Consider the following 72,089-nt stretch of genomic DNA (forward strand, 5'->3'; position numbering starts at 1 on the left):
TACTATTGATTATGGATGGATTATTATGATCCATCAGACAGCTCAAAATAAAATCAGTTATGGTCCCGTGACCTTTTACCTCAAACAGCAAGTTTTACTAATCACAACTTAGGGAAAATTTTTTTTTTGCCAGGATTTACACCTCAAATTTAAGTTTGCCCTGGTGTAAAAGCCAATAATTAGAGATCATTTCTATATACTTGGAAATTCTCAGCAAGTCAAGTTCATTATTTAAGAACTCCATAACCCAAATAGGCTTTTGGGCAAGTTTACAAATAAAGGGGGATCAACAGGGACCCCAGAGAAGGGGTTTGTTGCTGTGGGCTGTGCCTTTTGACTAGCCCTGAGGACTGCTCTGAATGGGCAAAAGCAATCAGGATGAGGCTTTCACTTCATCCTTTCCTTTCAGCACACAATTACCAGTTTTAGGTTTCAGCATTAAAACAATAATCAACAATCTTGCAATTTTCATAAGTGATAGCCAAATTGTTTTAGCTGTAACACATATATAATAAACTTCAGATGACATCAATTGCATTTCCAGGTCATATAAAAATTATTGATAGAAGGATGACCTGGCTTACCAAGTGCAAATACTGACTGGCTTCTTTACCTTGACCCGTCCTCTTTCCCTCTCTCCCCACAGCTGCTGAGGGGTGAGGTGGGGGTTGGTGAGCAGGATGCACTGAACCTGGGTGATACTTCCAGGCTTTCTGGGCAGGCTACAGGGTGTTCTGGGGCCCAAGGCCATTACTAGTGGAGACCCCACTCTTGTTGCTGTTCCTCCCCCCTCCTTCCTTTTGCCAGGTAGGGGAGGGTGAATTAGAAGATGTGTGTGTAGGGAAGGGTAAAACTCTCTTTTCCTACTCTGATCTGGGATGAGAGGGGTTAACAGAAAAACCTGGGACTGTATGTAATCCCTGCACTGAGATACCCTCTTAAGTCAAGGGAAGGGAGTAGAGGAAGGGAGCGAGGGTTGTGAGGAGGTGTTTCAAAACTCCTTAATGGTCAATCACAAAGCCTCCAGAATCTGCTAAGATGTTTTTAGCTGTTAACTTTTCACTGTAGCCTTAGCCTGGTCAAAGCTGGGCCTACAGGAAGAAAAATCTTAAGAATTTTTTTCTTTGAACTTTTACAATTTTTCTTGGTCTTCTAGATTGTATTGAGGCCAGGCACAACAATTTTCTTGGTCCTCTAGATCATACTGAGGCCAGGCACAAAGCTTTCCTTTCAGGGTCTTGGAGACTGAGATTTTCCAGTTCTTTCCTAGGGGCAAATCTTAGAAAAGTCCTGCTGAGTTTGGTTTTGAAGATCGGGTAGCTGTGAGGCTGGGACAGAAGGGGGATCCTGCAGGCACAGATGTGGGGATGGGGAGTCCCTCAGTGAAGGAAGAACCTTGGGTTATAGAGGGAAGGGAGTAAATAAGCCTCAGGAAACCAAAAAGCACCTGCTGTTTTCCCAGTTCTTTAGTGTCTGAGAGAATTGGGCATATGCTTCCAGATAGGGCGTCCATCCTCAATGCTGCAGAAGGTGTGCCCAGGTCCATGACCTTGAACTGAACTGCTGGACCTGACAATCTCATAACTCTCTGAGCCTGAGAGCTTCAGGCCACAAAAGCTCTTTCAAGCCTTCCTAGGTGTTTGGAGAGCAACCCCAACTGCAGAATGAGAAAGAGATAGAGAAAGAGGGGAGGCTTACATACCTTCTGGTCTTGACTGGAGAAGAGCTTGAGGAAATTAGGCAGTTTCCCAGTCAGGAAACCCTATGTTGTGGTCTAGGAGTGTTGGGAACCCTGAAATTCAAGGGCAAAAGGGCTTGGGTCTGCCTCAAAAGAATTCCACCACTCAAGCCTTCTTTCAGTTAGAGACAAGGTTTATTGTGTTACCAATAGAAGAGGGTGGGATTTTAAGAATCTATGCTTTTGGTAGGGACAAGACTGAATTTTTTTTAATAGGGAAAAAGATTGTGGAAAGATTTGGATGGGATCAAAGAGTGGCAAGTAGCCTGGGGTGGACCAGTGGGCTAGGTGTAGACAATGAGGGCCACAATGAAAAAGCAATTAAAAGGATTATACTGAGAGAGGCCAGATGCTTGAGTCAAACTCCAGAGACTTGGTTCAGGGGCTTTGGGGTCCAGGTCCCAAAGACATGGTGTTTTCCTTTTAGGGGTCCAGCACAAATCCCATCCTCATCATTCACACAGATAGTAAATGACAGGGGCAATATTTGAAACTCGGTTTTCTTGACTTCAAATCCAACACACTTTTGACTGTGTTTTTGATAGAGAACATGACAGAATGCACATGATCTCCAAATTGCCACTGACATTGTGCCTGCAGGGTTCCACAATCCAAGATGCTCAGTTTAAATTGGAACAATGATCAGTCCTGACAGATAGGGCTGCCATGCCCTCACACAGAGCCCTATCATGGTGCTTGGCCAGAATTTTGTAATTGCCTGTCTCTCAACTTTTAGCCTAACCTTGAGTCAGACAATCATTTCCCAGAGAAGTATGGTAATTTCCGGGAAGAGAATTGAGAACAGTCTAGAAGACTGAAAGCTTGAAATAAGGAAGGAAGCAAGAGACTGAGAAAACAGAAATAAAAGAGATGAAGGAAGAGAGGGGTGGTGATTGCAGGAGGGAGGTATAATAGAAGGGACAAAGAGAACAGAAAGTTGGGGGAGTTTTTGTTTAAAGGAACACGGAGAGATATAGATTTTATTTAGCCAATAATCTAACGAGTGAGAGGGAACTAACTAGATAAGAAGGACCTATGGACAAAAGGAGGGATTGGGCCAGAGGTTGTGAATGACACACATGTGCTCTGGATTCATTACTAGGTTGGGCTCATACACCAGAGAATGGGATCATTATGGTCCTAAGCTTTGCATTGAAAGTGTAAGCTCCCCTCTTCCCTCCCTCCCCTTTTCTCATTCCATACTCATTATGACACTCCATCCTGCTTCTTCTCTCTCTTTTTTTCTCTCCTCCCTCTCTCCTCCCTCTCTTTACTTCATTCTTTCAGACACAGCCAAACTTGGAATGCTTCCTGGGGAGTGGCCCTGCTTGTCTTATTCCCCAGCCAAAGGGGGGACTGACTGAAAAAGGGTGAAGACATATTCAACTACTGCTAAAGGAGACGGTAGGAAAAGACAGATCACTGCATCTAGTGAGTTGTCCTGCTGCCTGGGGCCCTGAAAAGGGAGAGAGAATGGGGGGTGCTGGTGATCACTAAGTTTTAAGTGGTGGGGTGGCAAATTTTGTTCAAGGTTCAGGAGAAGAAAAGACACAAAAGGAAGCAGAGAAAGGGAGAAAGACATAAGAAATCAAGGAGAACTGGGTGTCAAGGAGTGGAAGAAACTGTGAAGGAAAAGTGGCTGTGGTGGGAGGGAGCAAGGATGCACTGATTGATGGGTGGACTGAAAGCTGTCTTACTTTATGGAAAAAGAAGAAAGATTGAAAAGAACAAAGAATAGGAAACAAAAGACAGACACAGGAGAAAGAAGAATAAAAAGTCAGAAGAGATGGATAAAAAATGGTGAGGATGAAAGAATAGGAGTTTAAGGACAAAGTGGAGAACGGTTTATGAGAAGAGACCAGCCAGTGAAAGAGACAGGGACGCTAGAATATCCTCTTCCAGAATCAGATGCTGCTATCTCCTTTACTTCTCTTCTCTTTGTTTTTCCTCCTCTCTTATTCTCTCTTACATCACCACTTTTTCCCCCCACAGACATGCTGCCTTTGGGACCCAAGCTTCTGCTGTGCCTCATTGCACTCTTCATCCCCTCTGGTAAGTCATCCCTCTTTTTTTTTTTTCATATTCTCTCTAAGGTGTCTACTTCCAAAGCAAGCTCCTGTGCCTGTGTGTGTGTGTGTGTGTGTGTGTGTGTGTGTGTGTGTGTGTGTGTGTGTCTGTAGGGGGTAGTATTATCGGGGCCTGGTACAAAAATCAGTACCTAGCCTAGCTACGGGAGCAATGAAAGGTTAAGTCTGGAAGGGAAAGTCAGGAATGTGAATGGACATGACCCTAGGCTGGCAAAAAGGTCCACTGAAGGCTGTATAGTATTATTAGGACAAATAAACATACATAAATGAAGGAAAAGCACCCACTCAGAGTTGTGTACACTGAATAAGGAGAGAAGACTGACAAAAACACATGCATACATAAGCACAAAGATACATATATGTAGACACACAAACATTTAAAAGCAAGGAGCACACACATGAAACATATGTACATATTACAAAACACAACTCTTCCTGAATGAAACATGCATCCGCATAAGCCCACAATACATATGTACATATCGTACACATGAATAAGTATGCATATTCTATATGCAGAAGGAAAAACTCTTCATAGGAGGTGAGTGCAGAGATTAACAACTGGGAGTGGACCTCAGACTTGTAAAACAAAGGTTAGTTTCCTTGCTTCTCTCCAGGTAAGGTTTACTAAGGAAGAATTTCTATGGCTGTAAAGTCTTCAGTACAGTAAGTTAGGAAACAATCTTGTCCCATCATCACCTGGTACATCACTAAGAGGGAAAGAACTTAATGTTGTTGGTGCAGTTATCCAAATCCTTTCTTTCTCTTGTAGATTGGATCCTACTAGGAGTTAATGGTCAGCGAGGAGGTAAGTGTCCTATCTTGTTCTGGATTCTATTTGGAAATGATGGAGCGGGTTGGTAAGAGTTCAACAGATTATACCCCTGGTGAGCAGATATATTGGTGAGTAGTGGGAGACAGCATCCTGTAGACACTGAAATGTCTCTTACCTCTTGTAATCTCATTCCTTCACCATGATATCTTTTGCTCTTTTACATATTCAAAGACCCTTCTCTCAGGAGCATCTCTTTGATTCTTTTCTTCTGCCTTTATCTATTTCTCTTACATTTCCTATGCAAGTAAACTCTTTGCAAGTAAGCATTATTTCATTCTTTGGTCTTATATCCCCAGTGCCTAGCACATTAAAAGTACTTAATAAAAACTTATTGATTGATTTTCCAAGGAAAACTGGCTGCCCAACTATTTCAGATAGAAACCATTTGATTATTGCATGAATTTGACAAATGGAGAAATTGAGCCACAGAGGGAGAGTAGAAATTTTTCTCAGAGGCATCTCTGTCTCTTTTTGAGGAAGTAGAGGATTTTAAGTGTGGAACACTGCAGAGAATGTCAACTTTTTCAATGTCTTGGTTAGTTTTGCTAAACTTTTTTTTAAAACTTTTTATTATAAGAGATAACTTTCTGAGAGGGAGAAATACACTGGGAATACTCTGGGATACATTGGAAAATATAGGTGACATTAAAATAAACTGAATCAATAGAATTTTATTTTTTTCAAAAAGAAAAGTTTTCTTGGATCTAACTATGAAGTAAGTGGTGGTACATCTGGAAATAGCACCAGGAGGTAAATTTCTCTTCTTTAGAGTTGGTAAATCAGACAGTATTCAACTCTTCCTCCTTTCTCTCTTCCTTTCCCTCCCCCTCTTAGGCCACTCAGTATAATTATGAAGTAAGATCATTGATATACTGCTGGGAGAACTTAGAAGTCATCTAGTCCAACAAGTGAGGAAACTGAGGAACAGAGAGGTCAGGTGACTTACCCAATGTCTCAAAGTACTTAGAGCATTCTACACTTTCTTAACCTTTCCTCATTTCTCTGAGATAGCAAGTAGACCATAGGTCCCGAGGAAAAAAAAATAAGAAAAGGATCCTTTTGTTACTGTTAATGAAGATATTTGACTCCTTGATACTGAGTACAAATCAATCAGTCACTAGCAAATCAGACCTCAGTAGAAAGAAAACAAAAAAAAAAGAAAATAAGAAGTTTCTATTTGTGCTACTTAAGGGTCAGTTCTTCACAGAAGCAGGAAGATGCATATTCCCAGTGTGATGGTCAGAATTAAAAAAATAAGAAAAAGTATCCCAAAGATTGGACACTAAAAATGGGTCTTTGGTATAGAAGATCTGAAAAACTTGGACATTGTATTTTTATGTAGTCATTTGTCTTTCCTGTCCTCTTTGAGAACTGATAAAAGAAGATAGGTTAATTCAAATCTTGAGAGATATGGAGATATGTCTGAAACCACATACTGCTTCTGTTGCTAAGTTTGAATGAGAACTTTCACAATTTCTCTGAGCTCCAACTGATCCATGCCTCTGTTTTTGTGAGTGAGCTGTGTTTTTGTGGAAAAAGTCTACATCTCAGTGGTCTATAACTTTGATTATATCCTAAACAGCCCTAAGATTCATTGGACCTTTAGCAATTCTCATAGAATGAATTTTAGTGTGGTTACTTTTGCCCTGTATTTGTGTCCCCAGTGCCTTGGCACTGTATATGTATATGTATGTGTGTATGTATGTGTGTGTGTGTATGTATATATGTTTGTATATGTATATATGTATGTGTGTGTGTGTGTGTGTGTGTGTGTGTGTGTGTGTGTGTATCTATATTTAATTTCATCAGTGTAGGGAAATTCTGGTGTAGAAACAGCCTCTGCTCAGTGCCGATAAACAACTTATCCATAAATTATAGTGTTAAAAAGCTGCCCTCTAGTTTTTGTCTGAGGCGAGATTTGAACCACTGACTTGTTGGCCAACCCTCTCTCTATGCCACTCTGCCTCTCATCTTGCACATAGTAAGGGTTTAATAAATAAATACTTGTTGGATTGGATTGAATTGGATTGGATTGGATCCCATTCTAAGTATATTTCCTTCTGAAGTATTAGCAGTAGTCAGAGAACAAGATATGGCTTCCCCTTCAGTATTTAATTTTTATTTCCCATATCTTTTCCCACAACTGTCCTATGTCCTGTCTGGCTATGATCCGTTGAGGCAGGAACAAACATAAGCAAAAGGCTTGCGGAAGACAGTTAAATGGTGTGAATTTGCTGACACCTAGTGGGCAACATTGGCTATGTTACGGACTCAAGTAAAATTAACTCTATCAATGTTAAACACTATGTTAGGTCCTGATGATACAAAGATGAAACATACCATAGTTCCTCACCGCAAAGTGCTTGTAGACACATGAGGAGGGTGAAATATGTATACAAATAACACTTAAAATTTGATGAAGTACTCAAATAGATCGGAATGGCCCAAGAGAGTTGAGGGTGAGTGGGAATAGATCACTTCTAAATAGAGGGATCAGAGTATTCCCATATTGATGGGAAAATGCACAGAATTTGATTTTAGCAAGTTTGACAGAATGCCAAAATTGCTTCAGGTTTTTTTTTAAGGCGATTAGGGTTAAGTGACTTGCTCAGGGTCACATAGCTATTAAGTGTCAAGTGTTTGGTGTGAGGCCAGATTTGACCTCAGGTCCTCCTGACTTCAGGGCCAGTGCTCTATGCACTGTGTCACCTAGCTGCCCCATGCTTCAGTTTTTAAGTAGGAGAAATTTGTAGCAGGAGATAATTGTTTACAATTTCAGACATTTTTTTTTTGGTTTGTTTACTCCTACTAACGGAAACCATCTTAAGGACCTGTCCCATTTTTACTCTATATTTCCTTTTGCAATTACAGCTCCATAGTCTGTGACAGGGAAGCACTTTTGAGCAATATCAGAGTTTCTCCTCTATCACCACTGCTAACACCCCAACAACAGTCACCAAGAAATAGTCAAAAGAACCTTTAGCAAACTGTATCAAACTTTAAATCTATGGGATGTAGAGTAGAAACTATATAGGTTTAGGTGATTATATAATTAAATTCCCTTAGTTTGAAAGTGAGTAAACTGAGTCTCGGATATCAGTTAAGTGACTTGCCCTGTGTTACACAGTAGTTATTAACAGACCCTACATTTGAACATATATCTTTATACAATATTCAATTCATATTCAATCCAGTGTTGGATATCAAAAGAATAAGGTTCTCATTAAGAGATTTTTCATTTAATAGAATCTGAAGTCAGATATGTAAAGCACTGTTACTATCAGCTATCTATTTTATGTATTCTATATATAGAATTCTAAAAATTGGAGAGGTATTAAAAGGTTGTGTAGTTTACTCTTTTGTCTTTGGGAATGGGTATATTTTATCCTTTGCAGACAAGTGGAATATTTTTTTAAAGACCTTTAGAGCAAATTACACAATCTTCTTAATCATTCAGCATCTACAAAGTCAAACCTTTTCTCCATCTATATTGCTGATCTCTAGCTTTCTCAAGGATTTTAGCAGTTCATAAGATCATAGAATTAGCTCTAGAAACTGAAGACATTCAGGGGCTATCTAGTCAAAACCCTTTATATTACAGATAAGGGAAATGAGGTCCGGTGAGGTTAAGTGATTTGCCCAAGGTTACACTGGTAGTAAAGTGTCAGAGGTAGGATCCAAGTTGGTCAGTACAAATCAAGTGTGCTTTCCACTTGCCATCATTCTTGGGGACTTCGATGTTCTTATTGACAACTCTTATGGTAACCTGACCACACAACTGGTCACCTCCGTTACAGTTGCCTATTAGGGAATCACACAACCATAATAGGCAAACCTTAGACACCATCATCCCTGACTGTAGACCACTTCCAAGAAAGGACTTTAAAATTCTGCTGTCTTACCATGTCACTTATCCTTCTACCTCTTCCATTTTCTAACCTGAATTAAACCTACTATTCATCTATCGCTTGACTTATCACTATTTTGTTATCCATCTCCCATGCCTTGTGTTAATTTGCCTAAATAGCTAATCTTGACTTCATAGTCAGCCACTTTAATGTTTTACTAGCTGCTATTTTAGAGCCCTTATCTCTTAGAATTCCTATCCTTAATTAACTCCCAACATCTTATATTTGTTCCTACTCTAGGGCTACTGAATGTCATTGAAGAAAGCTAAAACCTTGATGTGATTTCACTTTTTAACTACAAATTTATGGAATATAACTTTACTACAGACTTCACTACAGATCGACAATTCTACTATATATGTAGCATGTCCAAATTTTACCTCAACATATACAAAATGAAACTTTTCCCCTCAAACTCTCCTCTGTCATAACTGGAATGGACAAATAAATGAATGAGTGAAAAAGCACTTATTTAGTATGTTCTCTGTGCCAACCATTGTGCTAAGTGCTGGGGAAACAATACAAATATGAAACAGTTTCTATCTTCAGGGAGAATAGTGGTAGACAACATATGTTAAGGGAGTAGTGGCTGAGGAAGTGTATTTTCTTTTGGAAATTCAGGGATGGTGAGTGTTCATTGACATACCCTTTCCAGAAGCAAAGAGTAGTGTTGAGTTGACGAAAAAATTCTCTGAGGAAGGGGTGAAAAGTGGAAGGAGAGGTAAGTGTAATAGAAAAGCTAAAAATGATCATGGTGAAGGTAAGGACCCATGGTTCTAAGGAGTTCAGAATGGAATAGCTTCCCCTCCATCTACCCCCAGGGTGGTTCCTACTTCTGTCGAGGGTGCCACTATTCTTCCAGAAACCCAGAGTCATCCTTGACTCTTCATTCTCCCTAACCCCAACATAACCAATCATTTGCCAAGTTTTATTGATTCTACCTTCACAGCTCCTGTTGCATAAATTCCCTGCTCACCACTTACACAGCTAGTACTTTATTCAGGTTCTTATCACACTTTATCTGGACTATTGAAACAACCTCATAACTGGTCTCCCAGTCTCCAGAATCTCCCCTCTCCAATTCATCATCCACACAACTGCCAATCTGATATTCCTAAAGCCCAAGTCTGACTATGTCTTTTCCTGCTTGAGAGTCTCTAATGTCTGTCCATTCTTTAGGATTAAAAACAAATTCCTCTCTTTTACATTTAAAGCCCTTAGCCATCTGGCTGTGGCCTACTTTTTTTCAGATGTATTATAAAGTTATAACTCTCCTCCACATACCCTACATTCTAGACAAACTGATCTACTTTCTGTCCTATCTGTTTCCACTATTCCTTTTCATAGGTTGGCCCTTATGCCTGAAATGCACTCCCTCTTTATCTCTGCCTCTTGTAATCCTTAGTCTTTTTCAAAGCTCAACTCAAGTGCCATCTTCTACAGGAAATCTTACCACATCCCCTCAGCTGCTAGTTCTTATCTCCTTAAATTTTCTTGTATTTACTTTGTATATATTTTGTATCATCTTTACATGTTTTCCCAAATAGAACATATGTTTCTTAAGGATATTGACTTTTCTTTTTGAAGGCAGTCTGCATAAAATGACTTGCCCAGAGTCACACAGCTAGTAAGTATCTGAGACTGGATTTGAACTCAAGTCCTCCTTCCCCAAGGACAGTGACTTTCATTTCTATTTCTGCATCCCACATGCCTGAATCTTAGTAGATGCTTAAAAAAATTTATCGATTGATTTCTTTTCTCTCATTTCTCTTTTCACCCTCAACTTGTACCCACTTCCTATCCCCCACAGTTAGAACAAATGAGGTGGATTCCTACCTAACTGAGAAGATTAAGGCCATTCCACAAGCTATTTTAATTCCTTCCTCTATTCCTCAAAACTTCTTATCACCATTATCCATCCTTTTTTCATCACAGAAGACAAAGTAGCCCTGTCCTTGACAAAAGCTGAATCCCTCTACTTGTATTCTTGTTCTATTTTCTTCAGCCTCCACCAGGATCTTTTTTTAGCTGTTATGCTATCTCACATATCATGAATCTCTTCTTATCTACTATTTCTTAAATATCACCCTAAAAACATGATCTGGTCTTCTTAATCCCTCCCTCTTTCCCTTTTCTGCTTCACTGCTAAATTTTTCAAATGAGTCATCTAACCCTCTCCTCTTTGATATCACTCTTTCCTCTAGGTTCTTAGGATGTCAGTCTCTATCTGACTGTTTCTTCTCAGTCTCTTTTGCTGCACCCTCATCCAGATCATGCCTTTCAGCTCTAGAATCCCATAGGATTCTATCCTGGGCCCTGTTCTCTTCTCCCTCTACATGACTTTTCTTGGTGATCTCATCAGCTCTCATAGATTTATGTTGACAATTCTCAAATCTACCTATCCTGCCTGAAACTCTGCTGACCTCTAATCTCATGTCTATACCTGTCTTTCAGACATCTCTAACTGGTTGTTTAGGACACATCTTAAACTCAATATGTCCAAAGCAGAATTCATTATCTTGCCCCCTAAACCATTCCCACCTCCTACCTTCCCTGTTACTTACAGTAACATGTGCCTGGTCTCTCAGACTCACAACCTAATTGTCATACTCATCTCCTCACTATCACTCCCTCCCCATATCTGAGCTGTTGCCAAGACCTCTCAGTTTTACCTTTGCAACATCTCTGGAATATATTCCCTTCTTTTCTCTGACACTGCCACCACTCTGGTGCAAGCCCTCATCACCTCACACCAGACTATTGCAATAGTCTGCTGGTGGGTCTGCCATGTTGGGTCACCTGCACCCAACTCAATAAACTACATTGGCTCCCTATTACCTCCAGTATCAAACACAAAATCCTGTCATTCACGGCCCTTCATGGCCTACCCTCCTCTTTCCTTTCCAGTCTTCTTACGCCTCACTCTCCACCACATACTCTTTGATCCAATGATACTGGCCTCTTTGATATTCCATGAACAAGACTCTCCATTGCTTGGCTTCAGGCATTTTCTGTAACTGTCCCTTATTCTTGGAATGCTGTCTCTTCTCTTTTCTGCCAGCTAGCTTCCCTAGTTTCCTATAAGTCCCAACTAAAGTCCCATGTTCTACATGAAGCTTTTCCCAACCCTCTTAATTCTAGTTCTGTCCATCTCTTAATTATTTCCTATTTATCTTTTATATAGCTTGTTTGTTCATATTTCTGTGCTTGTTGCCTCCTCCATTAGATAGTGAGCTCTTGAGGGCATTTCGCCTCTTTTTGTATCCCCAGTGCTTAGCACAATGCCTGGCACATAGTAGGCACTTAATAAATGTTTATTGACTGACTGATCAGATGCCTCTTTTTCCTCTCGACCTATTTTTTTTTCTACCCAAAGACTTCCTAATCACCAAATCCAATGACCTTTTTCTCAGTCCTTATCTTACTTGACTCTTTTGCAACTTCTTGCCCTGTTGACCACTGTAACTTTAAAAAAAAATTTTTGGTGAAACTTACCTCCTTCTACATTGTGTTAAAGTTATTTGAATACTTTTTATTTCACTCATGAACTTCCCTCATAGTTGGCAAACAATTTGTTGAATTTGTTGTTGAAGTGAAAATAACTACATTTGGACTTTTCCTAAGCTTTTTTTTCCCCTGTGAAAAAACACAGAGCATGCTCTGAACGTCATCTTGGTGATTCTCATAATTCCATAAGGGAGATTAAATGAGTTCTCATGATCTCCTGTCTTCTGAAGTCCCAAGAGAGGAAATGGTATTAACAACATGTAGGGTTCAAAGATCAGGGGAAAGGACTCAGGGTGAGATTGGGGGCAGAGGTGGGGAGAGTGGAGAATATTGGAACCACTTGGAGGAATGATTTTAAAAAAATTCATCCTTTTTCTTTATTCCAGATGAGACAACTCAAGAGACATTTACAGATGATCCTGGTAAGTTTCCATCTCCTAATGTTGTACTAGGAGTAGAATTGGAGCTGACTTCTGCAAAAGGAAAAGTGAAAGTGGAGAGTATTAAGACATTTTAAATACATGTAAATCCTTTTTGTTAGATGATGAAGCCAAGCTTTATTCTGATTATCCTTTCCATTCCATTCAGGTTCTCAGTCCTCCCAAGTGTCAGCTAGTCGTCCTGGGGGTTTACTTTATAATTGCCTCTAAGATCCTATTTCTTTCTCCCTAGTTCTTTAGGCCTCCCTTCAGACATTGTTTATTCTTCTTGCCTATTTTCTTTCTCAGAATTTCCCCTCTCCTGTCCCTGTACATTAATCTGACTTGGAATATTTCAGATCTGGTGGTGAATGATGCTCCAACAGATGACACAGGTAGGTTCTAATCTGGGGCCTAGATCTCTAGATCTCTATGCTGAGAATATTCTTATTCTCCCTCCCATTACTTATTACTGTGTTTCACTGCATAATGTCAATACCTCGTAATCGTCACGCCCTGTATTTTTTTTCAGTCCAAAAACTGGTTTCTAACCTTTCATTGTGTAATTGTCACATGGTATAATTCTGTTTGTCATACCACTTAAAAGGTAAACAGAGCAGCAATGTGTTCCCCAGTACATATGGATACGCATTTATGTCTCACACATTGTGAGTGGCAAGCCTAGAATTCTCAGCACAGGCGCATTGTCTGTAAGCTGACTTGAGTGGTTTGTTTAGAGTGCTGCAGTACTAATGGTATTGTCACTCAACCCAATGAAGAGCCTTAGGTGCAAGGGGAGTGGGAGGGCAGGTGAAGCTACCATGAGTAAATCACATGATATGGTAAGACTTACATCTTCCCTGGCTAGCTAAACTGTACAGTTTGTCTGCCAGCAATACAGTTTAGTAATAAATGATTTTTAAGTAATACAGTACAATTAAAAAAAAAGCTTTACATAATGCTCACACCCTACTTTTTTGCAAAAAAAAAATTGGCATAAAAATCTGTGACTATTATGCAGTGAAACATGGCACCCAGACTCCTTGGGATATAGGTTCCCCACCTGGAAAATTAAAGGGCTCAGATTATATAACCTCTAAGACCCTTTCCAGTCCTAAACCTATTATAGCATGATCTTTCTGCATGAGAGAAGGGAGGGTAATGGAGTGCCACAAATTCAAAATGAGAGAGAGAACTCAAAAGTAGTTTGATAGCCAAATTGGAACTGTTCTATCAATAAGTTGGACCTCTCTTCAGTGAGTATTCATAGCTAGTTTAATTTTTACCTGTTGTACCTAAACCTTAAACCAAGCCTTATTTTCTCAGACAACTTCCTTAACTGTAGCATCCCTCTTTTCTTTCTTCCAGTATTACAGATCACCCCATGCTGCTCCCCTCTCCCCCCACATACACACTGTTGTTTTTTTCTTTGCAGTTCTTGTTGATGTTGTGCCTTCCATAGATGATCAGGGTAAGTTTGGCTTTGGAAACCCAGGGACTTCCCCAGAAGTGTGAAGGGACAGGGACCAAAATAGATGTGTTTATTGTTCAAGTAGATACCTTCTTTAACTACAGCTACTCTGGATTCAGTCTGTCAGGGAGGGTTTTCCCCCTTGACCAAGATCTCATTCTAGCTTGACTGATTAAAAGGTCAATACGGAAAATCAGTGCCCAAATGGAGAATTAGAGATCTCTTTCCCATGCTGTGATAATTCTAGTTTTCTCTCAGAGCTAGGGTGCTCCTAAGCATACTACCTGGTAACTTCTAGGTATCTCCTGATAGTACTCTGATCTCTAATCAATCATGGAGCTTTTTGCTCTATCTTTCTTGAGGCCCAAAACTCATCCTTTGCCTACCTCTAGCCCAAGTCAAATGGTGGCAGGAAAGTGGCCATATCTTCTCTTAAGCCACATGCCACAAAGCCTAATTCTACAATTCCAATAGGAAAGAATCATATTCTTGTGAAAATACAGTTCTGCCAGAATTTCATCTTTTTCTTTGTCCCCTCACTCAGAATCCTAGATAAAAGACTCTCTGGACACTAGAACCTTTGCTTTATTATGTTCAAGCTTCTAGTTAACTGCTCAAAGACACTAGCAACACATGATTCTTCCCAAGTCCCAGGACAGGAAGAAGGAGGATAGATTCAGAGTTTTCCATCTCATCCTGCTGGAATTGTTTCTATCCCATGGCTCATGAGCAGTCTTTAAAGCAGTCTTTTTATAGGCTGTGTGTAAAGGCAACTGAAAAACTGAATGATATCAAATCCCCCACCTCCACCATTACTCCCACCCACACAGCAGTGGTAGAGTAGATAACATCAGAAACTGATAGTAATTAACTAAAACTTTCTGTCTTTTAGCCATCTCCAGTGATAAAAACGCCAGTGCAGGTATGGGTGTATCCTGCATGCCTCTCTCTGCTACTTTTCTTCCCTTTCTTTGCTGCTGTTGTTTCTTGTCTCCTTACTCTTGGGTATAAATTCTAGCTCATTGTTTTCAGTTCTTTCCTTAATCAACTTCCTCTAGGCCATGTGAAATAAAAGCAAGGCCTCTGGAGTTTATACACAAATGCATCGAGTATGGGATAATGAGCACAATGAGCTGGAGGGTGGCATGAAATCTATGACTGGAATGTGACTCTGGAATGGTATACCTTATTTAACAGGAATAGAATAAGGAAAAAAGATGGGCACAGAATAGCATTATATATTAAGAGGTTAGGTTCACACAAAGAAATCCTTGGGTGGGGGAGAACGATATTGGGAAGAACATTTAAGTAAAGATCTAAAGAAGCAGAAACAACAGGGGTATTGTTCTCAGAGTATACTACTGACAATCAGGAGAGAAAGAAGAAATAGGTGAAGAGTTGAAGGAAACAGAACAGAAGCTTAACTTGGCAGCCCAATAGGGTAGAAACTGGGAACTTTGATCATCTAGACATAATTCTCTCATTCCCCAAAAGGCAGAGCAGTTAATGATTTCTTGACTTATTTTAATAATTTCATCCTTCAAAAGGTAGATTAATGAGGGAAGTTCCCCTTTAGGAGTTGATTCTTATCAAAAAAGAGGAGAACTGCTTGCTGGGGTGAAATGGGTAGAAACTTGGAGGGTTGGAGGAAGGAAGGAAGTCACATAATTTGAGGTGGAAGAGACTTTTGGGACCATCTACTCTAACCCGTATCACAACAAAAATCTTCTTGAAGTGGCCCCAACAAGTGATCAACCAGTTTTTAAAGAGATCAACTGAGCAGAACCCACTTGTCCCTATGGAAGTTCATTTTGCCTTTGGAGAGGTCTGATTGTTGGGGAGTTTTTTCTTTTGTTGGTTCTGAATCTACCTCTTTTCAACTTCCACCCATTACTACATTTTCTGTCCCCTGCAGCCAAACAGAACAAACTTAATCCTTTTTTCACAAGATATTATTTAAAATACTTTATTTAGAATAATAAGTGACGTTTATATAGCACATTAAGGTTTGCCAAACTCTTTACATATATTATTATATTCAAGTGTCATAACAACTTTGCTAGGTGAGTGCTATAGATATTACAGTGCTTAGCATGGAGCCCATGACATAGTACGTGTTTAATAAATGTTTACTGATTGATTGACTGATTAATTATTATCCACATTTTGGAGATGGGGAAACAGGTTCAGAAAGATTCATTGGTACATTATTGAGGCACTACTCAAACCCATTTCTTCTTGAATCCAAGTTCAGTGTTCTTTCCTATGTATCACCATGCCTCTATCATGTCTCTCCTATGTCTTCCCTTCTTCAGGCTAAACTTTCACAGTTCCCTCAAATAATCCTCAAATGGCATAATCTTGAGACCCTTTACTATCCTAGTCATTTTCCTTAGGATACTTGTCAGCTTCTCAATGTGTGCCCTAAAATGTGTTGCCCAGAATTGACCAGACAATTCTCTAGTTATAAGTCTGACCAGGGCAGACTGTGATGGTAATATAACTTCCCTAGTCCTGGAAGTTATTCAGAGTTTGCATTTGCTTTCGTGGCTGCCATATCATACTGTTAATTCACAATGAATTTGTAGTTCACAAAAATCCCTAGATCTTCTCAGGCTAATGATTATCTGTTCATACTACTTGCATCTTGTCTTTGTGAACCCAAGTGTAAGACATTTCATTCATTTCATTAATTTTATTCTATTTGATTCTTCCAAAATGTCTAGCCTGCCAACATCCTTTTGGATCCAAAATCTGTCACATGGTGTGTTAACTATTCTAGGTTTTGTGCCATCTATAGATTTGATAGATAAGGTATATATGCCTGTGACCTGCAACCTCAAGGTCACAATTTGTTCTGTGAAGTTTGGATGCAATCAAAGGGCTGCAGTTGAGAACCTAGAGGCCCACATGTGGCCTCAAGGCTACAGGTTCCCCACCCCTGTGACCTAGGCAATGTTAATGATGTTGAACAGCATAGGGGCAAGTATAAATTGCTAGAGCAATCCACTGGAGATGCCCTTCCACACTGCCATTGAATCCTTAATGGATTCTCTTTGGGTTTGGCCATTCAATCAGTTTCAGCTCTTCCTAACTATACTACCTGTCCCACATCACTCAATATTGTCTGTGAGTATAGCATGGGAGACTAAAGTATCTTGCTAAAATATCTTGTATACATATTCTATCTTAGAATTTGTGATAAAAAAGGAGACCAAAGCTAAGCATAGTTTGACATGCACCTTAGATTTTGGGACAAGATATTTATAAAACTTCAGAGGAAAAAAAAGTGTGCCATGGAAAGTCAGCACAGGGTGCATAAGAAGCTCTTACGAATACAATTCTTAAGCCAGAAAGAAATAATTTTGATGAGGAGGAAAGATGGAAGTTATCTAAAGGATTAATATTAATTCACAAGGAGCTCATTGATCAACTTGGATTTTTTTTTAAATGTACAGGAGATGGAAGCAATGTATGAAAAGTAATGGATGATTAATGCAAAGGCAGTCTTTAAGAATATTGTCAGGATTTTTAAAGCTCAGAAAGAGCTAAGTAAAGATAGAAGCAAAGTTGTTTTTTTTTTTAATCAGAGAAAAGAAGGGGATTAAAGAAGGGATAAGATTTCTATTTTGGGTGAATGGAAAGTGATAGAAAAAGAAAGATGCTTAATTATTATTTTGCTTTTATTTTCTCTGACAAGGAGAATGATATTTGAACTGGAAAGGACAGAAAAAAACCTAGTAACAGAGTAATTAACTAAAATAATTAGTGAAAGATTGAGAAGCACCTAGTTTTCTCATTTCAAGTTACCAATCAGAGATGAACTCTGAGAGTATTTTTGAATATTTGGTAGGTATCATTGCTGGGCTGTTTGTCAATGGTCTTTAAAAATATTGTGAGGAAGACAAACATCATTCCACTAGTTTGGAAAATGGCAAGGGTTGTCCAAATTTCAAAAAAGGGAAGAGAATGGATTTTGTACATTAGAGGCCAGTGATCTTGACCTTGATTTTTGGAAAAATTCTAGAATGAATTGTTAAAAAGATAGAGAACATCTAGAAAGGAAATAGTGATCACAAAAACTAGCATGGTTTCATCAAGAATAGATCATGCCATATTAACTTCATTTCCTTTTTTTGGACAGGTATAGGCAGCATAACATAAAGACTTGGAGTCAGAAAAATCTGAATTCAAATTCCACTTCTGCCACTTAATAACAAGTCTTTACCACCTCTATGTATCTTTGGTAACTTCTTGGGATAATAAGGGACAGAGGGGATTCCCAAAACAGAAGTTTTCCATATCAACTAATTGAAAATCTTTTGAGTATTTCAGACTAGCCTGAGAGATCAGGATAATACTGTGAATATAGTTTACATAACCTTGAAAAGAATTTGGCAAGTCACTCCTACCATTCTCCTTGACAAGATGGAGAGATGTAGGGTAGACAATAAAATAGATGGATTTGGAAATAGTTCAATGGTCAGACCCAAAGAGTAGCCATTAATCATTCAACCTCAATGTGGAAGGAGGTCTGCTATGGTCAGGCCATGCTTGGAAGATGACTTGGGTGGTGAACGGTCTGGAGATTATGATATGAGAATGATTTAAAGAAACTGGTAATGATTGGCTTGGAGAAGAGAAGAAAGGATGTGGCATAATAGCTGCAACTATTTGAAAAGCTCTTATTTAGAAAAAAGCATTACATTTACTTTGTTTAGCCCCAGGAGGCAGAACCAGTGGTAGTGGGTAGAAACTGTAAAGAGGCAAATTTAACTTGATGGTGTAAAGAAAGATTTTCTAACAATTAGAGCTATTGAAAAGTGGAATGGGCTGGCTAGAAAAGTAGTGGTTTCCCCATTACTTTGGGTCTTTAAGAAAAAGCTGGATAACTACTTATTGAGTATAATGTAGAAGGGACATGTGTTTAGACATGGATTGGACTAGATGTATTTTGAAGTCCCTTCCAAGTCTGAGATTCCATAAATTTGAATTTTAAATGTTCCTGACTTTTATTTTATTTTTCTCCTCCCCCCTTTTCCTATTTAGATCATTTTAGAGAAAAACAGGGCCAACAGCTGGATAGTTTTGAAATTCCTCTTCTCTCTGTTGGGATTTCCAACCTCTTTTGGTTCCCCTACTCCTTGTCTTTCAGAAAATCTTTTCTCCATACTCATTCTTCAAGATAAAAGAAAATAAATTCTAGGATTCATCATTTATATACATATAAGAAATAAAAATATTACTTTTTCATAAATAAAATTTTATTTGATACATAACATTTTTTAGTATCATAAAATTATTAAATGTTGATCAGAACACAGTCAAATAAATATTCTCTTTACCTTCTGAAAAGCTTCTCAGTGTCCCTGATTGATAAATCCTTACCCTAGGCCATTTGATTTCTTCATGTGGTGAGTAATGGGTTGGTTTATCAAATAACAATCAGGATAGGGATTTCCACTGACAACTGTGCCCCTGATCCATAGACAAAATAACCAAAAAACAAAAAGAAAAACAAAAAAAACCCCCTCTTAGTTCCACTGATTCTCTATGAAGTTTTGGATGTTTTTTACTTGACAATTCAGTTTCCCATCTGAGAAACTCTAGAATCTTCAAGATAGGAAAATATTTGAGGGTGTCATCACATTCTTGCTTCTTAAGCTTTAGTTTAGTGAATTTTTTCCTGCTCTGTGTTTAACCAAGGTGGAGAATGTTTTCCTGCCTAATAGTAGAATGAATATATTCACATATATGTATATGTATTCATACATACAGTTACTCCCCCAATGTTATTTGCTCTTTCATAGTTCAGAGGAAAAGGCAGGTACTGCTATAATATGGGATACTGAGACACCAATAGGAAAAGAAACACCCAAGGGACTTTAATCTCTTTAATTTGAGACAGGAAGATAGATAACCAAACACCAACTCGTCCTCTTCATCCCCAAAGAAAATACAGTGCAGACCACTTTGTCTGAGTTTTTACCCTGTCCAAACTGTAGACCTCCCTTCTTGGCTATGCCTCTTTTCTGAAGTCCCCCTTTTGTATTTGGGCTGTCCTTCTGCAGAATGCCGGGAGGAGCAGTTTCCCTGTACTCGCCTGTACACAGTGCGTCGGCCAGTGAAACAGTGCATCCATCAACTATGCATCGTCAAGTAAGGGAGTCCAGAACCCTCAGGATTAGTTTGCTCGGATGGCATAAGTATATCTTGGGCACTGGGAATCCTAGAGATTTTGTTTTATTTAAAGCTTAAGGAAACAGCAAGAATCTTGAAACTTAGCCTTTCATGCTAGCCTAGTTCTGAAGATGACAAAACTGAGTCCCTTAACGGGAGGAAGTAGGCACAAGGCACTTTGGTTAAGGAGGAGATTCCTGGTGGTGAAAGTGGTTGTCTAGTGGGAAAAGACTGAAGTCAAAGATATAATACCAGGTAAAGAAGAGCATAGGGAGAAGCTCTGGAGCAATGTGCAAATTTGTCTGCTAATGAAGGAGTTTGTTTAGTGAATGGGGGCTTTGTTACATCTCCCAAACAGAAACAGAGTAGCTTTGGGAAATCCAAGACTTGCATGTTTGTGGGCCTGCGGGGAATGGGGTGGAGTGTGAGAAGAACAAGGTAGGTGGGAGTGGGAACTAAGGCTTGGAAGGAGCTCTACTCTTCAAGATAAGCCTGTCTCTATTTCTCCCCCTTAATCAGTGTCTTTGTCTTTTTCCTTTACTGCTTTTGGTTTCTCTGGATGCTGACAGTTTCCGCCGGACGTATATGATCAATAAGGAAATCTGTTCCAGGCTCATCTGTAAAGAACATGAGGTTATGAAAGGTAATATAAGGACCAAGGGCTGGAGGAGAGGGATAAAGGTATTTTGGGCCCTTATTGTAGGAAGCACTGGTTTGTCAAAACTCAGTAAGATAGATTTCCTTCTGCAGAATACTGCCAAAGGTAATAATATTAACTCATATTTCTGTTATCCTTTTTTCAGAAACTCCTATGACACAAAGGGTCCACGTATACTTAAGATATTTTTTCGCTCATGACTCGATGTCCATTCAGGAAACTTGGGACCATGCATGCATGGTACCTCCTAATATATTGAAATAGACTCCTCACTTGTGAACATTTACTTCACAATGTAACTGAGGAAGGGAAACAAAATTAAAATAATAGAATCATTAGTAGGGTGGTGAGGTGGTGCAGTGGATAGAGCTCTGGGTCTGGAGTTAGGAAGACCTGAGTTTAAATTCAGCCTGACTTACTGGCTGTGTGATTCTGGACAAGTCACTTAACTACTATCTACTTCAGTTTACTCATTTGTAAGATGGGGAGAATAATAGTGTCTGCTTCCCAGGGTTATTTTGAGGATCAAATGAGATAGTAATTACAAAGTGCTTAGCACAGTGCCTGGCACATAGTTAAGTGCTATATAAACATGCAAGTGCTATATAAATATAAGCTATTATTGTTATTATTTTTAGTCCTAAATATTTATGTAAGTCCCCAGAGGATCTGTTTCCTGAGCATGAGGACTTCTCTGACAGAGGCATTTGTCCCACAAGTCCTTTCTTGGCCTGAGACTCCTTGTTCCATAAATGGGAAAGAGGAGGGTCTTCTCTCTTTTTCCCCTTCCTCCAATGATTATGCTTCTGAAGAGTGGGTGTTGAGTTCCCTACTCTCTTAGGCTGGGCTGGAAAAATTTGAGGTTTTGATACCATCTTTTTAGGGCCAAATATGATGATGGCCAAAATATCCCCTGGGTCTGGATTGAGTCTCTCAGATTTCTGCTGTTTTTTTCTCCACCTTCAGTCTCTACAGTTAGGAGCCTTATTCATCACCATGTCCTTGGGGCAAACATTGTATTTTCTCCATTTCCTCAAATGGGAAAGAGAGAGAGAAAGAGCAAATGTCCTAGTCCTTCCAAAATTTATACAGTGCTTTCTTTTAGTTCAGAACTGTGATATCATCTAATTGGGGAACTCCTCACACCCATGCAAATAGACAACTTATCAGTAACTTATTGCCTTAGAGATTCCTGTGGCACTAGTAGTAAGAGGCCTTGTCTGAGTCACATGGCCAGTGTGTGTCAGTTCTTCCTGACCCTAACCACTAGTCACACTGCCTTTCCTCCAGAGCGTTAAGGCTTTCAAAATGCTCAGGATGATTGTGAGTTACATTCTTTAAGTATTACTATTTCTGTCTTATGGATGAGGAAAGTAAGGCTCAGAGAAATTAATTGACTTGCCCCAAATCACAGTACTAATAAATGTCAGATACCAACTCAGGTCTTATCAGTACAAGTCCAGTGGCTTTTCTTAGCCTACTGCCTCTCTACTCTAATGATAAATAGAGAAAAGAAAGCATAACACAAATACCCACAAATTAATGCTTTATTCATGTGTCCTTGATCCTTCCCCCATTTGACCCAGAGATAGTGAGATATAAGAAGTCATAGGTGGAGGAGAGAAGATTTTAGCATAATGTGGATTTATACATCAGGGTCACTGAATGGAAAAGAGGAGATGCTGCATTAGACCATCATTTCCTGTCTTAAAACTTCCACACAAAGATTTCAGGACCTTCTGGATGGGGTTGAGCACCCTGGTCCCTGATTGAGACAATGTGCTTTATGGACTTAATATTCATCCATTCATTGAATATTTATTAAGTGCTCTGTGCATCATGCTTGCCTGTGATTCACTAGTCTTACAAGGGCATTTATTGGAGTCTCAGGTTAAGAGGGCAAATGTCATTACAGTCAGGAGACCCCACTGAAGAGCAATAAGGTCAAAGACCTAAAGTGAAAATTGTTATTTAAAAAAATGGGGAAACTGAGGCACAGACCGGGGCTGTAACCCATTGGACAGTGAGTCATATACAAAGCTGATGATAGCATCTAAGGGAGTGTTGGGCTTCCACTTTGGCGTTCAAGTTACTGGACTCTGTGTTTCGCTTGGTCTGTGGAATGTCATGGGTGAAGGGTAGAGTAGTTTTAGAAAGACTGGAAGATTCGAAGGTTATGGTTTTCAGTGTGAGCATTTACACTTTGGAAATTAGCAAAGGCTACAAATCAGGGCTTGGTTTGTTGTTTTGTTGATGCTGTTGACTTAAGAAAGCAATGGAGACAATGTTAATAGTGCAGATTAGACTGTTGGGCATTAAAGTGTGTTGGGCATTTCCGGAGAGCTGATTGTTAAACATTTCCCAGCACACCCTTGCGCAAGACCATTCACTGTGTGAGCGAAGATACCTCTCCTCTCCCCTGTATCTAGGTCTGCATGGTGGTTGTAGGCAGGGTGAGCACCACAGACATGGCCTCCTCTGACTCAGTAGCTGCTTAGTCTCTGCACTAGAGACATAGTGAGCTTTGCAGAAGAAAATTTATTGTATGCTCCCAGTGGCTCTGTGCAAATCACCTGCAAGAGAATCACCTTGAGACTGCAGATGGGACATAGGCGTTCTTGCCTTCCATATCCTAGCGTTTCTGGGGACTCCTTTAAGCGAATATCTATCTTGAGCGTTGCACGCAGTCAGCACTTTAATCAATAATTGTCAGTTGCTTGACAATCCCTCAGTTTCCAGAATAGAAAGCCCATTTATTAGGACCATGATTGGGAGTCAGAGTGTAAAAGCTGGAGTTTTTGTGATTGTTGTTGTTTCCTTTAGACACAAGCCCTTATCCTTTCCTTGTATTTATCAACCTCCCATTCTTTGCTTCTCTCCAGATGAACTTTGCCGTCAGATCGCTGGTCTTCCTCCAAGACGTCTCCAACGTTCCAACTACTTCCGTCTCCCCGTTTGTGAAGATGTGGAGGTGGAGAGGCCCAATGGCCTGTGATCATTAATGAAGAAGAATGGAAAAGGGGGGCAAGAGGGAGGAAAAGGAGCCTTTTATTTCCTAGGTCAGCTCACCTGTAGACATCGTGATGTTTTGATCAGGTTCCTCTGCCCTCTCCCATGACCTCTGATCCAAACTGCCCTTGTTGGGCTCTTTCTTCAGCACTTCAAGTGGTGCTGCCAATCTGTAATGTCACTGTATAATAGGGATACCTAATGACTACATAGCTGACCTGGATTCCAGGATGGTGGGATGTCAAGTAGATGACATATAGGGAGGGAGTCTATTCTTGGCAATCTAGAGAATTTTGTATACCATATTGCTTTCAAAGAACCCTGGAAACCTTGTTTCCCCTAGTAGCTCCCCTTTGTCTATACATCCGTCCTTACTCCTCTTTTGACTTGTCTATAGTACTAGCTAAAGTTTTAGCATTTGCCTATTAAACCCTCTCTGGGGGGAAAATGATGGTGCTTTCCAACATCTGGTGTTCTTCTCAGAGAGCTATAGTTCCTTTGAGAATATTTAAACAAAACCTAAGATTTTTGAAAAATTTGGGTATGAGTCTGAGGACCAAACCAAATAAGGGCCTAGGACCTCTCTCCTATGATCAGATCTGACAATGTAGCTGGAAGTCAGGTATCATTTAGTGACTCATTCATTCATACGTTAGTTCATTCATTCAGCCAAGCATTTAATGATTATTTTATTGACTTTTCATGCAACAGGGAATCCCATTAATCCAAAGAGCTCTAACTGGAATAGCTGAGTCATTTCTAATTACCAGGAAATAAGCTCTGCCTTTGTTGACCCATTTTCATGACCTGTGCTAAGTCTGTGAGGAAGTATATAAATAATGTGGATTTACAGCCCATGGGGAAGATTTGGGATGTTTGACTTATCAAATATTGTGATTAGCTTAGAAAGCAAAACATTAATATTGAAACAGAAAAGAGTAGAAGTGAGTATAATCCAGAAAAATGGAACTGGAATGAGATTATGAAGGAATTCATTCCAGTAAAGGAAATAAAAATTGATGTGTCATGGTGGAGAAATAGTTTCCCAAAGAAAATCTTGAAGAAATGTTTTGGAGGCTTTATAAAACCCACAGAGAAAAAGCTTACTGTTGAAGAATCATTGATAAATTCCACAGAGAAAATATCAGATAGATACCCTAGAGGAATGATTTTTTTTATTATGTTAAGATATTCCAATATAAAAAAGACTGGAAAGTAGGTCATTGTATTGGGTAAGTGGTAAGATATGGGCAAGATGGCACATCATCCACAAGAGAAATTCCTAATACCAGGCCAAAGATATGAGTTTCTATTAGTGCAGGCCATGATGCTTCTTCCCTCTTGCTCCAATTCTCAAAATACATAAAATATGAACTATTCCATACACTAGCATTTGTATTTGGGCTTGGGAAAGGGGTATCAGAACTGAATCATGCTGGGTAGATATTAGATTTCTTGGAATGATGAATGAAAAGACCTGAACTAAAATTTCAGGAGACCTGGTTTATAGTCTTGTCTCTCCAAGTAGTCAGCTGTGATCATAGACGAGTCATCACTAACCCTCATTTTTGTCCTTTGCAAAATGAGGGAGTTGGAATTCCTCCCAATTCTATGATTCTATGGATTAAAATTTCAGTATTAATCTCTCTTGGGGTCTAGATACCAGAAACCTGTTCTGGCTCCAAAAACATAGCTGTCTCCTATTATTTGGGAACTAATTCACTCTATATTAGGACAAATAGTCTACTATGTAAAGGGCAGATTCTTGCCCACATAAGGGCCAAGTTTTTTTTCCGAAGGATCTTTCTGGCTACAGGGATGAGTTCATTAATTTCTAGGGAATAGTGCTATGGTCCAATAAGTTGTTGGAGACTATCATTTAAAGACTGAGACACTTTGCTGTTGTGACATATGTCCATTCTTCAGGGATTACATGCCTCAATTCTGAGAAGTCTTATTCATTTAAAAAAGTAGCAGAATGCAAATTGGTATGGTCATCAAGGACAATTTTATGGGATTTTAGCTAGAAAGATGCCAGAAAAAACGTGAAGTTCTGTTCTTCCTTTGCTCTGTTCCATGAGGTCTGTAGGGTTGAATGTAGACATACATAGAGACAAACATATTAACTGTATTCTTTAAACACTGCACAGGAACTTCATGGGTACAAAGTTTCTGAGAGGCATTTAAGAATCCTTTCTAGTACTTGAACCTCTTGTTGTATGCAGGACTAGAGGTAGTATTCCCTTGGGAAAGTGCCTCAATCCTGGTAATATGTATAATGGATAACAAAATGATGAAAAGAAAACATCATTTCCCTTTGTACTGGAAAGTAATTTATTGTCTGGTTATTTCCTGCCTTCTTTCCTCTTTATGCTGATATATAAGACCTAGCTGTGCTCTGCTTCCATAACTCAGCTGGGTCTCTGATTCCATTCCTCTGTTTTAAATGGTTTTCTTTAGGCTGGCCCATATAATTCTCTACCAGACACGCATTTCCACCTCCAAACGTTTGCCATGACTCCTGCAGTCACTTCCTAACTCTTTATGCTTTTGCAGGTATGATCCTTTCTGGAACACATCAGACCGTCTCTTTTCATTGTTGGCATACCCCACAATTTCCAGGAAACTTCACAGGGTGAAGATTTCAGTCAGTCAGTGGATAAATATTCGTGAAGTGTCTTACCATGTGCCAGGCACCATGCTAAGTGCTGGGGATACAGAGAAAGGCGAAGCTAGTCCCTGCCCTTGAGAAGCTCACAGTCTAACAAAGGGAGACCACTAACAAAAAAACTATAGACAAAGAAGCTATGTATACAGGAAAAATAGAAAATCATCAACAAAGGGAAGACCCTAGAATTAAAAGATTGGGAAAAGTTGCCTGTAGAAAGTGGGATTTTAGCTGGGACTTGAAGCAAGCCAAGGAAGACAGGAGATGGAGGAGGGAGAGCATTCCAGGAATAGCAGACAGTCAGCAAAAATTTCTGGAGCCAAGAGATGGAGGATCTTGTTTGAGGAACAAGGAGGCCAGTGTTATTGGATCCAAGTGGAAGTTGAGGGTAAGGTATAAGAAGACTGGAAAGTGGGTGATAGGGGAGGGAGTTAGGTTGTGAAGGGTTTTGCATGCCAACAAGTGAATTTTATTTTTGATCCTGGAGGGAATAGGGAGTCATTTGGATTTATTGAGTAGGGAGGATGACATGTTTGGACCTGCATTTTAGGAAAATCACTGATGGCCGAATGGAGGATGGATTGGAGTGAGGAGAGACTTGTGTCAGGCAGACCAAATAGCAAGCTATTGCAACACTCCAAATATGCAGTATCAGAGGAGAAAAGGGGGGAATTTCGCTCTTCTCCCCACTTTGCAAACTCTACCTTTGGTACTGTCTTTATTTCTCACTGCCATTGCCTCTGCCTCTGCCACATCCTCCCCCCCCATTTCCATGGGAGGAAATCAGGAAATGTCAACAGATTTATTCATCCTTATAAAGCTCTCCAATTCCTTGCTTAGTTGTCCTCTAGATTCAGTTCTAGGCAAAATTTTGAAATAGATTTGAAAAGTATTGCTTCTTCCTTCCTACCTCATTTTTCCTTTATGAATTCTTACCATCTGTTACTGGGGATCCCTTTCCCCTTAGCCCTCTGTATACCTTAAGGGTTAAAGGTTTTCATCCCCTTCCCCTCTTATCACTCAGAGAAAGGATCTGATAAGCTCTTTGGCATTAATGTGTTAAAGAGTGAAATGCTGAAACTATACCATTCTAGGGATATTTACATTTTAATAAAAGACAATGTGTAGTCTCAATGGATGAATTTTTAGTGGTGGACTGTTAGATATCAGCATGGTGGTAGGAGGTTTTTTTTTTTTCTTCTTTTTGATTGGGGGAAGGAGAGGATACCTTCCTTGCAATGATACTTTCTGCGTATCCCTGATATCACACCCCAAAGTCACCTATTCTGCTGATATAAGTTCTGCTGTCTTGTCCTTTTCTAAGCCTAACCCCTTCCATTATGCATTGCAATTCAAACCTGAAGTCTCCTATCTAGGCTGAAAGCAGTTGAGCTCTATTTTGATGGAATGCCTTTGAGAATCCCTCCTGCCATATCTTGTAAAACCCCTACAGTTCAGCACAGAGCTCTGGCTGTGGTCCTTTTGATCTGAGGCAGCTAAATAAGCTCCAACTGCCTTCACCACTGAGCCTGCCTTTTGATGGGCAGAGAATCCTGGCCACAAGCTCCTCCTCCTCCTCTCTCCCTCACCTCCTAGGGACTGAGAGTTAAAGCTAGTTTTCTAATCATATTCTTGTACCTAGACAGAGCAGACAAGCTGCTCCCCACCTCTGTGACCTTTCTGCCTCCACTGAAATAGCCATGGCCCAATGAAAGGAGGGAGTTTAAGAAAAATCAGAAGAAAGGAAGAGAAGTACCATGGCCTTGTAGGATGAGAAAGTGAGGAAGGCAGGGGGATGGTAAAGGGGAGGGTGACAGCATTACAGCAGAACTGAGAGCTAAGAGGGTGGGATCAATGGAAAGAATGAAAACTGTGAGGAATAATGAAAGCTAGAAGCTATGATTAAAAAAAAAAGAAAAGGCAAGGACATGGTTGGAAGTTGCCAAAATGAGGTGTGAAGTCACAGCTCCAAATCTTCACAATATTTTTCATTGCCTGGGAAAACAAAGCTTTGGATGACAAGTCCAAAGTTTCAGTGATTACCATTCTCTCTGCAGCTCACAACAGCATCTTGTTTTCAAATGCCTACCAATAGGGGAAAGTGACTAGTCCTCACTGAGGTTTCATTGTGGTAAAAGTGGGCAGAGAGAGCAGGTGGCCATCGGCTTCTCTAAAACCAGTCGAGCGAAGCCAGCAGCAGCATAGTCAGATTATAACTTCTGAGTAGACCCTAAGATGGAAAAAAGCAGACGTTGTTTATATAAATAGAGATGCCGAACTCGCAGCTTCCTGTTGACAAACTAGGCTTCATTGCCTCTCCTCCAGTTATTAAAATTTTTTTTTCTATTTGGTTATAAACTTTAATTTTTGTATAGTTCCCTCTATGTATCCATACATATGGACTATATTGTTATATACAATATCCTTTAACACTAAATTTAACAAAAAATTTATTAAGCATTTACCATGTGCCAGGTCCTGTGCTAGCCATTGAGGATAAAGACAAAAATGAACCAGACCCTAATTTCAAGGAGCTTACATTTGACTGGGGGTTACAACATGATCATAGATAAAAATAATATAGTGGCAAAGAAGAGATTTGATACCTAGTCCTAGGAATATTTGAGGATGTAGCATGAAAGGTGGGGTAGAAAAAAATGGGGCTAGGTAGAGGAGGGGGCAGCTGAGTGGAATCATGAAAGATTCTACAATGTATGGATGAAGAGGAAATATGTTCCAGACATGAAGAATGGTTTGTACAAATGCATGGAGGTGGGAGATGGCCTGTGGAGTTTAGGGAATAGTGAGTAGTTCAGTTGAATTGGAAAGTAGACTTCATGAAGTTGGGGGAGGTGTTGTTGGTGATTTAAGGAAAGAAGAGAAACTTTAGAGCAGATGCTTTGGGTAGTGCAATAGGGAATTAAGCAGGGAGGAATGAAGGGGTTGTCCTGAAGTAGTGAAGGCCCAGGTAAGATTAGATAACATAAATTTGTAGTGACTTCACTCAGTAAAGTTGAGTGATTTCTTCCATCTCTAATTCTCTTTAGTAGAGTGGGAATAAAGTAGAGAAGGCAGATGGTGGGGACAACCTTCCCATCCTCAGTATTTTTTTGGTTTTTTTTTGGTGAGGCAATTGGGTTTAAGTGACTTGCCCAGGGTCACACAGCTATTAGGTGTCAAGTGTCTGGTCTGAGACCAAATTTGAACTCAGGTTCTCCTGACCCCAGGGCCAGTGCTTTATCCACTGTGCCACCTAGCTGCCCCACCATCCTCAGTATTTTAACAAATTATCACCCCTATTCTGGCTACACTCTTTTCTCCTCCCAGTTTTGGCACATTAGTGAAGTGGTCACCAAATTTTTGTTCTAATTGTACAGCTCTACTGTTAAAAAATGTTGAGCATCAGCTGTGTGTGTACATTTATTTATTTTTAAACTATGAAATTTATAAAATGTAACAAATTGAGAAAATATTTGATCCTAGAATCAGGAGGGAGCTACTGGAATTAATTGATTAGAAAAGAAAAACGGTCAGACCTGTATTTTGGGAAAATCACTTTGGTGACTATGTGGAGAATGGAATGAATGGAATAGAGAAGGGAGGATCTTAAGCCAACAATACCAATTAGGAAGCTATTTAGGAATCCAGGGGAGAAGTAAAGAGGGGCTGAACTAGGGTGGTGTCTGTGTGAGTATAAAGAAAGGGGTGGAACGTGAGAAAGGGTATGGAAATAAGAGATGACAAAATTTGATAAAATATGTGGAGTGAGTGAGAATGAGATGTTGAAGATGGTGTCAATGTTCTGAACTTGGGTAACTGGATAGTGGTGCCTGGTAATGTAATGGGGAAGTTTGGAAGAGAGGTGGGTTTTGGAGGCAAGATACCTTATACCTCATATCTATGGCACCTATACAGTGGATGACTAGGTAATGGTTAGTTTATCCTTGACCCAACATTTGCTTCAAAAGGGAGAAAGTTGGGAGCTTGCACAGAGTTGTGAAATATTGTTGGGGTGGGGAAAGAGGACACTATAAATGATTGTACTGGAGACAAGCCCTTTTAGTTATTGTGGGGAAGGTGGAAAGGCATCCTCTTTTTACTTTCTGATTCATTGATCACACACCACTATGGTCAGATCATGGTCCCCTGAGGGGTATCAATCCCCACTTTCTGACCTAGTGAATCAGTTCAACTTCACGTTATCACTTACTCTCAAATTCCTCATTTCTTTGTCCACTCATGCCTTAGAACTCTCCAAATCTGGATCACTCCCACTATCTCCCTTCTCTGTTTCTACTCACCTGCTAGTGAATGGAGCTGGAAGAAGTTTCAAAATGTTATTGACTGGTTCCACTACAAATTTATATCCACTAATTTCAACTGGGCCCTTGATAAATCAATGCAATCCTTTTATTGCCTCCCCCCAATGATTCTCTATCCCATTCTCCACAATAACTTTTTTTAAAAAATCAACTTTTGTTTTTAGCTCTGAGTTTTCTCTCTCCCACCTTCTCTCCTCCACTGAGAAAGCAAGACAAAACCCATCATGAACATGTATAATCAAGCAAACAAGTTCCCACATGAGTCATGTCCAAAAAGTATATGCCTTAATCTGAACTCTGAGTATGGTCTCCCATTGCATCCAGGGCCATCTCTAGCCTTCCTGATGTATATCATGCCAGTGTACCCAGATGGCTCTGGAGGAGAAAGTGAGGCTAGTGACTTTGCACAGTTCTCCCTCACTTAAATCCAATTCATTTACATGTCATGGCATCACCTCTGTGATGTCATGGTCTTCTTGGAGAATGAAAGACGAAGAATAACCTCTGTGAGTAGCAGTAGGAGCTGGCCAGTTGGGCAACACTATCCATCCTTCCTTCCTTCCTTCCTTCCTTCCTTCCTTCCTTCCTTCCTTCCTTCCTTCCTTCCTTCCTTCCTTCCTTTTTCCCCTCCCTCCCTCCCTCCCCCACCCCTCTCTTTTTTCTTTCCTTTCCTTTCCTTCCCTTCCCTTTCCTTCCCTTCATCCACATAGGGTATCATATCCTGACCTGAGGGTGCTCCACCCAAAGGAATATAAATTTTGATCCCTGAAATCTCACAAGATATCTTGTGGTTTACAGAAATTTTTTTCTTAAGGACCATGTCTTATACCCAAATCACTCTGGCTCTCATTGATTGGTCAATAATAGGTCCCAGGCCAAGCCCCACTTGATCATTGTTTGGGCCCAGATTGGCTCAGGCTGAATATGAATGGCAATTGTTTCTGTTTTGGCCAGAAACCCTGAGAGTATCCTCGCTCCCCCCATTAATTTTTTTTTAAAACTAGGTAAAAGGGGCCATTCTTCAGTTTCATTTCTTACATAGCCTTAATCACCACATGGGTATTGCCTCAGTCAAACTGAGACCTGTTGAAGACCTTAGCTTAAAAAGAGCAAGGTCTCCCACTGCATCCAGGACCATCTCCAGTCTTCCTGATCTATATCTTGCCACTGGACCCAGATGGCTCTGGAGGAGAAAGTGAGACTGGTGACTTTGCACAGTCTTCCCTCACTTAAATCCAATTCACCTACATATCATGGCATCAGCTCCTTGATGTCACAATCCTCTTTGAGAAGGAAGGACAAACAGAAACATTTCTGAGTATATCGCCTCTCTATCTGGAGGTGGGTATCATGGTTCATCATGAATCTTCTAGAATTGTGATCGATCATTGTATTGATCAGAGTTCCTAAGTCTTTCAAGTTGTTTGTCTTTACAATATTGTTGTTATTATATAAAATATTCTGGTTTCTATTCACTTCACTGTGCATCAGTTCAAATAAGTCTTCCTAGTTTCTCTGAAACCATCCCTTTCATCCTTTCTTATAGCACAACAGAATTACATAAATTCATAAATCATGACTTGTTCAGTCATTCCCCAGGTAATAAGTATCACTTTTAGTTTCCAATTCTTTGCCATCATAAAAAGAGCTGCTATAATTTTTTTTTTGGGCAATATGAGTCCTTTTCTCTCTCCTTTAAAAAAATCTCTTTGGGTAGTATAGATCAAACTGTAGTATTGTTGGGTCAAAGAGTATGCACAATTTAATAGCTTATTGGTATAGTTCCAAATTACTTTCTAGAATGGCTGGACCAATTCACAGCTCCACCAACAGTGGATTCATGTTCCTGTTTTCCCACAGCCTAGTCAGCATTTGTTGTTTTCCTCTTTTTGTCAACTTGCTAATCTAATGAATGTGAGGTGGTAGCTCAGAGTTATTTTAATTTGTATATCTCTACCTATGAGTAATCTAGAGCAATTTTCATATGGCCATCAGTAGATATAATCTTATTTTTTTTCCTCTGAAAACTGCCTATTTACAACCCATGATGGCTTTTCTATTTTTTCTCCTTAAGTTTCCAGTAGATTCCCTTCTCTCCCTTTCTCAGCTGAGACCCTTGCCTCATACTTTACAGAAGCAAAACTAAACCAAACCAAACCCAATAAAATCCCCTCTTCCTTATTTCATAACTACAGAACGTGGAGATTGGAAACCCTTGTGCCATGCAGTGGAATGAGTCTCCTCATCATTCATTATCACTACTCCAGATCATTGCCTGCCTCTGGGTCCCACTGCTTAGCTCAGCTCCAAATGCAACCACTAGTTTCTATTTCCCACTGTCCTAAGGTCAGAACAGTTATATTCTGCTCAAGTTTTCTTTTCTTTCTTTTTAAATAGTATTTTTCCCCCAATTACATGTAAAGACAATTTTAGCATTTTTTTTTTGGGTGAGGCAATTGGGGTTAAGTGACTTGCCCTGAGTCACACAGCTAGTGAATGTTATGTGTCTTGAGGCCAGATTTGAACTTAAGTACTCCTACCTCTAGGGCCGGTGCTCTATCTACTGTGCTACCTAGCTGCCCCTAGCATTCATTTTTTAAAATAAGCAATTTGATATAGGTTATATATGTGCAACCATATAAAACATATATCCATACTAGTCATGTTGTGAAAGAAGAAACAGAACAAAAGGGAAAAAAAACCTACAAAAAAATTTAAAAAGTGAAAATCATATGCTTTGAATTGCATTCAGGCCCAAATATTTTTTCTCTAGATGTGGATAGCATTTTCTGAGACTTTTGGAATTGTCTTGGATCATTGTATTGCTGAGAAGAGCATTCATAGTTGATTATCGCACAATGTTGCTGTTACTGTGTACAATGTTATCCTGGTTCTCCTCACTTCACTCTTCGCTCAATTTTTCTGCATGATTGTTTGGAGTATCTATTGCTGCTGTCTCTCTCTGCCGCCCATTCTGCCTTAGTAGTATTGAACTTCCAAAGTCAAGTCCCTTCACCCCTTGTGGGAAATTCCATCACTTTCCCCAAAACCCTATGCGCTGGAAGATAAAATGTCAGTGTCTTGGCCAACATTTTCCCCTACTCTAATTCTCTCCAGGTCCTAGAAAGGGTAGGAGGTGTGACAGTAGTAATGCTATTATTGATAAAAATAATATCTGATATTTATAAAAAGACTGAGAATCACATGCTTAAAAAATCATGATTGTTTCAAAAAAAATATGCCATCTTAATCTGTGTTACATACACAGGATTTAGAGGTCAAAGAATCATTAGACTCCAACCCACTCATTTTTGAAGATAGGGGAGCTGAGGAACAGAGAGGTTAAGTGATTTGCCTACGATCACAGAAGTAATAAGTAGAAAAGGCAGGATTCAAAAGTCTTCCAATTCAAAATCCAGTGTTCTTCTCCACTACCATGATCAAATTACTAGGAAGGCTACATATCTGCCTATGAGACTCTTTGTTACTGTAAATATTTCATTACAGTGTAGTTATCAAGATTCATTCCAAACAGGGTAAATGACTAAGAGGGGTGGGTCCACCTGGAGCACAAATTCCAAACCAGAGTATGAGCAAATTCTGGGAAAGCAGCCATTAGAAGAGGAATAGTGTCCACAAGTAGGGAAGTGATAGTCTTTACCCTGGCCAGACTATATCTGGAACATTGTGTTCAGTTCTTGGTGCCACAGTTTTGGAAAGAGAACTTAGAAAATGTCCAGAGGTAGGAAACTACAGCATGGTGAAAGGCTTGCATCCTTGCCATATGAGGATCACTTTAAGGAACTTAGGTAGATATATAGATTGGAGAAGAGAACACTAAAACTAAGGATTTGGGGTAGGGGAGAGGAGAGACCCAGTAGCTGTCTTTGAATATTCAAAAGGCTGTCATATGGAACAGGGATTAGACTTTTCTCTTTACCCTCAAAGGGAAGAACTATGAGCAACACTCTGGTCATAGTGGAAAGGAGAAAAAAGAGAAAAGAGTTTGGTGTTAGAAAAAATGTCCTGACAATCAGAACTATGGAAAAGTGGAATGGACTTTCCCTCCACATTGGACTTATGTGAGCAAGGACTGGAAGACCATTTTTGGGGCATGTTGTAGAAGGGATGCTTTGTCAGGTATGGGTTGGAGTAGATGGTGATTGAAGTCCCTTCCAATTTAAAACATTCTGGGATTCTGGTTCAGGAGGCCCAAAGCGTCCCCCTATCAGAGGGTCCTGGCGTAACTACCCCTTACTTGCCTCAAGCCAGAGTGGCAAAGCTGAGAGAAGTAACATGTCAAACAAGGGTTGAAGTAACTAAGTGAAAGATCCAGCTTGTAGACTCTACCTCAGAAGTCCATCCAGAACAGAAACAAAGTAGGCGTTAGTTTCTAAAGAACAGATAGGATGAGAAAAATCGAAGGAGAAAGGCTTCTTTGGAACCTGGATAAAAAGGAGTCCTTTCTTACTTGGAGACTTGGAACAAGATAAACTTTCCAAGCCCTTGGTTAATTACTGAGGTTAACATCTGAAGACAATTAAGTTTTATGCATAGGAGGAGAAACTTTGCCCAGTCCCCAGAGTCATACCATAATGACAGCTATAGAAATCAGATTTCAAAGGTCTGAAAATAGCTTTGCCCACTAACCAGTTTCACAGTAATGAACCCAAATGTAGTTAATAACAAGATTCAGATAGAAAAGACAAAAATTAAACAGGAGGGAAAGCAAAAGAGTAGACATAAGTCCCAAGAACATTTGTAAAAATTGTAAACTGTTAGCTTTTCCTCTTTTGCTGTACTCCTCTATGCATCTGGAGAAGCAGTGAAGTTTAGCAGAAAGGATCCTGTCCTTGGAGTCAGTAGATGCTTGTGTTTGAATTTTAACTCTGGTACTTATGAGCTGGGTTACTACCGTGGGTAAACCACTTAACCTCTCTGACCCTCAATTTTTTCATCTGTAAAATGAGGATAACAATATTTGTAGTATCTCTTTTCAGGGTTGTTGTGAGGATTAAATGAAATAATGTATGCAAAACATTTTGCAAGGCCTAAAATAATGAAATACGGTGTTCCAAAAGTTTCAGTACATTTTTAAACTTTAATAGCTAAAAACTGCACTGTCTTTTGGGATACCCTGTATAAAAACCAGCTATTATCTGTTATGGTGTCATCCTTACAAATCCCTTGCTTGGCAATGATTCATAGTTAATTAATTTTTAAGTCCCCAATAAGTTGATTGAGGAAAAGAAATAAGGATGGATGTTAGGAGAACACTGAGACCTTTTTCTCACAAGAAACTTAGTGTTTGGGGAATCAAAGTAGGCAAATAAAGTAATGGTAGTTTGAAACCAAAAAGCTTCATATGTAGGTTTTAAAACTAGGGTTGTTGTTCAGTTTTCAGTCATGTCTAACTCCTCATGATCCTGCATGAGTTTTCTTGGCAAAGATACTGGAGCAGTTTGCAATTTACTTCTTTTTAAAAAAAATTTTATTCCATAGTTTTTCTTTTTTTAAAAATTAATTCATTTTGAATTATCAGCAATCACTTCCATAAGCTTCTGAGCTTCAAAATTTTCTCCCTTTCTCTCCCCACCTCCCTCCCCATCTCCCTCCCCAAGATGGCATACAATCTGATATAGGCTATACATATACATTCCTATTAAACATATTTTCACATTAGTGATATTATAAGTAAGAATTAGAGCCAATAGGAGAAACCACCAGAAAGAGGAAACAAAACGCAACAGAAGGAAAAAAAATAGCAAATAGTATGCTTCAATATGTATTCAAACTCCATAGTTCTTTCTTTGGATGTGGGTAGCATTTTCCATCATGAGGCCTTTGGGAGATGTCTTAGATCCTTGTGTTACTGAAAAGGGTTAAGTCTATCAATATTAGTACCTAACTGATTATGTTATTCCCTTCTTGAGCCAAATCTGATGAGAGTAAGGTTCAAACAATGCTCATCTCCCTCCCTTCTTTCCCTCTGCTGTAATAGGTTTTTGTGCCTTTTCCTGTAATGTAATTACCCTTGTCTGCCTCCTCCTTTCCTTTTCTCTCAGTATATTTTCTTAGATCTGATTAATCCACTTACTTGGATCCATTTAACCCACTTGATTAGATTTTTTTTTATCATTACCTCAAAGTCAACTTATACCCACACCCTTTATGAATACCCCTTTAACATGGCGTAATAACAATACAGTTCTTAAGAGTCACAAGTGTCATCTTCCCTCGTAGGGATGTAAACACTTTGCCCTTATTAATAACATGTTATTTCTTCCTGTCCCATTTACCTTTTTATGTCTCTTTTGAGTTTTGTATTTGAAGATAAAATTTTCTGTTGAGCTCTGTCTTTTTATCAGGAAGGTTTGGAAGTCCCCTATTTCGTTGAATATCCATCTCCTCCCCTGAAAGATCATGCTCATTTTTTTTTTTTGGCTAGGCAATGGGGTTAAGTGACTTGCCCAGGGTCACACAGCTAGTAAGTGTTATGGGTCTGAGCCCAGATTTGAACTCAGGTCCTCCTGAATCCAGGTCCAGTGCTCTATCTACTTCACCACCTAGCTGCCCCAATCATGCTCATTTTTGCTGGGTGGTTGATCCTTGGTTGTAATCCAAGCTCTTTTGCCTTAAGGAATATCGTATTTCACGCCCTACGGTCTTTTAATGTAGAAGCTGCAAGGTCCTGTGTAACCCTGACTGTGGTTCCATGATATTTAAATTGTTTCTTTTTGCTGCTTGCAGTATTTTCTCTTTGACTTGGTAATTTTGGAATTTATCTACTATATTCTTTGGCGTTTTCAATTTGGGATCTCTTTCAGGAGGTGATTGGAGGATTCATGCTATGGCTATTTTATCCTCTGCTTCTAGGACCTTGGGGCAGTTTTCCTTGAAGATTTCCTGAAAGATACTGTACTGTCCAGGCTCTTTTTTTTAATCGTGATTTTCAGGTAGACCAATAATTTTTAAATTGTCTCTCCTGGATCGATTTTTCAGGTCAGTTGTTTTACCAATGAAATATTTTACCTTTTCATCTGTTTTTTCATTCATTTGTTTTTTGTTTGATTGATTCTTGCTCTACTATTTACTTCTTCAGTGACTTAGGACAAACAAAGATTAAGTGACTTGCCCAGGGTCACATAGCTAGTGAATGTCATCTGGAAAACTAGGGCTAAAAAGCAAGTGGGGAAAAATAGTTCTGGGTTTCAGAATAAACAGAATAAACATATTCTGTGTTATCTTATACATACTCAAAATGCATGGGACATGGTGGCAAGTGGTAGACTAATGATTCCTAATCATAACATCTGCAAGTATAGTACCTTATACATTAAAATGCTTGCCATGATGACATCAAGGCAAAATTGATTGACCAGGCAAAGCTGCAACTAGCAATTTGGTGCTCAGCACAAACATTAAAAAGGAAAAAAGCACACACAGATCAAATTTTTTTTGTTTTTTGTTTTTTGCTAGGCAATTGGGGTTAAATGACTGCCCAGGGTCACACAGCTAGTACATGTCAAGTGTTTGGTCTGAGGCCAAATTTGAACTCAGGTCCTCCTGACTTCAGGACTGCTTTTCTATCCACTGCGCCATCTACCTGCCCCTCAAATTTTTTTTGAAAAAAAAATATTCAGAACTAGAACACCAAAAAGAGATTTTCTTTATGCAGAATACGAAAAGAGAATTCTATGTGAATTGTGAATCTCCATTTCATAGCACTTGCTTAAAAAAAAGTATAATAAATTCTCCAAATTACTTTCTAAATTGTCAAGCCTGTCTGTGCTTCCTTTTGTTTTTCCTTCTGTTCTCTTCTGTATGTTTAAAAAAATGTTATAATGCTTCCTCCCCCCAAAAAAAAATTTTTTTGGCACCTATTGTTAAAATTCCTTGCCCGACTAAAAACCAATAGAAAGGATAAAAAAAAAACCCTTATAGCAGGCAAGTATAGTCAATCATATTAAATCCATGTCGTATCCAAAAATATATGTCTCTGCACTTTGTGTTCTCTTTGTTAGGAGGCAGGTAAACATGCTTCATCAAAGGTCCTCTGGAGATATGGTTGGTCAATGCTTTGATAAAAATTTTTAAGTCTTTCAAAGTTGTTTCATTTTACAGTATTGCTGTCCTTGTACAAATTGTTCTGCTGGTTTTGCTCATTTTGTTGTCTTTACTCAATGCCCTTCATAACCTAGCTCTATCCTACCTTTCCAGGCTTCTCACACCTTACTCCCTGTACTCTTTGATCCAGTGAAACAGGCCTCCCGGCCAAGATACTCCATCTCTTGGCTCCAAGCATTCTCTTTGCCTGTGTCCCATGCCTGGAAAGCTCTGTCTCTTCCACTCTAACTATACTGAGCTCCCTCCCTTCCTTTAAGTCCCAACTAAAATCTCAGCTTCTACAGAAAGTCTTCCCCAATCTTTTTTTAATTCCAATATCTTCCCTCTTTGAATTATTTCCTATTTATCTTGTAAGTATCTTGCCTTGTATATATTTGTATGTTGTCTCCCTTGTTGGATCACAAGCTCCTTGACAATAGGGACTGTCTTTTGTCTCTTTTTGTATCCCTAGCATTTAGGATGGTACTTGGCACATAGTAGGCACTTTATTGTTGTTGTTGAGTTGTTTCAGTTGTGTCCGACTCCTCATGACACCATTTAAGGTTTTCTTGTCAAAGATACTGGAATAGTTTGTCATTTCCTTTTCCAGCTCATTTTACAGATGAGGAAACTGAGGGAAACAGGATTAAGTGACTTGCCCAGGGTCACATAGCTAGTAACTGTCTGAGACCAGATTTGAAGCCACAAAGAGGAATCTTCCTGACTCCAAACTTAGCACTCTATCCATTTGCCATTTAGCTAGTAGGTACTTGATAAATGCTTATTGATGATATGACCCAGGATTCTTTGATATCTTTTATCATTTTTTAATATATCCCATGTTAAGCCATTCCTCAATTGTCTAAGAGCTAATCTAAGATTATCTAAGATAGCAAATTCTTTCTTTTCTTCTATTCTCCTAATATTTCTATTCTCCTATTTCTATTTTCTATTTCTGTTTCCTAATTTCTATTCTCCTATTTTCCTCTATTCCCCTAACCCTTTTTTTTTTTGGTGAGGCAATTGGGGTTAAGTGACTTGCCCAGGGTCACACAGCTAGTGAATGTTATGTGTCTGAGGTCAGATTTGAACTCAGGTCCTCCTGACTCCAGGGCCAGTACTCTATCCACTGCACCACCTAGCTGCCCAATAAACCTTTTCTTTTTTTAAAAAAAATTAGTATTTTATTTTTCTCTACTTACAGGTAAAAACAATTTTCAACATTAATTTTTAAAACTTTGAATTTCAAATCTCTCTCATCCTCCCTCCCCAACCCCTCTCATTGAGAAGGCAAGCAATTCAATATAGGTTATGCGTATATAGTCATGCAAAACATTTCTAAGTAGTCATGTTGTGAAAGAAAACATAGACCAATTTTTTTTAAAACCTCAAGAAAAATAAGTAAAGTAAAAAAAGAATGCTTCAGTCTATATTCAGACACCATCACTTCTTTCTTTGGGGATGGATAGCATTTTTAATCATAAGTCCTTCAGAGTTGTCTTGGATCATTGTGTTTCTGAGAATAGCTAAGTCGTTCACAACTGATCATCTTACAATATTGCTGTTACTTTGCAGACAGTACATTTCACTTTGCATCAGCTCACGTAAGTCTTTCCAGGCTTTGCAGAGAGCATCCTGTTTGTCATTTCTTATAGCACAATAATATTCCATCACAATCATATATCACAACTTGTTCAGCCATTCCCCAGTTGATGGGCATCCCCTCAGTTTCCAATTCTTTGCCACCAGAAAAGAGCTGCTGTAAGTATTTTTGCACATATAGGTCTTTTTCCTTTCTTTATATCTCTTTTGGGATACAAACCTAGTAGTGGTATTGCTAGGTCAAATTGCTCTACAAAATGGTTGCATCAGTTCACAATGCCACCAACAGTGCATTAATGTCTCATTTTTCCTACATCCCCTCCAACATTCGTCATTTTCCTTTTCTCTGTCCTATTAGCCAATCCAATAGGTATGAGGTAGTACCTCAGAATTGTTTTAACTTGCATTTCTCCAATCAACAGTGATTTAGAGCATTTTTTTCATATGACTGTAGGTAGCTTTGATTACCTCATCTTAAAATTCTTCATTATCTTTTGATCATTTATCGGTTGGGGAATGGCTCTTATTTTTATAAATTTGACTTAGTTCTCTATATGTTTGAGAAATGAGGCCTTTATCAGAGAAACTTGCTTTGAATTCTTTTTTTACACTTACTATTGCTAACTCTATTCCCCTCCATCCTATTTCCCCCATTTATTCTATTCCTTCTCTTTCCTTTCACCCTGTCCCTCTTCAAAAGTGTTTTGCTTCTGACTACCCTTTCCCCCAATCTGCCCTTGCTTCTATTCCCCGCCCTCCCTCCCCCCATTTTTCTTAGCCTTTTCCCCTCCTACTTTCCTGTAGGGTAAGATAGATTTTTATACCCAATTGAATATGTATTTTACTCCTGGAAAATTGTTTCACTCCAAATTTTTGTGGGTTCTGCCACTCTAGAATTTGATTAAAGTCATTATTTAAAGGTATTTGGAGGGGTTTTGGGGGAGCGCTCAAGTGAGTCCCTGCCTTTATTCTGCCATCTTGGCTCCGCCTCTCTCCCAATCCTTTTGTAATTGCCTTTTCAGAACCAGGAAGTTTGTTTTGTTTGTTTCCCTACCCATCCCAGTTATACTTGTTTGATGTATTTTTTACACCAAATTGTGTGTTTATGTTCAACCTTTTCTGTACATATGCATATCAAATAAAAGCAAAATTCATCTAATGTCCACTCTCACATTCACTCCTGCATGTACGTATGTATACATGTGCTTTTTTCATGTGCTTCAATTATGAGAAATTGCAAGTTTCATCCCCTTCTCGCTACTTTCTGTACAAGTATGTTGCTTTTAACTTCACTTCTTTTACCTCTCTGCAAACCCTTACAACAAAACTAATCCATTCCTCCCCCTAGGTCCTCTGCTTTTCTTATTTAACTTTCTCAATCTTCTTTGCAGACACCAAAATTATGAAGGAACACTTTTTCATCTTTTTCTATTGGAATGTCAGCACTACCTCATTATATGCCTCCTTCCCATTTCTTCCATAAGTTTACCTTTCTATTCTCTGGACTTCTGTGTTTGTATTTCAAAGTTTCTACTCAACTCTGGTCTTTTAATCTGAAATGCTTGAAAATCTTCTACTGCATCAAAGATTAATTTTCCTCCACATAGGAATATACTCAACTTTTTAGAGTAAGTTATTTTGATTAGAAGCTTATCTCTTGGTCTTTTGAAATATATTTCAAGATTTCCTCTCATTTATAGTAGATGCTTCTAGGTCTTATGTGATCCTGATTGTACTTGCACTTTTTTTCTCAATGGTTTTAGTATTTTTTCCTTGGAAATGGAAGGTCTGGATTTTGACTATGACATTCTTGAGACTTTTCCTTTTTGGATCAATATTAGGGGGTGACTTGTAGATTCTTTCTATCTTTACATCTTTACATCTAAATAGATCTGGACAGTTTTTATGGATGACTTCCTAAAATAGAGTGGTGAGCCTTTTAAAAATTTTTCTGAGGAAGTCCAATGATTTTTTAAAAAATTAACTTTTATTGATCTTTTTTTTTGCATTAACAAAATTTCTACTAGTATTTCTCTTCTCTTCTTCTAGAGAACCATCCCATATAATAATGTTTTAAGGAAAAAAAGGGAGAGAAAAAAATGAGCAAAACTGATGAATACATTGAAAAAAATCTGAATATGTGCAGTGTACCACACCTGTGGATCACTTTCAACTGGAAGGGGGAGAAGGGGAATATCTTTTCGTATTTCTTTCTTGGAGCCATGCTTGTTTTTTTTGTAAGTTTGCAACACTCACTTCTGATTGGTTTATGGTTGTTCCTTCCATTTCCAAAGTTGTTTTCACTGTGTATATGTTTTCATGACTCTGTTTACTTCATTCTGCATCAGATTATGTAATTCCTTCCATGCTTCTCTGTACTAATACATCATAATTGTAATTTCTTCCATCATAGTAATATATCATTACATTTATATATGACATATTCCCCCACTGATGAACCTTGACTTTGTTTGCAATTCTTTGTACTACTGAAAAAGAGCTCCTTTACGTATTTTTGCGTGTATGAGGACTCTTATTGATTACTTTCTATTAGTGAAATCTCTGAGTCAAAGAAAGTGGACATTTTAATTACTTAATTTTTGTAATTCCAAATCCCTTCCTCCCCCCAATTATTCACAGCTCTACTATTCACATACGCTAGTGTGCTTATTTTCCCTTAATCCCTCCAACAATGACTATTCCTATCTTTTGTCATATTTCAGTTTGTAGGATATGAAGTAGAACTTCAAGGTTGTTTTGATTTTCATTTCTCTTATTATTAGTGGTTAGGAGCATTCTTTCATATGGTTGTGAATATTTAGCAGTTCTTTTGAAAATCATTCATATTCTTTAACCACTTATTATTGGGGAATAGCTTTTGGTCTTCTGTATCTTTTAATTGTTTCCTTATCTCAGATACCAAACCTTATCTGAGAAATTTAATATAAAGATTTCTTTCCCAATTGACTTCTTTTCTCATCTTAGGTGCATTAATTTTATTGGCGCAGAAGATTTTCAGTTTGGTATAATCAAAATTATCCATTTTATCCTTTGAAATTGGCTTTACCTCTTGTTTGGCTAAGAATATATCTTCTACCTACAGCTATGAGAGAGATATATGACCTGCTTCTATTATAATTTTTTTATGGTACCATCTTTAATATTAATGTCACATTTCCCTTTAGAATTTGTTGTGAAATATGTTGTAATATGTTGGTCTAAGCCTAATTTCTACCAAACTGATTTCCAGTTTTCCCAGTAGTTTTTAGCAAGTAAGGAATTCCTTCCTAAGTAATTAATGTTTTCTGAGTTACCCAACACTGGACTGTTGAGTTCCTTAGTTTTTGATTCTTTCTTGTCTAGTCTATTTCATTGCTTTACCTCTTTTTTTAATCAATACCAAATAGTTTTGACAATTACTGATTTATACTATAATTTGGGGTATGGAAGTGTTATTCACCCTTTATCCATATCCTTTTCATTATTTACCTTGATATTTGGTCTTTTGTTCCCCAAATTAATTTTGTTATTGTTTTTAACACATTTTTTAAAAAGTTTCCCTTTTGTAATTTGATTGGTATATCATTAAAACCATAAGCTAACTTTGGTAGATTGTCATTTTTGTTATTTTGGGATGGCCATCCATGAACACTGAATATATCTCTATTTAAGTTCTTTTTTTTAAGGTAAATTTTATAAATTATTTTGTATGTTTTAATAGATTGATCCCCAAATGTTTTATGTATTTTATAGTTATTTGGAATGGTATTTCCCTTTCTATCATTTCCTCTTGGATTTTGTTATGATTATATAGCAAAGCTTTTCATGTTTAAATTTTATTTCGTAGTTTTCATTTTTGATTAAGCTATTATCTCGATTGGTACCTTTGCTTATTCCTTAGGATTTTCCAAATAAACTACTATGTCATTAACAAATAAGGATTTCATTTCCTCTCTGACTATTTAATTTATCTTTCTTACCATTACTATTGCTACCATTTCTAGAAGCATATCAAAGGCAAGTGAGGAGAGTGGGAATCCTTTATTCCTATATTTATTGGACAAGTTTCTAGTATATCCTTATTGCTTATGATACCTGCTTTTGATTTTAGATAAGACTTTTCTGATATTGAAAAAATATTCCTCTATGCCTTTATTTTGTAAGGTTTTAGCAAAAATGTATGTTATCAAAAGCCTTTTCTGTATCTACTGAGATAGTCATGTGATTTTGAATGTTTCTGATTTTCCTAATGTTGAATCATCTTGAGTCCATGGAATAAATCCAATATGTTCTTAATTGTTTCTTGGGTGAATAGCTGTAGTGTGACAGGATTTATTTAATATTTTTGAGTCAATATTCATTGATGATATTTGTCAATAGTTTTCATTATTGCTTTAGCTTTCCATGGTTTAAATATTAGGACTATATTAGTTTCACAAAAGGCATCTAGTAGAGTTCTTTCCTTCTCTGTTTTTGAGATAATTTATGTGCTTCAGCTACTAGTTCTTTAAAAGTTTTACAGAATTATCCTGTGAATCCATTAGGACCAGTTTTTCCCCCTTCTCTTTGGTAGTTCCTTTATAACTCATTCTATTGCCTTTTCTGACACTGGATTTCCAAGTTTTCTATTTGGTCTTCTTTTAGTTTACGTATTTTTTGGAGGCCTATTTCTTTTGTGTTCTCGGTTTTGACACCATATAACTGTGCATGGTAGGTTCTGATATTTCTTTATATTTCTTCTTATTTTGTTGTGATTTCACCTGGTTTGTTTTTATTTTGTTAACTTGATTTTCTACCTTTATCATTTTGATCAGATTAGCTAAGAGTTTTTTCAAATTTATTAGTACTTTTGAAGAACTAGCTTTTAGTTTAAAAATCATTTCTATAGTCTTTTTTTGCTTCCAGATTATCTATTTCCCTTTAATTTAAAAAATCCTTTCCCCTTTTTTTGCTTTCTATTTTTTAAATGGAAAAGTTCGTTAATCATCTCTTTTAAAATTTTGTTAGTGTTTAATTGTAGGAGGATAATTTTCCTTCTTGAACAGATCACTAATTTTATTGTTTTATAGTCTGTAGGATGTGTTTACTATTAGTCTCTTTAAATTTATTTGCAATATCTCTATGCCCTACTGCATTGTCAGTTGTTGTAAAAGTTCCTTGTAGTGTAGTTTCCTTGTTTACCACTTTTTTTGCTGTGAATTTTTGTTTTTGTTTTGTCTGATAGCAAGATTACAACTCTTGCTTTTTTGGATTCACTAATGGATGGTGAATTTTGTTCCAGTCACTTTTTTTTTTTCGGTATATGTCTTTTCTTTTTAGGTATATTTGTTGTAAGCAAAAGATTATAGGGTTTTGTTTTCTTATCCAGTCTGTCACTTTAAAAAGTTTATTGGTAGGGGCAGCTAGGTGGTGCAGTGGATAGAGCACTAGCCCTGGATTCAGGAGGACCTGAGTTCAGATCCAGCCTCAGACACATAATACTTGCTAGCTGTGTGACCCTGGGCAAGTCACTTAACCCTATTCCCTAGCCCCCCTGCCCCCAAAAAAAGTTTGTTGGACCTTTAACCCATTTACATTTAAAGTTATGAAGTAGGTTTACATTTTCCTTTGTCTCCAATTTTTTTTTCTGAGTTCTGATTTTTTTATTCCTTTTTATCTGTGAAAAAGTTTTTTTTTAAATTTCTAGTTATTTTTACTTAATCAACTTTTAAGGAAATTCAGTTCCCACTGGATTTCTTCTGTTTACAGTGGGAACTGAATTTCCTTAAAATGATAGTTTCTGACAGGACACATGCAACATCTCCCATTATTAGAGTATAAGCAGTTCAGTCCCTTACAATTGTTTGCTTACATTTGCCTTTTTATATTTCTTTTTGGAGTCTGATATAATCTTAAATTATCTTGCCTTGACTTGTTTTTTAGGTCAATTGTTTTTTATATATGATATCTTGCCTCTAGAATGACACTATTCAAATAACTCATGGTAATAGCAGTATGCAAAGTCTAGGTATCTTGCTTCATCATATCATAGCTTTAATTCTTTGTCATTATTCTCTTTGGCATGTGGACTATATGGACAATCTTTGTCTTGTGAAAAAAGATACATTAACCAGGAAGTTCTCCATCCTTTCAATAGAATCTCAGATTCTGACTCTTGATCTTGGAATAACCTATGAGTCCTTTGTGTTTTTTGGATTTTCTGTGGGATGAAATAAAGATCATCTTGTACCTGATATTTGCAAGGATACCTTGAGTACTTTTATGGAATCTGGGAGACCTCCTTTACCTATATTTATAGTTGAAAATATTTTCAAAATAAATTCTAGGTAGGGGCATAGTAAGTCAAAGAGTTATAGTGATTTCTTATGGTATCCCCCAAGATTGGTTCTGATCCATGTTGGTCCAGAGCTTGAGATTCTAGGCTATGAGGTGTAGATAAATTACAGAAATAATTTTGTGTGAAGAAACTTTGATTATCAATGCATTCATTCTGTCTTTCAGTCATGTCTGAGTCTTTGTGACCCCATTTGGGGTTTTTATTGTGAAGACATTAGAGTAGTTTGCATTTCCTTCTGCATCTCATTTTACAGATAAGGAACCTGAGGCAAACAGAATTAGATGACTTGCCCGGGGTTACATAGTTAAAAAGTGTCTGAGGCCGATTTGAATTCAGGAAGATGAGTCCTTCTGACTCCAGGCCCAGTGATCTATCCACTGCACTACTTAGCCATACAATTAATTAATGATACAAAGCAAGACATAAAATGGGAAGGTGGGCTTGCCGAAGGGTTTGTTAGCATCATGGATGATGTCTACCAACTGCCAACTGTCAGTCACAGGGCAAGCAAACCAGCCAAAGGGAAGTAGCAGAATATCTTGAGGGATAGTTAGGAGGCCAAATATGTCAGGCAAGTCAAATCACCACTACCACCTTGACCAACATTTCCCCTCTTCCCCTGATGGAGATAGCCTAGGATTTTAAATTCAAGAGTCTTGAGAATAACAGGCCTTCCAGTCCAGTGCCCTCGTCCATTGCCCTAGGAAGCAACCCTATGAATATGTAGACTGCCAATGCTCCAGCACATGCTAGGGTCACAATGACCAAAGAACCAGAAAAGAACATTCTGGTTACCAAAGTCCTTGGTACAGTCAGATAGTTCAATATCTGGAAATGATAGACATTTATCAGTGGAAATGACATTAAGGGAGAGGCATTCACATCTCCTTTGCTCCTGGACTCTAAGGACATGGGACATTTCCATCTGACTTGAAGCTGAAACCTTCCATATAGTTGTTTCCTCCATTAGAATGTGAGCTCCTTGAGGGCAGAGACTGTCCAACTTCTCTATTTGTATCCCCAATGTATAGTGTTCTTAAGTAACTACTTAATACTTCATTCACTGATTTCTGCTCAGAATTCAAATAAATGAAGATTCTGTAAAGATGAGATTGTCCAGATGACTTATTTGTATTATAAGATTATTTGATGACCCAGAACATTATGAGGCTTCCTCAATTAGATCTATAGTTTTTCAAAAGGGTTCATTTTAGCAAACCACACCTGGAAAGCCAATGTAATGCAGATGTGTTGCCCAGATTATGACATGGATTTACATGGACAACCAGCTGAAACAGTTAGTTCATTAATACATAGGATTTGGATAAGCCCTATGGATTGACAATGATTCTGACCCAGAATTGAATAGTGGAAGAAAACTAGCTGTTGGAAGTATCACAGAATCAGGAGACTGTTAATTCACTTATTTCAACAACTACTCTACAGCTATTATCCTTAGATTATTGTTTAGAAATTATTGCAATACAGGCATAATCTATATCAGATTGTTTACCACCACTGGGAGGGAAGGATAGAATTTAGAAGTCAAAACTTTAAAAAAATGAATATTAAAAATTTTTTTCACATGTAATTGGGAAAATATTAAAATTATTGCAATAAACAATTTCTTGTCAATATACTAGTTTATATACATTCTAATTGTCATAGAACTTTACAATTTAGTGGTGGAAGGATCATCTAGTCCAATCTCCTTATTTTACAGATGAACAAATTGAGGCCTAGGTAAGTTAATTGTCCCCCTCTCCCCTCCCCTCACCCTGCCTCAGTCACAGAGGCAAAAATAGAAGAATTGAGATTAATGTAAAAAGGTAAATTATTAGCTTGCTTTTTTTTTCTGGGAACTCTGTCAACCAAATGTTATTCTGAACTATCAATTTAAATAATGCAACTCTAGTTCCTAAGTGCCTAGGAAAGAGGGAAAGGTTGAGGGAGGCAGGTCAGTGGAATCATCACTACATAAGGGGTCAAAGGATTAGATTCAAATCCCCTTTCTGCCTCTTACTCCCTGTTTGACCTAGGGAAAATTCCTTAATTTCATCTTCTATAAAATGAAATTAGACCCGTTCATTCTCACAGTTCTAAATTTTATGATTCTATTACCTGAACTTCTTCCTGAAAACAAGGCCATGAATTCTTAAATCAGTCAGTAAACATTTATTAACTGCCTGTTATGTGTCAGACACTATAATAAGATCTGGGGATATAAATCCAAAAAAGAATCACAGACCCTGCCCTCAAATTGCTTATAATTGGATGGAGGAAGACAAAACACAAAAGGAAGATGAAAAGGGGATTGGGGTAAGGTACCTGGCACAAAGGCATGATGGAGAAGCCCAAAGGAGTGAAGCTGGATGGGAAATGAAGAGATGGCTGGCATGGATACCCTCCTTAAATGGAAGCTTTGGGAGGAACTCTTTGCTCCATCTTCTCCAATGAGAGAGGTCCCTGGGCAGAATGTACTCATGAGGCATTGAGTACCAAGGCCAATGTAATCTTGCAGGATGATGTGGCTCTTGGGGACATGATGGAGAAATCCAGAGAAGTTCTAGTCCTTAATAATGTAATAAACCATAATTTTAGACCTATTAAGCACCACTGAGATAATTTTGTCCAACCTCTTCATTTAACAGATAAGGAAACTGAGTCCTGGGAAAGGTTAAATGACTTGCCCTATGTTGCATTAGTAGTAAACAGTAGAACTAGAAATTAATGTAAAACACATTAATTAAATAGTCCTTAGAGGAGGAACTTGAACATGGAACTAGGAGCTAGAACACTGTTGAGGGGCAGCTAGGTGGTGCAGTGGATAGAGCACCAGTCCTGAAGTCAGCAGGACCTGAGTTCAAATCCGACCTCAGACCAAACACTTGACACTTACTAGCCGTGTGACCCTGGGCAAGTTACTTAACCCCAATTGCACATACACACACAACACACACACACACATATATATATATATATATATAGCATGATTGAGGCAGCACGGGATAGTAGACAGAGAGTAGATTTTGAATCTGGAAGACCTAGGCTCACATCTTGCTTCTGATACATCCTGGCTCTATGACTCAGGGCAAGGCTGCCCAGCAGCTCTCTAAGACTAAAGCCACAGAGCAGGTGCAGACTTCCTTCCCCACAGGAATGGACAAGCATGATAAGATACTTTATACTTTACCCCAGGCATAAAAAAAATAGAACAATGAAACATTACATTAAGAAAAAATTTATTATGTAGCTGAACAAACATAATTTATTCCAGAACTAGACAACTTCAGATAGTAAGCAGGTCATTCAAAGCCCAGTAGTTCTAGGAAAGGTGTGATTTGGTTGGTTACCTCCTCATGGCCACAGTGTCTTCAAGTGGGCAAAATAATAGCTAAGAGCTACATTTATATAATACTTACTATGTGCCAGGCACTGTGCTCAGCCCTTTGCAATTATCATCTCATTTCATTTTCACAACCTTGGGAGCTGGGTACCATTGTTACTCCCTTTTAACAGATGAGGAAACTGAGGAAAATAATGGTTAAGTGACTTGCCTAAGGTCCCATAGCTAGTGTTTGAAGGTCATATTTAGCTTTCTGTGCAATGTATATATGTATGCCACTTATATACTAAAGAATGCAAAAAATACAATACAGCCCCCAAGTAGTATTCAACTTATATCTAGTAGGGCTTGTAATTAAGGAAGATTCAGAAATTCTGAGTCTGGTATTTGACTCAAAGCTAATTCTTTTCTATTTGTTGTCTTGTTGCTAGCAGGTACCCTGATCATTTCTTGCATCATGTCTTATCACTTTTATTTTTATACTCCTTCCAATCAGGAGCTGAATTTTCCTTCTACTCCTCACATTAGATAGCTTTAGTGGGGTAGAAGGTAAGGGTGGAGGGAAGAAGTTACATGTAAAAAAATAAGAAATAAATATTTTGATACATTTTATCTTCTGAGCATACCAATTTGTTGAAGATTAGATATGTGATCAATAACTATTAAGTTAATTCTATTGTCCATAATCACTCTTCTCTAGTTCTTAGCATAGTGCTGAACACATAGTAAACACTCAATAAATGCTTTTAAATAGATTCTCTTGCCCACAATGACCCCAAGGCAGCTGCTCACCAGAAGATGGGTGATTGATTCCTGTAAATGTTTGTAGACTCTTCACTTAACCTCTCCACACTCTAGAGAAATCCAGTAATACAGAAGGCAGCAAATTGTAACAAACAAAAATCAGGAAATGCAGAAGTTGAATCCTCCAAAGACCACACTTTCACCCACACTGTCCACACTTCCTTTTGCAGAGCACGAAAAGGTATCATATTGAACAATCTCACTGAGGTCCAAAAATACTGCCAGCCTCTGTGAACACCTTACCTCTAACACATAGGAATAATACCAGTGAGGTCACTTAGGGGAATATCTTGGCTTCACTTTCTTGCCATTATGAAACTTTACTTTGTTGTTCCCATGAAGTGTGCTTTCCAGATGGTAGCATCCAGATGTTCAAAGTGGGTCCCTCGACAGAAATTTTGCTAAAAATAAGGTCACTGGGTTTTCCTGAAGTTTTAAAAAAATGGTAGTTGTAGTGTGGTGGGGAGGGGGAGATGAATGTGAAGGATAGTACAAAGAGAGAGCTATCCTAGTAGGAAAATCACTACATCCCCCCAAACTCCGTATTCTTATACCTAAGGCATATGGAACAACTCCAGAGTTTCAGGAATGGCTACAGAATGGTAAATTCTTTGAAAATGTTGACTGCTTCTTTCACTGTTTTTTTCTCTCTGCTAAATCAAGGTAATGACTTTCTGAGAAGCCCTTTTCATATGCAGCATAAAATGGCTGATCATTTATTTTTTAACACATTAAATTCAACAAGTATGTTAACTGTAAACAGGAGCATTTAGAATTTATCACTAGCTACAAAGAATCCATCTTACATTTGAGCTCTGTGCTGGATACATCTGAATATGGAGATAAATACTTTTGGTGAGCCTTTACTTCTCTTCGTTTCTCTCTGATCTAAGGGTCCCTTTCCTAACTGGGCACTTAGACTCATGATTGAGTCCCCAGAAAGCAATGACTATGTTTCCTCTCAGTATAACTCTGAGGTGTTGGGGTTTCCATGTATCTCCCATGTCCCAATCTGATGTGCTCCCAATTATCAATCAGCTAGTTGAATTCTATTAGCTTTTAGAAAATGTATTTACTCAGAATGTATACCAAGAACAATTGCTATAAGACATTCTCCCAACCTGAAGGCATATTCTTCTTGTATACACACAAGATCTCTGGGGAGAGTGGGCTCAAACTAATGTACAAAGGTAGGGAGACACACATATAGATAATACATATGGCCAAGGGATACCTCTGAAACCCAGAAGTCCTTTTTCCATTTATAGAGTCCTTATAAGGTTCCTTTTAAGCTATAGCTCTAGTGGCTAAAGGCAAGTTTTCTTGCCTTTCTAAAGTTAATGTTGAGCTTTTCTCTGTTAAGAGAGGTCTTGATCCCTGAAGCTGCTGCTGTCTTCAAGTGTCTTTCTTCCATCATCCATCTGTAGGTTCTTCTGTTGCTGGCCATTGGTACTATCTCTGGTAGAATCTGCTAATGACTTCAGTTTCCAGGAGGATTTCTCATGGGTCAGAAGAGCCATCGAAGTTCATAAGGTTGCAATGTGGTCAACTCTCTTTCTGATCTCTTGCTTGTCTGAGTTCAGGAAAGAATAATTATGAAAGAAAGAGAGGCACCATGTGCTCACAGACAAGGGATCTGGGTGGGAGAATACAGTTTGCTGACACTTTCTCAAATGACAGATCATACTGGTTCTGTCTTATTAGCTATGGGGGAAGAGAAAATTGAGAGATCAATGCTGTCCTTTCTGTGTGTGAACCTAAACCTGATTCACTACCTCTTGAGTTATTAATTTTTCCATCTTCACAGTCAATTAGAATGTTTTACCTTACCAATCTTTCAATCACTCATATCTAGAAAATGGATTCCCCCAAGTTTCATGTGTTGACCTAGAACTAGGCAGGGAATATTTCTACATGCTTTGTATAATTCACCAGGAAGGGCAAATCTAAGCATGTTCTAAGGACTGCCTCTTTATTAGTCATCCTCCCATTATACATGCTTTGCTTGATGTTAATAACCAGAGGAGAAGATCTTCAAATTGTTATTTCTGTTGTTTTACCCATCAATGATTTTAAAAATTATTTTATATCTATCTATCTATGTATCTCTATATCTCTATATAGATATAGTAGACACTCTTTTGGAGGAAAACTTTTAAAGCTATGGCTTGTTCTAGTTAATCTTATGTAATCACAGTGTAATGAAATTTTTTTATTCTCTTCCCCTTTTAAGTTTGGTTGATTGTAAAACTGTGTTCTGCTATAGAATATTGTTCGCAAAACTAGCCTCTTCTTTCTTATCAAAGATGTCCCTCACCCACGGGCAAATTATTCTCTTAAAGATCTTGAAGAGATGAAGTGGGTATATGGTAAATAGTTATTCTTTTCTTGACTCCCTTTTTTTTAAGGAGTAGAAATGTCTCTGATTTTTTCAATTGTTTGGTATCTTCTTCTCTTACAGATTTCTTGTGTTGATTGTCATCAACACATTGCAGAGCTCTATATAATTACTCGAAACAATTGAGTTTAGCCAACAATATAGTAAAAAAAAACCACTAAGTTTATTAAGATTATTTACAGTTCAGATTATGGTATGTAGTTGACTGGAAAACCCAAACATAACTAATAGAATCTGAATAATCTCTGGGTAAACAGAACTGTACAATACCTAATGGATAGCTGAGACATGTAAGTAGGCATATGATTGTTGTCATTATGAAAAAAGGGAATAAACATTTATATAGTGCCTACTATGTGCTAAGCATTGTACTTAAGTGCTTTACAAATATTATCTCATTTGATCCTCACAACATCCCTATGAGGTAGGTGCTGTTATTATCCCCATTTTACAGTTGAAGAAATGGAGGCAAACAAAAGCTCAGTGAGTTGCCCAGGGTCACACTGCTAGTAAATGTCAAAGATCAAATTTGAACTCAGGTTTTCCTGACTCTAGGTTGAGAGCTCTATCCACTGTGCCACCTAGTTACCTCTTCATAATACCAAAAATGTTTGTTTCATTTTGTTCCCTGGAGTTCAAGAAGAAAAGAGAATAGGACAGTCACTATGCTGTTATTATTCTTTTCTATTTAATGTTCCATAGATGGTTGTGCAAATGGATAAAGTGACTTTTTTTTTGTAGTTGAATGAAAGTATTGGGATAAAAGCTTAGCTTTTGTAGGGTCACTGAAAGCATCTTTGGCAGACAGAATGATGAAGATTACATTGTATTTCATCTGTTCACACATGATTTTGATTTCTTCTGCTAGGTCTCCATGTTTTGAAAGCATTTAATTGCATTCATCTTGCAGATTTTGGGTATTTGGTATGGCAACATCTACCAAAAATGTTGTTCTTCAATTTTTATAGATCAATATTATATGGATAAATTTTTGGATCAATATTATAATTACGTTCATTACAACTGAGGACAATGTCTTGGTCTATAATAATTATCAAGTTCCATTATAGTTTACTAGTTGAATTCTCTAGGATATATTGAATCCAGAATTTAAACATGGGGATTTGTTTTCTTTGCATTAAGGAAAGTGAGCTTTTTGATACCACCAGGCCTTGTATTGTGAGATACTCAGTAGCTTGCAGTGGTGCATTTCACAGTTTCTACCATCTCCTTATATAATTAATCTTTATTGATTACTAAGTTTAGGTTTCTTAAGGAGAGCTCTTGTAATTTCTGGTAGTGATGACCTAGTCCTAAATTGCCTTCATAAATATCTTCATTTCCATAATCAAATGAGCATGATAGACATTTACTTGCTGCTTCATTATTTGTATATGTATATACGTATATATACATACATATGTATATATGCTGAATAAATGTGAATATAATCCAATTTGATTCTAATTTTGGATTTCAGCTGTTTCTAGGCTCCATCTGGAGGCAAACAACTTTTGGTTACATTCTATGTTGATTCTAATGTCATATATCTATTATTAGCTTTTATTATTCCTTGATGAAGTGATCTATGTGTTCCAAAACAATTTCTGTAGGTTTTTTTTAACTTGTTTATTTAATTTGGAAACCATACTTAGTTCTATTTCAGAGAAATGATAATGGATTTAAATCTAGGAAGAGCCTTAATAGACTTAAACTATTCCTTGAAAAATCCCATTTTTTATATTAATATTATATTGGTATTATGTTTTAATTAGAAAATAGTTTTCCATGCGGACTTTAAATACCCTATGGTTTTCACTACATTTAGGTTTATTTTACATATTTGCAATACACAATTTAACCATGAATGTGGAATTGAATAAAAATAATTAATGAAGGTATTAATAAATTAATAATAATAATAAATTAATAAAAATTATGGTGCTCTCAAGTGTATTGTTCAATAATTATTGAACAAAAATAAGTCTTTTTTATACCCCTGGGGCTTTCTATAACACCTTTTTTTTTGCCCCAAGTCAATATGATATTTTATTTTATATAGTTTTTTTTAGTGATAAAAATATTACCTGCTTACTATGTGCCACACATTATGCTAAGTGCTGGGGTTACAAACACGAAAGCAAAGACAGTACATGACCTCAAGGAATTTATACTCTACTGGGGGATATAACACACACAGGGAGCGGTAGCCAGAGATGGAGAAAGGTACAAACTTAGTGGTAAGGTAGTTGGTGGGGCTGTGGAGAAAGGAGAAAGGAGTGGGATATGAAGTGAAGCATGGCTGGGGTTTTTCTGAAACAGTGGTCCAGTGAGATAGTCACCAATCAGGATAATATAAACACTTAATTGGTCTATATTTGTAGGGATCAGTAGTGTCATCATTTTTGGTAGTTGATATGTGATATTCTCTATGATGAAAGGTAGGATCAGGTCTGTGTCTGAGAAGAAGCTGGTAAAATATTTTGCTAGTAATTCATGCTCCACTGTACAATGTTTGAGCCAAGAATTATGGATCTTCCTTGCCTCTGCTCCTTTTTGTAGAAAAATCTCTCTTAGAATCTCCTTTGGTGCTGACTGAAGAATAGTAGAAGGCTCTGCTTGCAACATTGGAGACATTACGGTCCAGACGAAAACACTGGGATTTGGGTACATGATGACCATACTATTCTGTGTGTCTTCTCTATTCCTGATTGTACCTTACTTTTATCCTGTCAACTTGCATGGCTTCCTGCCTCATATGTATCACCCCTAAATGGCTACCACTATGTTTTTTAAACTTTTCATCTTTCAGAGTCTACTCATGATGACTATGGGCTCATTGATTTCTAGAAATGTGAGAAATAAAATACTATGGAAATATCCTATCTTCCACCCAAATAAAAACTTTGCTGTCACTGCAAAAATCACCAGTTATATGGATATGTCTGTAAACATATGTTATGAACATTCATTAATTGGTGATTACAGCACAGTCACAAACAATTATCCAAAATACTTGGTACATATGCTTATTCTTCTTTGGATTCTCCTGAACTGATGTTACAGCTAGTATGTCTCTTTCAACTGATCTCTCACCTGAGAGATATACTTGCTTTGTATCTTCCCCATTCTCTCCATCTTCTGAAATGCCTCCAAGTCAAATTAATAGACAAACATTGCTTTTGCCCAAATGTTACCAGATACAGAGTAAAGCCTTTGGCTTTGTTTTTGATGACATTATATGCATGAACTAGAAATGTCACATGCTGACATTTCAAAATGGTTGACCCAAGTCCTTCTACTAAGGCCTGAGGGTTTCCTTCTGTGTTTATCAGTGTATGATTAAAGTACACTGGCCATGTGTTCCCCTGAGGATAATAAGGTATATTTCTAGATTTGATTCCTGCCAAAGCAAATACCTCCATGTAGTCGTGGGCTTGCTTCAAAATTTCAACCTTGATCAGAGGGTTCAGGACAGAGTTAACTCCTTCTCTCCTTCTTTTCCTTCCTTCCTTCCTTCCTTCCTTCCTTCCTTCCTTCCTTCCTTCCTTCCTTCCTTCCTTCCTTCCTTCCCTCCTTCCTTCCCTCCTTCCTTCCTTCCTTCCTTCCTTCCTTCCTTCCTTCCTTCCTTCCTTCCTTCCTTCCTTCCTTCCTTCCTTTCTTCCTTCCCTCCTTCCTTCCCTCCTTCCTTCCCTCCTTCCTTCCTTCCTTCCTTCCTTCCTTCCTTCCTTCCTTCCTTCCTTCCTTCCTTCCTTCCTTCCTTCCTTCCTTCCTTCCTTCCTTCTTTTCTTTCTCTCATCTATTCACTCATGAATGAGTTCATAGAGAGACTTGATATTAATGCCCTAGTTTTCCACAAACTTCCTACAGTAGTCACTGAATCCTAGAAAAGTCTTCAGCTCTCAAAAATTCTATAGATGTCTTTGAATGTGTTCAAGTGACTAGCTTGCTTATCTTCTCAAGACTGCAGTCCCCATTGAGATGTGATGTAATTGTATACGTAAACTGTCACAGAACTGTTTGGCAGCTGAAAACTTCAAACTAGCAGGTGTTAGTCTATCTAGCACACTTACTAATTGTTCCTCATGCTTTTCCAATGTCTTTCCAAATATATCCATATATACATCAATAATAACCAAGTAGTTTATGCTACCGACTACTTTTTCCATGAGCCATTGAAAGCTTATAGGAGGCCTCAAAATTCCTTGAGGCATGCACTTAAACTGATAGAATCTCATTGGACAGATATGGACATCTTTTCCTTATCTTCCTCTGCCATGGAGATCTGATAATATCCCCAGTTCAAGTCCAGCACTGAAAACCATGGACTGACTTACAGATAATTTAGAATATCTCAAATTTGTGTCCTGGTATATTGGTTCACTTTAGTTCTTTTATTCAAAGTCTGATAATCACCACACATCTGGTTCTTTCCTTTCTTCTATATTCATAAATATTTGTTGATTTATTTTACTGTTGTTATTATTACTATGGGTGAGACGTATGATTCATGGGGCTCTGTGGTGATGCCTTCTTATAGTTTCTGAGGTCTTCCATCTGAAAGAGGGAAATTTTCTGAGATTGCTCTCAGAAAAGGTAGAGCTTTGTTGAGGCCAGTCCATCAACAAGCATTTATTGAGCTTCTCCTATGTGCCAGGAGGCAACAAATCGGCTCAGTAGATAGAGCTGTGGGCCTGGAGTCAGGAAGACCTGAATTTAAATCCAACTTCACTCACTAGTTGTGTGACCCTGGGCAAGTCACTTAACCTCTGTTTGTCTTAATCCACTGGAGAAAAATATGGCAAACTACTCTAATATCTTCGCCAAGGAAACCCCCAAAGAGTTGGACTCAACTGAATAACTGAACAATGTGCCAGATACTGTTCTAAGCATTAGAGATACAAACAAAGGCAATAACATTCTTCCTGTGTTCAAGGAGCTCACATCCTAAAGGTGGAGACAGTATGCAAACAACTATGTCCATGTGCTTTTCTCCCAAGACCTCTCTTAGAAGGTGGGATTTGAGTTGAGTCTTGAAGCAACTAGGAGGCATCAGAGATGAGGAGCTAGAGTATTACAGGGTTAGAGCACAGCCAATGAAAAAGCACAGAGTCAATAGATGGAACACTATGTTCAAATGATAAAAGCTAAGCATTTTTTTTAGCACTTTTAGGTTTGTGAAGTGCTTTACAAATGTTATCTCATTTTATCCTTACAATAATTGCGCCTACCTTAGAGGTAGGTGCTATAATTATCCCCATTTTACAGACTAGAAAAATTGAGTGTTTAAGTTAAGAAGTTAAGTGTTTTGCCCAGAGTTGCTCAGCTAGTCTTTTGAGCTAAGATTTGACTTAAAGTCTTTTTGACTCCAGGTCCAGTATTCTATTCATTGTGCCTCCTAGCTACCTTTGAGGGGCAGCAAGAAAGCCAGTGTCACAGAATTGAATAGTATACTGAGAGGAATAAAATACTGGGAAAGTAGGAAGAGACTAGGCTTTCAAAGCCCAACAGAGGATTTGATATTTGAGTGGATTTTATGGTTCATCCTATGGCCACACCACATACCACAGTCATGCACTAAGAATCTGGTAGTTCTTGCTCTTTCTTCTTTGGGCGATCCTTCTATTCTTCAAGCACTGCAGACTCTCTAAATTCAAATTCCTCTAGTTTTACCCCCTGCCTCATGGACTTCAGCATCCCTGGAAGATCTATCTCTCTCCTGTATTTTCTATTTTCATGTAAATTTCTATAGAAGAGGCATGGATTGTCAGGGTGTTCAGGTACAAAGCCTGGGCTCCCTGCCTACAATAAATACTCTGCCAGTACTTTGAAATAGTCTTGAGTTGAGCCTGAAGGATGTATACTTCCTCTGGACATACCAAAGCTATGATATCTACTTTTTATTGATATTAGTGACTTTACTAGAGGACTCCAAGCTCACTCTAATATAACCCAAATATGGATAGTACATCTGACTCAGTTCTTAGAAGGCTTGCCCCTACAGAGGCTTTAGAGGTATAAGCTATGTTCTTAAAAAGAGTTTAAGGATTACTTCGCATCCTCTGTCCAGCACAAGACACACCCTGAATCATCAGTTTTGCTGATGTACCTGGTCCTGTGAATTCAGGGGGAAATGACTCAGGAAATGTTGGGGCTGTGGATATAATCTTCAGGGCTTAGGGTGGCTCCCATTCTTAACCCTGTTTTGGTTTTCTAATGGCAGTCCAGCAGAATTTGGCTTCTGACAAACCCAGTCTGGATTCTACTTTAGAGGGCTGATAGCACCTTCTTGACCATTAAGTCAGATTTGTAGCAGAAGACATCCTGACTTCTTTGGCCATACCCTGTAAGTGTTGCTTCCAAAGTAGACTTCCTTGGACTTTTGTTTCCCCCAAGAGGGATAGCTCTGGTCCCTAGTTTATGTTCTATATCTTAGCCCAAACTTCTTTAGCAAGGTATATTTGAACTGAAGTGATTTCTTTCTTGTACACAACCACCCATACCTTCAGAGATGACCTGGGCTTCTGTCTCCTCTCTTTTTCCATCATCTTCATCTCTATTTTTTTTGACCCAGGGTATCAAGCAACCTCTAAGCAACCAAGAGACTGTCCTAGCTACTCACTAATTGATAGGTGAAACCATAAGATTTTGTCATATAATGATGCCTATTCACTTAGGCAAGTCTAATGTCCATTTATTTCACAGGCACTAGTCCTTTGATAACCACCCTCTGGAACATCCTTTGCTACTGTACCAGAAAGTCATAGACCATATTTCTCTTAATAAAATCACTGAGGAAATGGAAATATATACACATCTTCTGCACCATCAAATTCTCCATCCAGCCTATTCAAGAATTCAAGCATTGTGATCTCTGGTGACTTTTCAGAGAACATTCAAGAAGCATTCAGTAACTATTGCTGTTGGGAGAAGGGGATTCTGAAAGAGGAAAGCGCAAGATTCTCTCCCTCTTTCCTGACAGATTTGATAGATGAGAAGAGGGAGTGATAGTAGAAAATGTTTTCCCTTTTAAGCTTACTGAATGGCTGGCTATTCCTGTCCTCTTTTTGCTTGCTTTTCTCTTCCCTCTTCTCCTTTTCAACCCCCTACCCCAGCCCCTTAACCACAGGGACCAAAGAAACAATTAGGAACTTTTGACCATATATGCCCTTCAGTAAGAAGCCAGAGACCATGTGTCATCAGAAGTGGTGGTCCTATCATGGTCTGATCATAGACTCTCTAGAGTTGTTCAAGGTGCATGCTTAGCTCCATGGAAAATGTCCCAGCCAGAGCATATGTGTAACTAGAAGTGGCCAGGATACATGCTTAACTCCCTGTGAAGCATCCCAGTGAGAATAAAATGGGGGAGGGGGAGAGGGGGTCTCTTGATTATCTCTATTATATGCACATGGTCTCTCCTATACCTACTTGCACAAGTACTAATCCTGTGAGGTTGGTGCTTCATTTTTTTTTTAAACATCCTGCCTTATAAGAACCTTCTTAACCAATCAGAGTCTTTGATTGGTGACATTTTTACTTCGGAGATTTGCAAGAGATAGTCTCTTGACCTCAAGGATGAAGATATAAGGTTAAGAAAGGTTGAATTTTAGTTATGATTAATGAAATGGAAATGATGGAGGTTTAATTTTAATATGGGAGAGGGTCAGAATATTTGCAGTGGGGAAATCTTCTAAGGTTTAACCTGTCTTAGGATAAGAATGAAATTTTCTATATTGGAAAAAAGGCCCAATATTTCTCCAAATGCAGAGAAATCACCTGACCAACAAAAGTAGCTTTTGTTTGTTTAGGGTTACTTACATTTTTGAAATAATTTGGTAGTGAAATGTGGTACCAAAAAGAATGATTATTTTGGGCAACAGTTCAGTGCTACAGTGTAGCGTGGCAATAATATCCAGAAAAAAAAGTACTGTACTGGGAAGCAGTGGTCTGGAATCTACCTGATCCTATGTTCTATTGAACTTCAGCAAAATGAAGATGTCAGTGCCTTGCTCTTATTTCACAGAGATGTTGAGGTACTAGACTAAAGGTGTTTTTAACTCATGGAATAGTATGTTATTTAAATGCAAAGTTCAATTATTATTACTATTACTAATTAAACAGTGATCAAATACAGAAATGCTGAAAATTTTAAAGCAGCCTGATCCTGAGCTTTGTGTGTGGATTTAGACTTCTGCATCCTTTGGTGATGGAGTCAGGAGATTCAGAGATGCAGTTCCAGAAACTAAGCCTAACTCTCCCCAGTTGTTTAACCCTTACCACTATACTTTTGGACAACTCCTCCCCCTTTAAGATACCCAAATCAGGAGGAACATGCTGATGCAAGGTACATGGTATGGGGGACAGGGGGAGGAGCACTGAAGGGTAAGCTCAAATTTGAATGTTTGGATTTGAAAGGTAGACAGATACGCCTGTGGAGCAGCAGTGGTTGAAGCAACAGTTTCCTCTAGCTCCAAGACTTCCAGGGAGCCAAGAAAGATCCCCTAATTCCCCATCACAGTCATGGACAGGTAAAGAGGCAGCCTCCTTACAGGTCAGACCAGGGCAATTCACAGCAAAAGTAAATGAAAACGTTCACTTGCTTTCTCTGGCTTTTTGCTCAGAATGAATCTGAGTCATGAGCATCTATCTTTGGTCTTCTCTTTCTCTCTCTTTTCTTTTTGGTGATTTTCATCTGACTCAGTTCTCCCTGATGTTTTCCCTTTTCTTTCAAGTTCAAAGTTTGTTTGTGTTAAACTTTTTTCTATATCTCTCCATTCATATTCCTTAGCTCTCTCTGTATTTATTTACTTTTACTAGTACATAGGATCTTAAATCTATAGCCTCAAAGGTCATCTATTCCAAGCACCTCATTTTACAGATGAGGAAACAAGGAAGTTTCTGTTTAAATCTCAGTGCCAAAACCCTCTGGCTTTTTTTGTGCAGGTATTTTTCCTGTAGTCCCAGTTTCTATTATTCCCAATGCATATGAATTTTCTATAAAAATTTCTGTCTTAAAATTTTATATTGCTTTGAACAATAGTGATAATAATTCATTTTATACAAGAAATGATTTTGACTTGTTGGACAAGTATTCAAAAGGATGAATATTCATTTTATATTACAATATTGTATACCTTATCCATATGCGTCGTGTATATGGTACCTATACCAGGTAGCTACCAATCAGGGTGAACTATTTAAGACTTTCTTATGGCTTGGAATAACTGAACTCAGTACCATATATTTGAAGGCAAACTCTTGTGGAGTGTTCCTATTTGTCTTTAACCCTTGTGGTTACCTACTTTTTAAAGTGCAGGTGTTGGTCAATAATGCTTGGGTTAGAGCTACATTGAGGCGGCAGAGTCCAGTGCTTGTTTCTAATGAAATGCAAATTAGATAATAGGGGAAGTGACTTTTGATATGGTTGGGCAGAGAAAGAAAAATAAGGAAAGGAAGAGAATGAATTTCATGGGAGAAAAAGTGAAATAGCTAAAGGAAGAGAAAAAAGAGTGGTCTCTGTGAAGCAAATATAACTGACAGATGAAAAAGGACTATCAGAAGCATAAGGAGACAGAAATAGAGACAGAGACAAAGGCAAAGTTTGGCAAATGACCAATATTTAATACAATGGTTTCCAATATGTGGGCCCCCTGGGAGTGCCTTGGAGTTATTTCAAGGGGACTACACATCCATATTCTTATCAAGTATTGTCATTTTGATCCATATTTAGCTCTAACAAAATGTCCAGTGTGACTCAGTATAATAAATAAGCAATTACACCTTGTATATGCTGAATAAATGGTGTTTCTCATATGCATATATCACTATTTTTCAGCAGTATGTAGAAGCTATTGTGACTAATAAAATGGAAATTTAATTAATGAGTTCACACTAACTTCTTGTCATTAAGTATTTTTTCATTTGATAATGCTTATAGCACAACTATCATGTAAGACTTCATGAGGGTTTTTTTTTGATGTTAGGAAGAAGTCCTTTTACTCAAGAAGATTGGGGGTCACTGATCTATGCAAGTCTCCCAAGGGAAATATAAAATCTCTGTAATATTCACTCGAGTTGGTCACTATAGGAGAGAATCATTATATTAAGGATATTTTAAACCCATTTGATTCTGGTTTGCATTGTTAAGGAAGCAGCTAGTGTTCTACCTCAGGGAGCACAGCTGTTCAGAGTAGCTGACAATTTGAACATTTAAAAACTGTCTTCAAAAAATCCACCTCATTCTGGTGAAATACATGGAGGGGATTTTTTTTAATGTAAAATCTGTGAGAAATAGAAAGTTCCTGCTGTTTAGCTGGTAACATAGAGAGGGCTAGGAGATAGAGAAAGAGGGAGGTGAGAAAACCCAAAGAAAGATGAAAGGTCATGCAACTCATTTTACTTGTGACAGGAAGAGCTGCTATAAAAAGACTTACTAATCTATGTGGAGAATGAGAAAAAGTCTACAAAGGGATTCTGTAAGTTGGCAGGAGAAATGTTAATTGCACAAACTCATAGAATATTAAGATCATGGAAAGATTTTAGATGTCATCTAATCCAATGGTGTCAAACTCAGATAGAAACAGATCTCTGCAGCATGCATATTGGCATACAGATTTACAGCATCTATGTTTTGTTGTATTTTTATTTTTTTTTGCACATTTCCTAATTACATTTTAGTCTGGTTTGGGCAGTACTCAGGAATGTTGATGGCTTTGAATTTGATACCTCTGAATCTGATCTCCTTATTTTAAAAATGAGGAAACTGAGGCCCTGAGGGATAAAGTGAGTTTGTCCAAATCACACAGCTAGTTAATGAGAAGTAGTTAGTGGTACAGCATAGACTAGAACTTGTATTTCCCAGTCTATTGTTCTTTCTAATACAACAAGCTGCCTTATTTAATTTTTTTGTTTTGGAAATTGAGTCTCCTTATCTCTCCCAGGATGGAAATGCAGTGGCCATGTGTGGAACTTTTAATTTGATCTCTTTTTCTTGCCTGGGCTGGTTCACTCCTCACTTGGAAGCCTGCTTCAGGAGATTCATCGTATTGGTGCCATACAGCGTAGACACCTAATCAGCTTTAGTCTTACTGAAGCTCAGAACTCTGGAACTCAAGTGATCCACCAGCCTCAGCCTCCCCAGCAGCAGGGACCATAGACACAGGACACCATACTCTGACTACTTCATTTAATTTACAGAAGACAAAGAATGAGATGACAATGAAAGAAGATTGGTTGGGGTTAACAAGACTCAACAGCTTTATTAAATAGACCACTAGGCAGGGATGAGGGAGAGGAAAGGGAATTCTTATGCCTACTCTGTAACTTCAGATGATGCCCCTTCTCTTTCAACACACATACATATACACACGCTACCAAAAAAAATCTCTATTAAGAATTTTTCTCTATAGGTTTACAAGAATGCATTTGAGCAATGTTCTGGGTTGAAAAATTGGACTTATTTTACATACTAAACAATATAAGGCAACCTAGAAAACTCTAAAATAGGAGTTATATATTTTGACATAATTAGTGTTATCCTTCCCATTTCATCATTATTACTACCATCATTGTTTATTACACTCATATTCTTACAAATCCTTAGTACATTTGACACAGTATGAGTCTTTGTACATAATAGGTACTTGATAGAGGTGCTGATTGATTTATAGGATCAAGAGAAATAAAAAAATTCTCTTTGAGGCCCAGCATATCATGTTTAATTAAATCAGACATGACATTCTAAGGAGAAGGTTGCTAAAGTTCTGTTGGTTGTGAAGAAGGAAAAATGAGACCAGAAAATTCGCTAATGTGATTCATGAAAAAGGGAAGTATTTAGGGGTACAAATGAAAAGAGGAGGATGTGGGGTAGATGAATATAATTCAATAATTTGAGAAACACTTATTGTGTGATTACTGGAGAAAATACTAGGTTATAAAACTTCTGTGATTCTACCTCCTAATAAAATAGGTCCCTCCAGGGTCTGAAGGAATCAGCCAATTACTGAAGCTATGAGTTACTTTCCAAGTGACCTAAATAATAGTTTTTCCATGTTCTTGATAAGCCAGTCTCAAGGAAATAGATGTGAATGTTTCTCAGGACTGTGGCAAAGGTGCAATAGCATTTCCCCTGTCAAGTATGACCCCAGTGGTAAGTGACTCTAAGTTGAATTGATGTCTACAGTGACTGCAGCAAAAGACAAACTCTTCTAATCTCTGCTTTCTTCTCTTTTGTCCACAGCCTCTTAATGAATCGTAGGAAATTCCTCTATCACTTCAAAAATGTAAGATGGGCTAGGGGTCGTCACGAAACCTACCTGTGTTATGTTGTGAAACGTAGGGATAGTGCTACCTCCTTCTCATTGGACTTTGGCTATCTTCGCAACAAGGTATCAATCAGAGTATACTTTCTAGGCAGTCTAGAGCTAAACCAGCTAATGGAGATCCAATCATCTGAGCGTTGGGATTTGTTAATTTTCTTCTTTATTTTTAGCTACATTTATTCTAAATAACTGCTTATACTCCTATGAGACATTTACCACATACTTACATAATCAACCAATTCTCTTATTATTTGTCACTATCCACACTCCCACACCTTTCTCTATCACATAACCTATGTTTTCACTCTATTCTTCCACTTTGCTCAGAGGTTACTCCCCACAATCTATCAATCAGCAAATATTGGGAAGTTGGTGCTCTGGACCTAAAAAGAGTTAAGGACATGAGTTCAGACACTTACTAGCTGTGTGACTCTGAGCAAGTCATTTAACCTCCATCTCAATTTCTTCATCTGTAAAATGGGGATAATGATAACATCTACCTCCCAGGAAATTTCCAAAGCTAAAATGAGACTAAAATATTTGTGAAAGTGTTTTATTTATTTTTTTTTGCAGTTTTTGTTTTGTTTTATTTTCTTTTTTGGCTGGGCAATGGGGTTAAGTGACTTGCCCAGGGTCACACAGCTAGTATGTGTTATGTGTCTGAGGCTGGATTTGAACTCAGGTCCTCCTGAATCCAGGGCCAGTGCTCTATCCACTACGCCATCTAGCTGCCCCTGTGAAAGTGTTTTAAAACACTAATGTGCTATATAAATGCTGCCTCTTATTATTTATTGAATACCTACTACATCCCAGGTACTGTGCTGGGAAAAGAAAGGAACTTAGACCTAATGGGGGAGATTATACACACACACACACACACACACACACACACACACACACACACACACACACATACATACATACATATAAAAGTATATTAAAAATGTGGAATGGGACTGGACCTGTGTTTTTATTGGCATAGGGACATCCCAATTGTTAATTCTTCTTTTCCCAATGCATATTAATATCTTCTCTGAATTTTAGTCTTAGAGTTTTGTCTGGGGGCACTAAGCAGTTAAATGATTTGCTCAGGATCATACAGCAAGTACATATCAAAGGTGGGGCCTGAATTCAAGTCTTCCTAACTTCAAACCCATCTCTCTATCCACTATGTCATGCTAGTCAAGTCTTGGGAGGAGTCCACCAATCAGAGAGAGAGGCGTAGGAGCAGAAGGTACTTCTAATGTGTGAAGCCCAGGGGTGGAATAAACTTCCAGAGTGTAGTGTTTCTGGGTCATTGTTGCCTCTACATATATAAATTATAGCATAGAGCCTGGGGCTTATGAGTTCAATGACATTGGGAACTCTCAGAAAGGGAAACTCCTTTTTCTGCAACTTGGAGTCTTAGAAAGTTGCCTAGATCAGTGGTGTAAACTCAAATAGAAACTGATACCACTAAACACAGGGATCCCTGTAGGCTATGTATTAACTTAGAAAACTACATACTAATATTATTTATGTTTTATTACATTTTTATTTATTTTGTTTGTTGTTCAATTACATTTTAATCTGATTTATGTCACACTTGGGAGTTTTGTGGGCCTTTTGCTGCCCATGGGCCATGTGTGTGACACCTCTGGCCTAAATCACTGAGAAGTTAAATGACTATAAAATATATACAAAATGAACAAAAGGGAATTTTAGGTGGTGGGTACTAGGAAATGGGGATCAGTATTGGCTTCATGTAGAAGATGGTGCTTAAACTGAGGCAGAAAGGCCCCAGAAATTGTAAGAGGTGGAGATGAGGATGGGCAGCTTAGATGGTGCGGGCTTGGAATCAGAATGACTCATTGTTCTGAATTCAAATCAGCATCAGACACTTACTAGCTGTGTGACTCTGGCAGGCAAGTCATTTAACATTGTTTGCCTCAGTTTCCTCATCTGTAAAATGAACTGGAGAAGGAAATGGCAAACTATTCCAGTATCTTTGCAAAGAAAACCCCAAATGTGACCACAGAGTTGAACATGAAAAATGGCTGAACAAGAGAAGGAAGCGAAGAGCAAATGCATTCCAGGTATGGAGGATGACCTGTACAAAGACATGGAGACCAGTGATAGCTTATTGTGTGTGAAATGCAACGAGAAGGCCAATTTGGCTGGACCATAGGATATGTAAAGGGGAGTAGGATATAATAAGGCTGGACATGGTAATTTGGAGTAAGGTCGTGAAGGCTTTGAAAATTCAACAAAGGACTTTGTATTTGATCCTAGGGATAATGGGGAATCACAGGATTTTATTGAATATACAATTACACAAAGTAGTTTAGGTAGATTTTCAATATTACCAATTATTTTCAATATTACCAATATTTCTAGGAGTGGCAGGCCATTACTTTCTCCTTCAAACTGAGGAAAATGTTTTTTTTTTTTAGTACAAGTAAATAAATCAAATGTCCAACTACGCTTTGTAGTGAAGTAAAATTATTCCTTATACTCTCCACTCCCTCTAACTTCATCTCCATACAGCCAATAAATATCTTCTGACAATTTTCTCTTACTTTCTTTTCTCTCTTCAGAATGGCTGCCATGTAGAATTGATCTTCCTTCGATACATTTCTGCCTGGGACCTTGATCCTAGCCGATGCTATAGGGTAACATGGTTCACTTCGTGGAGTCCTTGCTATGATTGTGCCCGGCACGTCGCCAACTTCCTTCGCTGCTACCCTAACCTAACTCTTCGAATCTTCACTGCCCGTCTCTACTTCTGTGAGGACAAGAAAGCTGAGCCAGAGGGACTTCGACGTTTGCACCGGGCTGGGGTCCAAATTGCTATCATGACTTTCAAAGGTCAGAATGGTTGAAGATCTAGAGATATGAGGGGAAAATATTATGCAAAAGTTAGGTTAATCGGGAGTAGGGATAGAGTGGATTTAGACATTGAGGTAAGGATAAATTTAAGGGGAAAGGTCTCAAGTTTGGGTTATAATTTGACTTTAGGGACAAAGATTAGAGTTAGAATATTATAGGAAGATAGTTGAAGGCATGAAATACTGCCTGTGGAGGGTGACAGATCAATCACAAAACACAAGGATGGATATTGTGTTGGAAATAATGTTGAATTTGGAGTTTAAGGACCTGTATTCAGATCCTAACGATGTTAGTTGCTGCTTGTTCGACCTTGAGCAGATTATTTAATCTCTGTTTCCTCTGGTGTAAAATGCAGCTCTCACAATCTATTTGGGGGTAGAGAGTGAGGTTTCAAACCTGCCTCATATGGAAAACTAACAGTATAAGAATTACATAACAATGCACCTATCCTATAGACAGAGAATGTGATTTCCTTTCTCCTCTTTAACTTGGGACTTGACTTTTCTCCCCTCTTTATCTAAGATTATTTTTATTGCTGGAACACCTTTGTGGAAAACAGAGAGAGGACCTTCAAAGCCTGGGAAGGATTGCATGAAAATTCTGTTCGTCTGTCTCGACAACTCCGGCGTATCCTCTTGGTAAGAGGCTTTCCTGCTCCCCAGCTTTCTCTGAGCCTCTTTTCCTTACCCTCTTTTTGACTTTTAACTCCTTCTTTCTCTGAGACCATTTATTTTCCCCCTTTCTTATTCTTCATCTCTTCTTCATTTTTCTCTCTTGCATTGTTCCTTAATTTGTGTTACTTCTTGATCATCTTTTAGTTCCTTTCTCCTCTTATCTTCTTTTAAGGTTTTGCTTACTTAAAAATTATCTGTATCTTTCAGCCCCCTGCTTCTGTAGATTTATCTTTAATTTCTCCTTATCCCCATTCTTTCCTCTCCTGTATCTTTTTTAATCTTCTTCAGTCTCATTCCTTTGACCTATTCATCCCTTTTGACTCGCTCCGCAAAGATTGCATATTAGACCATTTACCCCTTATTCCTCTTTCTCTTTTTACAGCCACTATATGAGATTGATGACTTAAGAGATGCTTTCCGTACCCTGGGACTTTGACACCAGCTTCAATAAGATCACACAGAGTGATATAACTAGAGACAATGAACCCTCCCTCCCTCAACCTCTCCTTTCCATGCCTAAAGTGACATGTTTGATCTCCATTTTCTCCTTTCCTTTCCCCTTTGTTTTTTATGAATTCAGAAGAAAAAATACTTTAAACTCCTTTATGATATCTTGAGAAAAGAATAGACATATGCTTCTTGCTCAAGACCACAAAATTTTGTTCATTCCTATTTCTCCTTCTCCCTCAACCCTATTCCTTACAACACTTCCTTGTAGAAGATTCTTGAACTGGTGGATGAATTCACCCACCAAGAATCTACTACCCTGGTAACATCAGCTTTGGGATATGCTGAAGTGACGAAGGATGAGGACGTTCTCAACATTCCCCACCCTGAATCTTCTGGCCAGGAGAATTTTTCATAATTTGTTCCAGTTGAATTTTCAGTGATCTCACTGATGCTCCTTCTAACTTTTTGCCTTGATAACGTGATGCAAACTTCAATTAAGGCAGATTGCTGTAGGGACGCTCCTTTTTCAGACCTCTCTATGAGAAAGGTTGAATAACTCTAACCTTAAACCTTCTTTTCAAAGCATTAATATCTGTGCAGTGCTGTATTTTAGCTTTGTATGACGCATATGTTTATGTTTGTAAATAAAGTATTTTTATGTATGGGATGTACTTAGTATTTCCCTGATTTATCCAAGTAAATTTCTGGTAAATGGCTTTAGTACTCAGAAAATGATGAACTAAATTGTAATTTCTGAGATCTCTTAGGGAAGTTAGGACTCAAAATCATCACAATGCAGTGATTCCCCCAACTAATGAATTCCTAGGAAATAAAATTTCTCTTAACAAAGTGTCCAGTTTAAACCAATGGTGTTAAACTCAAATAGAAGCAAGTGCCACTAAACTACCTTATGGATCCCTCCAGGCTGTGTATTGACTTAGAAAACCACATATTAATATTATTTATGTTCTATTGAATTTTTATTTATTTTGTTAAATATTTTGTTAAATACATTTGTGATAGAATGGACCCTAAGTGAAAGGAATATGAGTGGAATGGGCTCTGCATATGTAGTGTTATTGCTGTGTGTGGCTCAAAGGGAGGCAGAATAGACATTTCTAGTCTCTTTTACCTCCATACTTCCCCAGGTGAGACTTTCATTCCTTCCAGGAGGGACAGAGGAGGTTGGGCCTAGAGGCCACTGCTCTGTTCTCCTCAGAGAGATGGAGTACTGGGGTAGAAGTAGATCTATCTGCTCTCTTAAATGTTGTTTGTCTTGGGGATATGATCAGGTTCCATCTAACTTCTAATCATGTTGCCATTTTGTAGAGAAGAGGGGACCCCAAGCTTAATAGCTAAGGCTTGATGCCTTTTCTATCTATTATCAATTTCACAATGAACATGCATAGAGAATAGCAATTTATCCAAATCATAGTAAAACAGAAATTAGAGAAGGTATATGAAGGAGAATATATGCCAATATATTGGACAATGAAGAGAGAAAGTCTCTCTTTTTAAGTAGCTCACATCTCAAACAGAGAGGAAGTTTCAGCTGTCAGATGGAAAGGCCTAGTGATCCTTAGGGTGCAATAGTAAAGCAGGTGGAAATTCATATTCTTTCGTGTCACTTCCATTAATAAAATTACATCAATTTCTGCAGTGAAACCATTCTGACAATGTCTAGGACTTTGGTGGTGAGAGCCTTCTTTTCCAGGTCTTTGGTAGCTATGGCTGCTGAAGAGATAGATGGATAGTTGGATGGATGGATAGATAGATAGATGGAGACAGACAGACAGAAAGACAGACTAATGGATGGGTGGGTTAATAGACTGATGAATGGGTAGATAGATGGATAGATTGGATAGATAATTTATAAGAACTCACTATATACCAGACACTGTGCTAAGTGAGGATTCAAATACAAGCAAGCAAGATAGTCCTTGACCTTAAAAAGCTAACATTCTAATGGGAGAAGTCAACACATAAAATGGAGTTGGAAGGAAGAGGACAGAGGATTGTATCTGTTGGCATGGTGTGGAGATGATAGGAGTGGCATGGAGGCATGATTTGGAGCAAGATAAGGTAAAAATTCCCCTTTAAGAGCTGGTGAGCCCAGAGTCTGAGTCTAAGATTACAGTCCTGGTGAGGAATGAGGATGATGGCCTTGGTAGCAGAATAATTAGGAGAGGGCCAGGAAGTGGCATGGAGGTCTAGTTACTAGCAAGACAAGTTGAAAGCAGTTGCCAGGTCACATTTTCACAAGATTTGCTTTCCTGGAAAATGTCTACATGGGATAGGCTAGTAGCAGGACTAGTGGTTGAGAGTGGGTAGGATGTGCTATTATTCTTGGGGATCTTAGATTCAGGGTCCTAGGCTGTTTAT

The 72,089-nt window shown here is 38.2% G+C and overlaps 2 protein-coding genes across 4 annotated transcripts in view; both read left to right on the forward strand.

The window, feature by feature from the left end:
• Positions 1–2,878: 2,878 nt before the first annotated feature.
• On the forward strand, positions 2,879–26,141 carry MFAP5 (microfibril associated protein 5). Its single transcript, XM_078155425.1, is given in 11 exon segments — positions 2,879–3,085; positions 3,088–3,108; positions 3,731–3,790; positions 4,598–4,633; positions 12,462–12,497; positions 12,854–12,889; positions 13,930–13,965; positions 14,858–14,887; positions 20,037–20,124; positions 20,715–20,788; positions 23,686–26,141. Coding segments are annotated over 11 exon segments (669 nt in total). The 5' UTR covers positions 2,879–2,946; the 3' UTR covers positions 23,799–26,141.
• A 35,661-nt stretch (positions 26,142–61,802) lies between these two features.
• The window catches only part of AICDA (activation induced cytidine deaminase), an 11,003-nt gene continuing 716 nt past the window's right edge, over positions 61,803–72,089 (forward strand). Inside the window, exons 1-5 of one of the 3 annotated variants that reach the window (XM_020994325.2) lie at positions 61,803–61,923; positions 65,634–65,781; positions 68,292–68,562; positions 69,106–69,221; positions 69,640–72,089. The exon at positions 69,640–72,089 is cut by the window's right edge and continues 716 nt beyond it. In XM_020994325.2, the coding sequence (XP_020849984.1) occupies positions 61,916–61,923; positions 65,634–65,781; positions 68,292–68,562; positions 69,106–69,221; positions 69,640–69,693 (597 nt within the window). In that variant the 5' untranslated portion in view covers positions 61,803–61,915 and the 3' untranslated portion in view covers positions 69,694–72,089. Of the gene's footprint in view, positions 61,924–62,415; positions 65,782–68,291; positions 68,563–69,105; positions 69,222–69,639 lie in introns of those variants that run through there. The other 2 variants (XM_020994326.2, XM_078155429.1) reach the window with 2 other exon arrangements.

This window comes from Phascolarctos cinereus, unplaced genomic scaffold (assembly GCF_003287225.1).
Source record: "Phascolarctos cinereus isolate Bilbo 61053 unplaced genomic scaffold, phaCin_HiC Scaffold_1;HRSCAF=81, whole genome shotgun sequence".
In the NCBI taxonomy this organism is placed as follows: Eukaryota; Metazoa; Chordata; class Mammalia; order Diprotodontia; family Phascolarctidae; genus Phascolarctos; species Phascolarctos cinereus.